The sequence below is a fragment of the Saccostrea cucullata genome, unplaced genomic scaffold (genome assembly GCF_032062105.1).
Source record: "Saccostrea cucullata isolate Sc308-1 unplaced genomic scaffold, CSIRO_AGI_Scuc_v1 ctg1213, whole genome shotgun sequence".
NCBI classification, from domain to species: domain Eukaryota; kingdom Metazoa; phylum Mollusca; class Bivalvia; order Ostreida; family Ostreidae; genus Saccostrea; species Saccostrea cuccullata.
This window is the reverse complement of record NW_026923916.1, coordinates 136,873-208,961: the sequence shown is the minus strand read 5'-3', so window position 1 is coordinate 208,961 and position 72,089 is coordinate 136,873. Positions and strand designations below refer to the sequence as shown.

The following is a 72,089-nucleotide window of genomic DNA, read 5'->3' as shown; positions in this document are numbered from 1 at the left end:
TTCTGGGGCGAATAATCACTACCGATGAGACCTGGTTATACCACTTTGATCCAGAAACTAAGCAACAGTCCAGCATGTGGAAGAGAAAAGGGTCACCGCCACCTAAGAAAGCCAAGGTGACAAGATCCGCAGGAAAACACATGTTTATCATGTTTATGGACATGCAGGGGGTGATTTTAACTCATGCTGTACCCAGTGGGCAGACCGTCAACGCTTATTATTATTCGAAGGTATTTATTAATCGTTTATAATAAATTAGCTTTGAAAAAAAGGAAATGATTTTTTTCTTTTAAAGTCGATGATAATTTAGTGAAACGTAATCAAATAATTTAATTATTTTCTAAATATTTCTGAGCAATTTTTAATTTGTTATGAGCGATTTCAAAGAATTGGTTTCAAAATACATTACACAATTTCATTTGAAGGTTGTTCGGCGTGACCTGATTCAGGCCTTACGAAAGAGACGCCCAGAAGTTGCTGCTAATTCAAACTCGGTAATATTTCACCAAGACAATGCCCCCGCACACACTGCACAGTCAACCATGCTGGACATTGATTTACTGGATTTTGAGCTCCTGCAGCACCCCCCCATACAGCCCAGACCTTGCGCCTATGGACTTTGCTTTATTTCCATACCTAAAGGCACAACTGCGTGGACAGAAATTCTCGGACTTAAAAGATATACGATACGCTACAAAAGACATTCTACAAAAACTTGACAAATCGTGGTTTAAAGATACATTTCATAAATGGGTTAAAAGGCATGAAAAGTGCGTGGAACTAAAAGGGATTTACTTTGAAAAAGAGTAACAGGTTTGCTGTCAGTTGTTTGACGTCACATGACGTCGTAGAAATATCAAGAGGTGCTCCGTGGATCTAGATCATGTAAAATAAAAATCGTTGTATATTTTGAAATTTTTATTGAATTCATCTGATTTTTTACATACTTATCATCAATTGATAGTCATTTAACAGAACATACGTTATTCTTTACAGAACACTATAGATTTTCCGTAATTCAATGTGTCCGCGAACTTTTCTAACACCCCTCGTATATTGGATAAATAAGACTTCTAATTTTTTTCAAATTATTTTTTTACCTTGTAGAATGGAAAGTGAACTAGACAACAGTTTTATCGATCATGAGGAGGAGGTGGATGAAAGTACATACATGTGCACGATTTCCATGTGAAACCTGTGGGAAGACGTTCTCCACTAAATCAAACTTAAAGATTTATCTGAAACCTTCAATTGTGATCAATGTGGTAAAAAATTATCTATCAAATCATTTAAAAAGACACTTACAGAAAGAGTATTTGTGCCCGCATTGCGGGAAACAATTCACTTCTAATAGTAGTCTTCAGAACCATGTTGAATTTAAACACCTGGGTTCTGTACATGATTGTACACAATGCGGAAAGAAGTTTAAAGACAAATATGCTTTAGAAAGACATTTAAAGGCACATCTTGATGTCAGAAAGATGCGTTCAAAAAATGCTTCTGTCTTTTTCAAGGACGTTGAAACACATGAACAAAATTGGAAGGTGAGGAAACAGAAGAGATATAAATGTGACATCTGTGCTCAAACTTTTGTGGAAAAGAAAAACTTATCCCGCCATATAAAAAACAAACACACATTTCCCAAAATGTATTACTGTACCTGTGGTAAAGAGTACAGATATCAATTTGCTTTAAAACGTCATCAAATTCAGGCGCATACAGATAGAAATAACAATTCTCAAATTCAAACGAAGTGATTACCTTACGTTTTGTATCAAGGTGAATATGAAAATGTTAAAGAACGTTTAAATTACAAACAACTAAGAAAAGTGATGTTGGTTCGATATTTTAGTTTGTACTGTATGGAATATACCATAGATAAGGAGTTCCTCTTTTGATGTTTTGCAATTGTTTTCAGTGACAGATGGGTGTTTGGATCACAAGTACTTGTGGACAGGACAACCCCCCCACCCGAAAATTACAAGCTAGGGGCATATATTGTGGGGGATGGGTGGGGGTCCTCTCCACAAGTACCTGTGGTTTGAATGTCATTTCCAGGCTATTAAATAAAGTCTAGTTCAAAGAAATTGATTTGTATTTTGTTTATTAAAAATTGAAGGTTGCTTGTCAAGTTAGTTTCACCGCTATTCAATACCTCGACCCCCCTTTATTTTAATTATTACATTGCGCAAATGCACAGATGGTTACACATGATAATCAAAATTATAATAATAATTGTTTACACACATGATCCCAACCAAAAAAAAATTGAAATACTGATATCAATTAAAACTTTCCCAGTACTATGAGATTTTGCTCGTAAAATAATTTCTCTGTGTTCAAGCGTTTGTTTTTCCAGAAAATTATTTTAGGTGTACATGTGATCGGTCAGTTTTTTTTGAGATTTTAAATGCTGTTAAACACCATATCATTATCCAGTCTATCCTGTGTTTCTTTCAGGGTTTTTATTAAATGATTATTGACTACTGTGAAAATGTTTAATTTACCTCTTTTATCCTTTGCAATTACTTATAAAATCAAATTATTAATCAAGCACTAGTTCATGCTTAGTTTTGATTATGGTTCTCACAATTGTTTAAATGTATCTGATACTTTACGCATGTTATAAATATAAATGTATATATATACACAAAAGAATGAAACTGGAAAGTCAGTAAGATTTTTAAATTATAATCTATCAAAGAATATCAAAAAGATATCAGTACTTTCATAGATTTATTATCAAAATATTATTTATACTCAAGTTGCAAAAATTATACATCTTGACCAGTATCGTTAAAGTTCAGAAATTCCTAGTCTTGTTGTTGCTAATATTTTGGACTCGTCGCGTCTGTGCCACTGTCGGACTGGTAAGGCGCCCCTTGATGACTCTTGTGGTCCGGAAATGCTCCCGAATTTAATTTTTCTCGCAGCAGTTCTCCTGATATTGCAATCAAATGGGTGATTCCTAAAAGAACCAAGCAAGTTCGATTTTTTTCATAAGGTACGAAATGTTGAAAATACTGAAAACTTGAGAATATGAAATATATACCTCGGAATTACATTTTTTATTAAACACGTTACTTGTCTTACTCTTTCCTTCAAGTCGTCTTCTTGGTTACTAACACCGCTTTCATGCAATGGGTATATGCCGCTTCTCCTTGCTGTTCGCATGTGGAATCCCCTGTAAATTCAGGTTTTTTTTGCACAACCTTAACTTCAAATATCTATGTACATTATAGGGAGAATACAAAATCTTAATTCATTTCTCTATTGAGTATGGATTTAGACATATGTAATATATGATGATATATCTACATATTTTAGCTACAAGAAAATGTTCATTATTACCTGTCTAAATTCACTTTACAAGTCATCACCTCGGTTACGATAGCCATCAAAGAGGGTACATCGATCGCTTTTATTGACACTTGACTGGGGATTTAAAGATTGTAACAACCCGACTGTAGTTTCAGCAGCCAGCGAACCAAAACATATTATAACCATCTGTCATTCCATACAGTTGAAGTTTAGTGTCTATATCTATACATATGCCCTCAAAAGTAACAATAGGTATAGATTTTATATATCTACCAGGAGGGGGAAAGGAACCAAACTGTACTCCATCGAACAAAAATTTTCTCATTTCCAATAACTTTTCGATTCTTTCTATTGCTGCAATACCCGAGACTTTTCTTTCCTTGATTTTCACAGACACAATTTATCTCTAAATGTGTCATCCTCATTAATTTTTCTTCTGACTTCAGTTTTGTGGAAAGATCTTCTTTGTTACAACCGTTCCATTTTCCCTTCAGCTTTTCATCACGTTGTAGATTTAACAGCAAATGATTTAATATAAAACAATCATCACTCAGATCCCTTCCCTGAGCAGACTCTTCTCCATGATTCTGAAAAACAGCACTATTAAAATTCTCAAAGACAACTTGGATACCCTGATGTTCAAATGGGTCTGCTATAGAATTTTCTATCTCAGGAGATGCAAATTCATCTGCTGATTCAGAGAACAAATAGGATAAGTAATCTAAGTTTATTTCACTATTTGTACAAATGTTTTCGTCATCAACAGGAGCGCTGATCAAAGACTTATCAACATCACACACAACGCTTGCAACATCTTTTGTATCAGACATACTCTGCATCGATACAATAAGATCCTCTGGAAGCCAGTCACTATAGCCTTGGTCTACAGCGCTGTCATCTTCTTCTAAGGCAATCTTTTTCCGGTCATTTTTCCAGAGATCCCTTTGCTTTGAAGAATATATTTTTTCAAACGCCACGTCTGAGCTTTGAACAAAAATTCTCAAAAGGGTTTGTTGACTGTTTGGCAAATTAATTCTCTCCGTACTTACTTTCAAAGAAACGTCATCTGACTCCTCATTAGAATTGTTGAAAGTTCGGGGAATGTTAAGTTTACTTATCAGTGCAATCAAATTAGCTTTTGACAGTTTCTTTACTTCAGACAACACATCTTTTTGTAACTGAAAGACTGTCAGCGATCTATTTTTACTGTCACTGGTCATCAATTGTATCCATTGACCATCAGTTGAAAAGGATGTATGTTAATTTCCTTATGATGACAGGACTCCAATACCTCAACTGTTGCATTTCTAAGAGCAGCCGATGTTAATCTGTAATCCTTCATGCCATACGCAATTGGTACAGAGCAAGGAATTTATAATTTGGAATTTCGATCTTTGTTTGTGAGAACCCATACCATCACATCCATTACCCGTTTTCTTTGCAGTTGATATCCATTCTCAAGAAGTGTTTTTGCTGATTCTAATTGTACCATCAAATCATCTACAGTAACAACTGGTGTGGGTCTCTCTCTTCGTCAGGCGTACAACAGAGGCATTTTCTCAAATATCTGCCCACAGTCTGAGTTTACCATTTTCACAGAAGCAAACTCCCCAAGATAAATTGTATGTGTTTTAACAAATTCATTGATCTTTTTCTTAAGTGCATTTGTGGATTCCCGCGATTTGGTAAGAACAGTAGGTGGGGTTCCGGTAATGGCGGTGAGCAAGACGGATGTGTGGTAGACGGCTCTGTTTACTGTACTACACTGAACTGATTCACATGAACACTTTTCACGTGCACTTCTCGAACACGGAAATCTCCATAAATTATGTCCCACAAAACGACAAATATCAATTATAACTTAAAAAAGTAGTATTTTTTGCAGTGTCTAAAATAGAAACATACTTTTGATAAGTAAACAGTGGGTAATACACCAATATTGCCAGTCTCTACGGATTACCGGTGCTTAAGAAAAACAAAACTCTTGCAGCTTAAAAATGTCCGTCAGTCAGGGTCAAAAGAAAAGGAGTGGTAATAGGAGTGCATCTGCCAATGTAAGTGTTAGTGATGATACAAACGGTGAAAAACAATCGGAAGGTGATGAGATATTGAAAAGTATATTGGCGGATCTAAAGTCTTTGAAGGAAAGCGTAAAAAAAAAAACTGTGAAAAATGATGACCTAAAAATTATTGTTAGTACCATCGTCAATGAAATCATTTCTGACCACAATAAAGAAATGGAAGAAATGTACGAGGAAAGAATAAAATCACTACAAGAAACTATTGATAAGCAAAGATCCGACATAGAAAATCTGAAAGCAGAAAACGATGAAGTAAAAAAAAATTGCAAATTCGGCACTAGCCAAATCAAACTGGAACGAACAGTACTCGAGAAAAAATAACATTAAAATACATGGGGTGAAAGAAATTAAAGGAGAAAATGTCTTGGAGGTCGCACAAGAAATTATTAAGGGAAACACAGGGGTGGAAGTTCCGGAGAGTGATATCATCGCTATACATCGTATTCCAGGAAGAACGGGCTATCAACGGCCGATTCTGATGAAAATGAGAAACAATACAGCCAAAACCAGGATTATGATCCATAGGTCGACCATGAAGAAAAACACGGATTCTACGATTCGCCTCAGTGATGATGTGACCTACTTGAACAGCAAACTGATAAACAATCTACTCGAAAACCCCAAGATCAAGACTGCATGGTATTTCAACGGGCACATCTATGGCCAAGTGGGGGAGGAAAGGATGGTGTATGACATCTTTGACGACATAGATGAAAAATTAAATCCTAAAGACGACCAGGAGTGAAAGCTGTAATCCGGAAATTACTATACCTACGCACGGGCTCTGAGATTACACAGCATAGACAAACAACCGGTATTGAGCTACTACACATGGGTGTATACGGACATTCCATACATGTGGATAATGGTATGAATTATTGCCAGAACAATCCACTACAGACATTACTGTAACGCAAAATATGTTTTATTTTTCTTTTCATGTTTTCCTCTTCTTCTTTCGCTTTTCGTATGGCATGTTTTCAACAAAAAGATAAAACCAAACATTTAATTTACAGTCTGAATTCCAGTTGGTGTCAATTCCCTATGTCGGTACTTTGTTTTGATGGAAGTTAAACTATTATCAGTTAACTGTCAAGATCTGGGTGATGTCGCAAAACGTAGAGATGTTTTTCTATTACTTAAAAACACTAAAATATTACATATACTGCTTACAAGACACTCACTTCTCACCTGAAATTGAGAATGAAGTGAGAAACATGTGGGGTTATAAATGCTTTTTTAGTTCTTTTACAAGTAACTCCAGAGGTGTTGCATTTCTTGTAAATAACAACTTTGATTTCAAGGTCATATCAGAAAAAGGTGATAAAGATGGAAATTTCCATATTATTAAAGTTTGCATCCAAGGTCAAGAAGTAGTTATATGTACTGTATATGGTCCAAATAATGACGCTCCAAGTTTTTTTGAGAACATTGAAACATATTTAGAGGACATGAATTGTAGTAATGTTATATGGTGTGGGGATTTTAACTTGGTGTTGAATCCAGAACTAGATTATTTTAATTATAAACATGTAAACAACCCAAAGGCTAGAAGTAAATTATTAGAAATCATGGAGTCCAATGGATATATATACTCCCCGTCAATGGAAACGCAACACCCTATTTTTAGGGTGAAAATTATATACAGGTTATGACTATGTACCAAAAAAATTATGACATCTTTTACTTTGCCAAAACAGTTATTTAACGGTTGAATTAATTTCTTTCTATTATCGGAAGTTGCTTTTTAGCCATCTTAACAGAATTCAAAATTTTGCATTTTTAATAAAATTTTAACAATATTTTTGGGTTTCAAAGTTTTGAAGCTGTTAACCATAAGTATTGTACTAAAAGGCCGGGATAAAATCCTTCTTTCTTTACCGGATGTGAGGCCTATTATTCCTTAAAATGACTGAAAGCAAGAAGGGGGGATGATATAGGAGTTATGTGTTACCTTCTAAAGTTTAATGATAACATTAAAAATGAATATATATATTTAAAAAGTAAATTTACAAAACATGAATGCTCCATTTAAACATTAAATGTTTTTTTTTAAATCTTGGAAAGAAAAAAATACATAGTAAATCTTAAAACATCCCCCCTTCCGACCATTTAATTAAAACGTGCTAGTCCGCCATATACAACATATGCAGCACGATTTCTACCATGCATTAGGTTTATAGACATCTTAATCTGAGCGAAATTAATATTATTTGGCATTTTAAAATGTATGTTTTTCAGATACTGCGGTCGAATTTTCTCTAACTTGGCGTAGTGTAGCAACTTTTGGACTTCCGGTCATGAAACTTTCATTTATGTTATTGAAACACATGAGCCTGATGAGTAGTTGTATAGCGTACATTTGCATCTGCACTCTTTTTTTTCTTTATTTTGAGAATTTTTAGCATTAGCAATGAAAATCAATCATTTTGAGGAAATATAGGAATCATATCCGGTAAAGAAAGAAGGATTTTTCCCCCGGCATTTTAGTACAATAATTATGATAAACAGCTGCAAAACCTCGAAAATCCAAAATATTGTTAAAAATTTTATTAAAAATGCAAAATTTTGATTTCTGATAAGAGGGCTAGAAAGCAACTTCCGGTAGTGGAAAGAAATTCATTCAACCGTTAAATAATTGATTTGGCAAAGTAAAAGTTGTCCTAACTTTTTGGTACATAGTTATAACCCGAATATAATTTTCAACCTAAAATTAAGGTGTTGCGTTTCCATTGACGGGGAGTATATAATCCCCTTTAGACAACTACATGGAAAAGACCGAAGGTATTCTTGGCGCAAGAAAAAGCCTTTCAAACAGAGTCGTCTTGATTTTTTTGTCATCTCAGAAACACTCTTGCCCTGCCTTGATAAATGTAACATTGAAACTAGCTATAGATCAGACCATTCAATGATTTCTTTGGTGTTAAAATTTCATGACTTTAATAAAGGACGAGGCTTTTGGAAATTTAATAACTCTCTTTTAAGGGACAAAGAGTACTTAGATAGCATAAAAGAGGTTATTAATAATATTAAAAAGCAGTATGCTGTGCCCGTTTATGAAAGAAAATATATAGATTCTCTCCATGACAAAGATATATGTTTTACTATAAATGATCAATTGTTTCTTGAAACTCTCCTAATGGAAATCAGGGGCAAAAGTATATCATATTCTTCATATCTAAAAAAGAAAAATGAAAATACAGAAAAAAATTAAGAGAAGAAATAAAACACCTTGAAGAAAATATTACATGTACAGATGCAAATATTTCTAATTTAGAAAACAAAAAACAAGACCTTGAAAATTTAAGAAAACATAAATTACAAGGTATATGTGTAAGAAGTAGGGCACGATGGGTAGATGAGGGAGAAAAACCTACAAGATATTTCTGTTCTCTAGAATCTAGAAACAATACTAGTAAAATAATACCTATGCTAGAATTAGATACAGGAGAGATAATCCAGGATCAAGCACAAATTTTAGAAGAAACAAAGAATTTGTATGAAAAACTAGAGCAAAGCTCGTTGCAAAGCAATGAGTAGGTCTTCCGTCCTGTTTTGACCGGGTGACGTCAACAAAAGAAAGCAATGAACTAAGCCGTCTCCAGTCCCTTTCTAATTTCAATTTTGCATCAAAACCTTAAAAAATAAGTAATTTTTGGCTACTTCCGGTTTGACCGGAAGTGATATCGACGGACGGAAAATTAAGTTTCATGCTTCCAGTCACATATGTTACCCAAAAACTTGTCAAGAATGGCAAAAATATGCATTTTCTGACGACTTCCGGTTTGACCGGAAGTGATGTCGCCGGACGCATTTTGATGACCTCAATGGATTAAGCTTGACATTTTAAACAACTTTGCTTCTTGGGCGTATTACAAATTCTCAATACTTTTTGAGATATCTGGAAAAAAAAATTTTGGCCCCTCTAGATCCCTTAATTTAGGGGTCAACCCTTTTTTCGAAATATCATTTGAAAGATTTTGTAATTCTGCACAAATTTTGTTCTATATGTTTTAACAAAATATTTTTAGTTTAGAAGATAACCAGAAGTCTCTGTCGAGACTGTAGCTCTACTGGTTTGTACTTATCAAAAACCATTGCACTATTTTATGTGTCTTTGTTTAGTCTACTTATGTGCCAACTTATTTTGAAAACAAACTAAATCTGTAGAAGGAGTAGCGTTTTAAAGGAATTTCACAGAAAATTCTGTTTTTAGTAACCATGGTAACACCGTTCATCGAAATCAAAAACCGATGCACTATTTTATGTATCTTACTGTAGTCTACTTGTGTGCCAAGTTATATTGAAATCAGACCAAAACTGTAGAAGGAGTAGCGTTTTAAAGGAATGTCACAGAAAATTCTATTTTTAGTAACCATGGCAACACCGATCTTTGAAATCAAAAACCGATATACTATTCTATGTATCTCACTGTATTCTACTTGTGTGCCAAGTTATATTGAAATCAGACCAAAACTGTAGAAGGAGTAGCATTTTTTAGGGGTTTTTCACAGAAAATTCTATTTTTAGTAACCATGGCAACACCGATCACTGAAATCAAAAACCGATGCACTATTCTATGTATCTTAGTGTAGTCTACTTGTGTGCCAAGTTATATTGAAATCAGACCAAAACTGTAGAAGGAGTAGCGTTTTAAATGAATTTCACAGAAAATTCTATTTTTAGTAACCATGGCAACACCTATCTTTGAAATCAAAAACCGATGCACTATTCTATGTATCTTCATGTAGTCTACTTGTTTGCCAAGTAATATTGAAATCGGACTAAAATTGTAGGAGGAGTAGCGTTTTGAAAAATTGTTTACAGACAGACGGACAGACAGACAGACAGACAGACAGACGGTCGGACGACGGACGCATTACTATCGCATAAGCTCTTCTGGTCTCTGACCAGTAGAGCTAAAAAGCAAAATATGTGTAAATTTTCGCTCTTTTAGGCGTTCTATTTTTTGACCCCTATATAGCACCATTTTTAATAGAGAAATCGAAAAACACAACTTCAATCCTTCTATTGTGTAAAATCAGTAAAATTTCTGCTTCAGCTTTTGCCATCTCCGAGCCTTTGTCTGGAAATGAAAGCCTATAAATTTTCGTTTAAAGGGAAATAACTCAAAACCGGAAGTGAATTTTTGAAATGCTAGACAAAATTCTGATAGAATTTAGTAACGTCTATAAACTCTGAAAATTTGAGCAAAATCCATTGAGAAATGAGTGAAATATGAGGCCTCAAAGTTGGCGTCTAGGAAAAGGAAAAAAAAAAGAATGATAAGAATAATCTTAATCATCAGAATCAGTAGGTCTTCCGTTTGAAACGGCAGACCTTAATTATATTCTGAATCTGTATTGAGTAAACCACTGAAAGAATTTGAGTCTGATCTAATAAGTGAGGATTCTACAAAATTATCTAATGCAGAAGCTGAAGAATTAAAAGGTTTCATCACTTTACAGGAGGCTTCGAGCACTTTATATAAAATGAAAGCAGACAAATCACCAGGTTCTGATGGTTTTTCAACAGAATTTTTAAAAGTTTTTGGAAATACCTTGGACATTTTGTTGTTAGATCAATTAATTATGCATATGAGAATAATCTTAATAAATGTCTATCACACAGAGACATGGCATAATAACACTTTTACCAAAGGGGGATAAGCCAAGACAATTTCTCAAAAACTGGCGGCCAATAACACTGCTAAATACTGTATATAAAATTGCATCAGGTACTATTGCTAACAGAATAAAAAATAAACTTGACAAATTGATAAATAATGATCAAACAGGATTTATTTCAAATAGGTACATAGGAGAAAATACACGTTTGATTTATGATATAATGCAGTACACAGAAGAAGAAATTATACCAGGCCTGTTACTTTTGATTGACTTCGAGAAAGCTTTCGACACTATTTCATGGAATTTTATTCAGAATTCCTTGCAGTTTTTAGCTCTACTGGTCAGAGACCAGAAGAGCTTATGCGATAGTAATGCGTCCGGCGTCCGTCCGTCCGTCTGTCTGTCTGTCCGTCTGTAAACATTTTTTCAAAACGCTACTCCTCCTACAATTTTAGTCTAATTTCAATATAACTTGGCACACAAGTAGACTACACTAAGATACATAAAATAGTGCATCGGTTTTTGATTTCGATGAACGGTGTTGCCATGGTTACTAAAAATAGAATTTTCTGAGAAATTCCTTTAAAACGCTACTCCTTCTACAGTTTTGGTCTGATTTCAATATTACTTGGCACACAAGTAGACTACACTAAGATACATAAAATAGTGCATCGGTTTTTGATTTCGATGAACGATGTTGCCATGGTTACTAAAAATAGAATTTTCTGTGAAATTCCTTTAAAACGCTACTCCTTCTACAGTTTTAGTCTCATTTCAATATCACATGGCACACAAGTAGACTACACTAAGATACATAAAATAGTGCATCGGTTTTTGATTTCGATGAAAGATGTTGCCATGGTTACTAAAAATAGGATTTTCTGTGAAATTCCTTTAAAACGTACTCCTTCTACAGTTTTAGTCTCATTTCAATATCACTTGGCACACAAGTAGACTACACTAAGTTACATGAAATGGTGCATCGGTTTTTGATTTCGATTAGCGGTGTTGCAATGGTTACTAAAAATAGAATTTTCTGAGAAATTCCTTTAAAATGGTACTCCTTCTACAGTTTTGGTCTGATTTCATTATCACTTGGCACACAAGTAAACTACACAAATTTACATATGATAGTGCATCGGTTTTTGATTTCAATGAACGGTGTTGCCATGGTTACTAAAAGTAGAATTTTCTGTGGAATTCCTTTAAAATGCTACTCCTTCTACAGTTTTGGTCTGATTTCAATATAACTTATCACACAAGTAAACTACACTAAGATACATAATTCTGTGCATCGGTTTTTGATCAGTATAAACCAGTAGAGCTACAGTCTCGACAGAGACTTCTGGTTTAATTATTCTTCATCATTTATTTGGAAACCACCATAAATATGATGTAACTGCAACATCCTGAGACCTATGTGCCAAGGGGCCTTCTTTATGGAAAACACTTATTAAACCAGGATCTGACTCCAACATAATTTTACAACATATAGTATGCAGAGAAAACATTCAAATTATTTTTGAAGCACACAAAGCAATGAATCTTTCAATGGACTAGGTTCCGCGAAGAATCCTAAGAACAGGTTTTATTGAGGATAAGGGGGAGCACAGCACATCTAGGGATAGCAGCTGTATGTCAAAAGAATATAGAAGAATCTTTACTTCAGGTTTGTTATCTTTTCCTTTATATAAAATAAACTTTTTTGAGGAAAATAAAAAACTTTTTTGAGGAAAATAATATAAACCATAAAACTGCCATTCCTTGTTTGACTATTTGCAGACACATAACGAACTTCCATTGTCCCCTGGTCGACAGACAGAGATATATACCTGTCATCATACAGAAAAAGAAAGGAGAGGGAAGGTAGTTTGAAGAGGACTGTGACACATAAGAGAAGATTAATTGTATGCTGTTTAACGACCTTCTCGAGACTTATTCACTCATATAGAGACGCCACCACTTAACAATGGAGAGCTGCAAATTTTATCATATACACGGCACTTAGGGTCATTGAGCAGTGAGGGATCTTTTTCGTGCCAGCACCTACTGCGACACGGGACCTCGGTTTATTGGTCCCACAATGGGATTCGAACCCGCGACGTAAGGATCAACTCCTTACTTCGAAACTCTAGAACAGACACTCTAACCACTGAGTGACAAGGGCGAGGAAATGAGCTGAAACATAGTAACAAAAATAAAACAACCAAAACAGAAATGCTTAATGGATTGATTATCTACAAGACTGCGGTTGATGTTGCTGGTTACTCATCAAGAGTTTACAGAGGAAATACCTCCTCCCATGTGCATGCAGCCAGTAGTACACACATCATTACCTCCAGAGTGTTGCACTCATGTACACTTTGACTTAGAAATAACTGAACTTGGTAATTTTTATGAGTTTTTTTTATGTATTCAGTTTCGTTCCAAAAATTTTTACAGTTATCAACTTCTAGACTATTATATATTCAGGAATCAGATTACAACTGTTTAGAATTTTTTTTTCAATGAGAAGAATATAATCAAACACAACTTCACTGTTCTTTACAAATGTACACGAGTATTATTATATTATTCAGGTCTTGCAGAAATAACCCAAATTGCAACTGTGCATGAGAGACGAGTTTTCCGTGTATGTCGTAGCGAAGGGACATGTACCCATCAATTCAGCAGCAACAAAAGTGACTGGGATATCATACGATGGGACTACTATGTTCAAGAATGAAAAACCAGTACCATGTTATCCACTGTGGAACATGCATTGTCCCAGTTCCCGATATTCCTTCAGAAGTGCAGTAATCCTGATTTGTTTGCATAGATGTGATTCTTCCAACGAGAGACGAAATCACCCCCCTTCCGCCCATCCCGATTGATTTAAATCTTCCGTGTGTTGTAGAAGTCTTCAAATTAAATATTTTTGCATTAATTATTTATCATGTTTCTTAGTATATTATTGCTTAGAATGACAAGAAATTGAGATAACACTAGTGTATGGAACGCCATCACTGCCTTATAGCATACAACTATGCATTTATTACGTCAATTTATCATTACGTGATGTGAACATATCTTTACGTTATGTCCATTTTTTATGGGATGATGAAAATATATCTTAACATCATGTCAATGCTGCATTACATGAAGTAAATACATCCTTTCATTATGTCAGCACTTCATAACTTGAAGTAAAAAATTCATTATGTGAAGTGATAATGTGTTTACATTGTGTTAAAACTTTATTACGTGAAATGAATGTTTCTTTACATCATTTCATTTCTTTAATATGTGAGGTCAAAATTGCATTACGTCAAGTAAATTGTGTTTTATAATTAAACTTATCATCACATGAAGTCAAAAGCCCATTCCTTTTTGAGAGTGTATATTTCTATTATATCAAAGTATTATTACGTGATATGGATTTATCTTTATTTTACGGCGAGGGCATCATGATGTGAGGTGAACACATCTTACCTTTATGTCAGTGCTTTATTACGTGGTGTAAAAAGTGTATAACATAATGTGAACATATCTTTATATTATATCAACACTTTATTACATTATGTCAAAACTCCATACCGTGATGTGGATATATTATAACGTTATGCCAACTCTTTCTTATGTGATTTAAAAATATCTTTATATTGTGTTAACTCTTTATCACGTGGATTCCAAGTTCATTACCTGATGCAAAAATACATTTACATTATCTCAAAGCTGTATATCTAGTATATAATAAATGTTGACGACTGTATTTTAATGACTGGTAAGAAGGGGGGGGGGGGTCGTGATTGATTAGGACAAATTACAGGCACATAATATCAACTCCCCTCTTTTCCCAGATATAACTTTACTATAGAAAATATAATGTTCATTGAAACTGTACAGCCCCCCACCCCCACTTCTTGTTGAAATATAGTCCACTAAGGGTAATATAATATATCTGAAACAAGATGTGTTTGTGAAACACTATGCGCCCGGCAGCAACAAAGTATGGAAAAAGCTATTTTTAGCATTAAGGTCACAGTCAAGGTCACAAGGTCATTGACCTTGGTGTCATTTGGAAGAACCTGATTAGTGAAGTTTGCATACCAAATATGAATTCTCTATCTTGCATGGTTCAAAAGTTATGGCGAAGGTTAAAGTTTGCAGAAAAAAAGCTAGTTTTAGCATATAGGCCACAGTCAAGGTCACAAGGTCATTGACCTTGGTGTTATTTGAAAGAGCTTTATTAGTGGAGTATGCATACCAAATATGAAATCTCTACCTTTCATGGTTCAAAAGTTATGGTGAAGGTTAAAGTTCGGGACAAACAAACAAACAAACAGACAGACAGACGGACAGACAGACAGACAGACAGACAGACAGGACAAAAACAATATACGCCCTGGATCTATCGATCCGGGCGCATAAAAAAAATAGGATTGATTGAAGTTGGACCACTCTCCCCGAAATAGGATTTTCGGACTTGGACATTTTTTTTCTTGGCTTGTCTAGTTTTTTCGGATAAATGATTTTTTTTACTGGCTGACCTCCTCTTTCAAAAAAATGATGCTACGTCACTGGAGTTAGTAATTTTTTTAATCATTCCAGGGCCAGAATTCTATTACAAAAATCTACCAGTCGCTCATCTAAATCAATTGAATATGCCTTAGTAAGCATGCATGGGCACATATCAGTGGCAGATATGGGAATCTTGAACAAGGAAGGGGGACGGTATATGGTTGGAGACCAAGGGCGGAAAGCGGAGAAGCTCTCAGGCTTTTTAGTTTTACAGATAAAAGTTTTCAACTTAATTCAGCTAAACTTAATGTGAAACTAATGCAATGTCCTACAAAGTTTAAGACTTTTATAAAAAAAAACAAAAAAAAAAAACAAAAAAAAAATTTTTGAAATGATTGCTGCACGACTCATAATATTTGATTTATTTAATTAATAAAGTAAACACCATTGAATTTCGACGTGACTTTAATTCACAGTCGCAGTGTTAAGGCTTTGCATGTTTCAAGATTGTCAATCATTTGTCGCTTAAAGTTTTCATTTAAAGATGTCATTCCGAAATCGCTGAGAATCTCTTCTACGACAGTTTTCTCTCCCGCCATTTTAGTGCTTGCGGAACGCGGAAAATACGTTATGCTCCTATAAAGGCCGAGGATACCCGCGTTCGCATAACGTAAAAGTGAATCGACATAATGTAGAAGAGTGCGCACAGTATGGCATGAGCTTTTCACATCAGTTAATAAAAACTAAGATTATCATGAAAAGTAAACATAACGAAATACAAGTTGACGAAATAAAATTGTAGTATGTGTAAATGTCATAAAGAGTTGACATAATATAAAGGAAAGTTAACACGATGCAATAGTAGTGTGGGTTAATGTCATAAAGAGTTGACATAATGTAATGGAAGGTTGGCACAATGCAATAGTAGGGTGGGTTAATGTCATAAAGAGTTGACATAATGTAATGGAAGGTTGGCACAATGCAATAGTAGGGTGGGTTAATGTCATAAAGAGTTGACATAATGTAATGGAAGGTTGACACAATGCAATAGTAGTGTGGGTTAATGTCATAAAGAGTTGACATAATGTAATGGAAGGTTGGCACAATGCAATAGTAGGGTGGGTTAATGTCATAAAGAGTTGACATAATGTAATGGAAGGTTGACACAATGCAATAGTAGTATGGGTTAATGTCATAAAGAGTTGACATAATGTAATGGAAGGTTGGCACAATGCAATAGTAGTATGGGTTAATGTCATAAAGAGTTGACATAATGTAATGGAAGGTTGGCACAATGCAATAGTAGGGTGGGTTAATGTCATAAAGAGTTGACATAATGTAATGGAAGGTTGACACAATGCAATAGTAGTGTTCTGCTATAAGGCAGTGACGGCGTTCCATACTAGTGCAATAAATTTTTACAGAGGTAGGCTTCGTAGGAATCAACATGAGGTCGTATAATTAGGTTAAAAATTAGTGATATAGGAACTTGACAAATGGCTATTGATGTTTATTACTGAATGCAGAACATTGTAATTAGTTGCTTAAATACCCAATTGCCATCTTCTAATACTGCGGTGCTCGTTAAAAGATACAGTTATAATGTGGGTCAAACTTTAGTTAAAAATAGATCACACTTCAGTGTTTGCTCACATTTGTCAACAGTTTGACAGTGTTGTACTGACTAATGCTATGCAGATTGAGCAAAATTTGAAATTGGAAGAGAGATTTTGTTGTTTTTTGCGAGACTCTTCACATGAAAGCAATTTGCGACCTTAGAAGAGCTATTCTAAGAAGGCACTTGTTGATGTTATTTTGAATGAGAAATATGTAGCACATGATGCTCTTGAAGACTGTAAATACCTAGAGAAACTTGAATGATGTTGATGCTCGGTATGTTTTACGTACATTCAATGTACAGTGTGTTTTGTGTTTTAGGACAGAAAACCTTTAGAAAAGAAAATTTCATCACTCTTCAGCCACTCGTTTAGGTGAATGTATTTCAGAAAACATGGCAAAAAAATTGCAAAATCAGTCTGCATCATTTGAAATAAGCATTTCATAGATATGGTCATGATGGAATAAGGATTTTCTTTTCTGAAAAAAAAAAAAACATATGGGAAGACAAGAGACGCTAAAAGGACAAAAATAATCTCATCTGTATCTCAGTTCCTTCGAAATCAGTTTAATGTTCCTAAATCACGATCATATCTTTGCCAATTTAAAATGATGCAACATTGTCTATCTTTTTCTTTTGTCAGTATTATCTGATGTATATTTACTGGCATTCAACATATTGAACTTGCACCACCTACAGCTTTTTATTATTTTTTTTCAATTTATATTAGTATTTCTTTTTTCATTATGAAAATAAAACAAAGAATTACAGTATCATTTGTAGCATTTATTTTAGGAAAAGGTTCTGAAAAGAAAGATTACTCTTCCAAGCATCTATAACAAAGTATATCCTGGCTAAAATAGCATCGATTCAGGCCAAGATGAATAGTGTGTTTCCTATTCCAATCTGAGAAAAAATAGGGTAGGTAGGTAGGGAAAACATTTTATTTTATTTTAACATTTTTGTCCCCCGCTTGAAAAGTGTATAATTTGGGTCTGTCCGTCCGTCCGTCATTCTGTAACGCTTTTGTTTCCACACGATATCTTGAGAACCCTTAGAGCTTTTGCAATGAAATTTTGCGTAGGAACTCCCTATGGACTAAAGAAGAACCCTATTGATTTTGAGGTCAAAAGATCAAGGTCATAAATTCGCAAATTCTGTCTGTTTTAACACTTTGGTTTCCGCGCGATATCTCGAGAACCCTTTGAGCTTTTGCAATGAAATTTTACATAACAACTTCCTGTGGCCTAAGGAAGACCCCTATTGAGTTTGAGGTTAAAGTTCAAGGTCGTAAATTTACACATTCTCTCTGTGTGTAACACTATCCTTTCCGGGCGATATTTCAAGAGGATGTTGAGCTTTTGCAAGGTAATTTTATACCAAAACTCACTAGGACCTCTCTCACCCCTCTCAAAGTGTCCTCCCGTGTGTTTTATTAGTATTTCTTGTATTACATGTCGCTATTTTTAGCACAGGGGCATGAGGAGAGTTATTACGTATAAAACAGGTTCTCGGCGGACTTTATATTCTTATTACATCTATTGGAACTGTTTAATAAAGCTTAAATTAGACAACATGCATTGTGTAAAATTTTGACAATATCGAACGTGAATGTATGTGACTTCATCTTTGCATATAATTTCCGCCAGTGGAAAGCGGTTCCGTGGTGTAATGGTATGTCTCTCGCTTCACATGTGAGAGGTCCCGTGTTCGATTCCCGAGCGATCCATTTTCTTTTTTCTGTATTTTTCTCCGAAATATTTTTTTTACTAAATGATAGTATTCAGCATGTGAAATGAAAAAAATTTATGAAGTCTAAAAGCTTGTACAAACTGATAAAATTATCATTACAGTGTGATAAATATTCAATATAAAAAGAATCTTCTATACACATAAACCGTTCACGGTAGCTCAGTCGGTAGAGCGCTCGCTCCGTGATCGGGAGGTCGTTAGTTCGTATCTCGGTCGCGACTGACCCAGTCGATAAAATGGGTAGCAACTGTTCCTTCGCCATGCGCTCGGCACTTTGAAGTGAAAGTTACGGGTCCTTCGGATGAGACCTTAAAAACCGAGGCCCCGTGTCAGCGGCAGGCGTTGGCACGATAAAGATCCCTCACTGCTCAATGGCCCTGAGTGCCGAGTAAAGGTCAAAATTTGAAGCCCTTCACCGGCATACGGTGACGTCTCCATATGAAAGAAAAATTCTCGAGAAGAACGTTAAACAATAATAATTTAATTCTGCTATCAAAACGCATAACATTATAATCCATACAACCAGCTTGACATATTTTTCCATTTGCTTCAGTTTAATGAATGTACCTTTAACTTCAAACAGTTGCTAATAAAGCATCATGGCTGCTAGATCTATGTATCAGTTTTTACCTCCCCTTGCTTCCCATCACTTCCGTTACTACGGTTGTATTATTGCGCGGTAAATTTGAACTAATAAAAACAACATAATTTTACATCCCCAGTTGTTTAATTATTTTAAAATTAAATTATAAGGAATGACCCCCAGATTATCGAGTATAATATGGTTTGGGTCAGTTTACGCTTTTTTATAATCCGCTTCGCGGATTATAAAGCTGCGCATAGAATAAGCTATCAAATCTTATATCCATATTGACATATTTTATTTGCTTCAGTATACATGTATACATTTAATAATTCTACAAATTCAGGGGACACAAATTCTCTGAATAAGCTTGTATTGTTTAAAATTCAACCGACAATAAACTAAACTAAGAAAAAAAGAGTTTCTTTTTTTCCACGCGGGCGGCTAACTATTGGCCTTCTTTCCTTTCGAATAACAGTCGTTACACATAGGAAGCACAGTTTTATTCTGCTTTTTGAGATCCTGTGATGTTTCCCCATCTTCTACTCCACAATGACAACATGTGTCTTCTCTACCATGATCCCCACTGTAAAAGGGTACTTCAACAGTTGAGGAACACACGAGGTTTGATCTTGTCATCGCAACCCCATTTAGAATCTGATTTGGTGGTGTGATTGGTGCACCACATTTATACTTATATTCACTCATCATATTTACTAGGGAAACCCTTTGTCTCTCTGTTGAATCATGCTTTGAGTATAATGCTCTTGGTTTCCTGCATTCCACGAATGTGATAGTTGTGCGAGCATGCTGAACCATTGTCAGATGAAAATTGGCAAACTGTGGTTTTTCCATTACCTGAACATTTGGTCTCAATTCAGATCCACTGCGTCGGACATCCAACACCTCCAGATCAGTCTTATCTCTTTCATCAATTTCTCTGTTTTCTGCCACTATTGCTGTCTCTTGGTCCATCTCAGAATTTTTTCCAGATTTTTAGGTCACCTGAGTAAACTCAGGTGACCTATTGCTATCTGTTTTCGCCCGTCGTCGTGCGTTGTACGTTAACATTTGAACGTTTAGAGCTTCTCTGCAACCACTGAACCAATTTCAACCAAATTTGGCACAAAGCATCTATAGGTGAAGGGGAGCAAAAAATATGAATTTCATGATCCCTGCCCCCCTGGGGACTGAGGGGTGGGGCCAAAACCACTAAATTTAATGCAATCTTTAAAAAATCTTCTTCTTTACTCCTGAACATCAAGCAGTCAAACTGTTTCCATCATTGTAATCAACATTGAGTCCTCTACCAAAATTGTGAAATTCATGACCCTGGGGCTAAATAAGTATATAGTGAAAATGCATTATTTCTTTGAAAATCTTCTTCTCTGCTCTTGGGTATTAAAATAGACTAAGTACGTGCATAGTCATGATGAGCAAGAAAGCCTCTACCAAAATTGTGAATTTTATGGCCCCAGGGTCAGGGGTTCTGGTGTTGGATGGGGCTCTATTGATTATATAGTGAAAATACATAAATTCTTTGAAAATCTTCTTCTCTGCTCCTAGGTATTCAATAAACTAACTAAGTACGTAGTTATGATGAGCAAGAGTGCCTCTACCAAAATTGTGAATTTTATGGCCCTGGGGTCAGGGGTTCTGGTGTTAGGGCGGCGCTCTATTGATTATATAGTGAAAATACATTAATTCTTTGAAAATCCTCTTCTCTGCTCCTAGGTATTAAATAGACTAACTAAGTACGTAGTTATGATGAGCAAGAGTGCCTCTACCGAAATTGTGAATTTTATGACCCCAGGGTCAGGGGTTCGGGTGTTAGGGCGGGTCTCTATTGATTGTATAGTGAAAATACATGAATTCTTTGAAAATCTTCTCTGCTCCTAGGTATTAAATAAACTAACTAAGTGCATAGTTATGACGAGCAAGAGTGCCTCTACTAAAATTGTGAATTTTATGGCCCTGGGGTCAGGGGTTCTGGTGTTAGGGCGGGGCTCTATTGATTGAATAGTGAAAATACATGAATTCTTTGAAAATCTTCTTCTCTGCTCCTAGGTATTAAACTAAATAAGTGCATAGTTATGATGAGCAAGAGTGCCTCTAACAAAATTGTGAAATTTATGGCCCTGGGGTCAGGGGTTCTGGTGTTAGGGCGGGGCTCTATTGATTATATAGTGAAAGTACATGAATTCTTTGAAAATCTTCTTCTCTGCTCCTAGGTATTAAACTAAATAAGTGCATGGTTATGATGAGCAAGAGTGCCTCTACCAAAATTGTGAATTTTATGGCTCCAGGGTCAGGGGTTCTGGTGTTAGGGTGGGGCTCTATTGATTCTTTCAAAGTAGTTGCTGAGAAAACTGCGACCAAAAATTGGTTACAGACCGACAGACAAACGGAGCGGGGTTAAAAAAATTGTTGAAATTTTCTAAAAAAAAAAAAAAGGTTTTTCCACCTAGCTACCGACCCAGTTATTATACCCTGAGTCGGGACAGGGCATTCAAACATTTTGAAGGTGGCCCTTTAGATGTTTTAAGAGTTGATCTTTATATGGCGGATTCGAAGACCGCTATGGAATCTGGAGCACTGAAATATCCCGTACTGCTGTAAGGTATGAAGAATCTTAATTTGCAGCCTTCCATCGAATGGATAAAAAAGTCAAACAATTTGCACTTGAATTTAATAATAAAATCGCCTGGTAACATTTTTTAAAAGTAATTCCATACAAAAAGAAAATCAGACTTTGTCTTTCATATAAGTACATAAAAACATTTTATCATTCACCAATAAATTTTAAATATATTCTCTCAATAGGGTAAAATTTACTTTCGCTGGGTTCTTATTTCTGTCATATTGGTATCGCTTACAACCCTGAGTTTAAAGGAGCTACAGAAACAAACGATTCATTAAAGCGAGAGGCCCAGGAGCTACATCGCTCACCTGGGCACTGTGGCTAGGAGAAAAGCAGAAATCAGCTCTGTATTGAAAAGTTGAAATCCATAAGTGGTCCCAATCTACCCTTACAAGGGAGGGGGCTATGCTTTGAGCAAACTTGAATCTACGCGGAGTAAGGATGCTTGCTCATTTCCTTGAATAATTGTAGCTTTTTATCCTTAATTAAAGAACTAACACTGAGGTCAAACCCTACCATGATTTGAACAAACTTGAATCTACACGAACTGAGGATGCTTGCAAATTTCTTTGACTAACTGTGGTTTTTTACCCTTAAATATTAAACTTTCTCTGGGGTCCCACACTACATCTCCCAACCATGATTTTAATCTACACAATATGGGGATGCTTCCATATAGATATGACTATTCATAGCTGTATTGTTCTTGAAAAGGAGATTTTTCAAGTTTTTTCCTGTATATATATTCCTATGTTCGACTTTGATCGTCCCTTATGGCCCCGCCCTACTTCCCAGGGGTTATGCTTTTAACTTAAATAATCGTGGCTTTGCTGTTCTTGAAATTGATTGATAGTATATTGTTTAACGTCCTTCTGCAGAATTTTTCACTCATATGGAGACGCAACCACTTACCGATGGAGAGCTGCAAATTTTATCCTATGCTCGTAACTCGGGGCCATTGAGCAGGAAGGGATCTTTTTCGTGCTAGAACCTACTGCGACACGGGACCTGGTTTATACAGTCTCATCCGAAGGACCGATCTTCACGTCCCAAAGTGGGATTCGAACCCGCGATGTAAGGATCAATTCCGTACTTCGCAACTCTACAGCAGACGCTCTAACCACTGTGCCACGCGGACGACGCTGTTCTTGAGAACAAAATCTTTCCTATATATATATTTCTATGTAAAACTTTGATCGTTCGTTGTGGCCCCGCCAAACCCCAGAGGTTATCATGATTTGAACAAACTTGAATCAACACTACTTGAGGATGCTTCCATATGAATATGACCAATCATTGGCTTTGATGTTTTTGTGAGAAAAAAAATCTTGAAAGATTTTTTATGAAACTTATGAAGATGACTAGTATTCAACATCAAAAGTCCATAAAACAATACAAAATAGGAGCAGGGTATCTCGGACCTCCAAAATATTAGAGGTGGGATCAGGTGCCATCATATATATTTCTAAGTAAATATTTCATCGTTCCATGTGACCCCGCCCACCCCAAGGAGTCATGATTTGAACAAATTTGAATCTACACTACCTGAAGATGTCTCCCGATATGTTTAATCTTTCCTGGCACAGTGCTTCTTCAGAAAATTTTAAAATCATGCCACCCAATTTTCACTAATTCTGAATGATCTCCCCTTGAATGAGGGATTGACTCTCCATTGAATCTCCTTTACCCAAGGATGCTTTGTTTGTGGCTTGTTTGGTTAAAATTGACCAAGTGGTTCTGGAGAAGAAGTCGAAAATGTAAAAAGTTTACATACAGACCGACCTACTACTGACAGAATGTTATCAGAAAAGTTCACTTGAGCTTTAAGCTCAGGTAAGCTAAATATGCACTTTAAAAAGTCTAACAAATCTGAGTGAACGACTATAGTATATGAAATAATGTAAACAAAGGGTTGTCAATGTGTTCGATAGATAAAATAGACGTTTTTTAATATATATTATACGTACTGAAAGTGATATTGAGCAGACAACCGGCGATGAAAGTACAAGTCCCCAACCCTCGAAAAAAAAATCCCCAATGTTATTATTATTCAATTTGCGTGCTCTTCAAAGGAATGGGTAAAATCAGTTTCTATGATGTAGATGTTTCAATGATTTGGATGAAGTTTTTTTTCTGTTTTATTTTAACAAAAGAGACTGTTAACAAATAATACTCTTTACTTTTGCAATAAGTCGAGGTACTGATTAAAACTGCACAGCTTAAATGAAATACAAGACTGTACTGGACATTCACTTGGTATGGAAAAAATGCTAAATTAAAAAATGTCATATTTACATAATTTAACTCAATGTCCAAGGCATCATTACAAATTTGTTTGACTTGTTTCTTCTTTCCGAAAACAAACAGACATATTCCCATCTGTGTACGGGACAAGCATAATTTTTCCTTGTGAATAAACTCTTTCGTGTTGAATGTTTCTTTCTATGCTTCTGGAACTCGTTGAGTCCGCGGTAGGTATTTTTCCCGACTGATAAGAGAAGTACCGAGATGGATAGAAGTAGGGTTTACATGTTATTAAGCACTTAAAACCATGACGATATTTTTTGCTGTAGAAGCAATAAATTATAGGATTAACTCCACTGTTACATAATCCAAGCCACTGACTGACGGGTATAATGATTTCAAATAACAGATTAAATTCACTACTTTGTGGGCTTGGTGGATAGAAGTACAATTTGAAATATATCACATATAACGGCAACCATGAGAGAGCAAAGATACTTATTACTATTCCAAACATCTTGATGACTTTGATCTTGGATTTGTGAATAACACCACTATAGCAAGTATTGGAGACACCAGGGGCATGCCGGCGCCAAACACGGATCGTTATGGAAGTGTAACATACCATGATAAGAATCAATGGCAATGCATAACACAACAAGAACAGTCCAACAACAAAATAAGACCTTTGGATGTCGAAGTTTGGCCATAGTTGATGACACATGGGTATTATCTGAGACCCTGTATCCGATTCATAAGCCTCGTAAAATATGACGACCGGAAGTGATAAAGATATGGCAACAATCCAGATACAACCGATAGCAACTCGGGCCGCAGTTTTGGAAATTTTCGACAACCATGTGTTGCAAATTGCCATGTACCTAAATAGAATATACAATGAAATATGTATAAAAATATATATAATTTCTCAAATAAAGTGACATACGGCGAGAATTTTAAAGAGTTAAGTACATGTAAACTTGGTTTTAGAAAAAAAGTTTTCTTTTCTTTTTCCCTCCAATTGGCCTCTAGTATGAATATAAAAATTTCGAATTCTTTTTTGCAAGTCTCATCTTTAATTCGGTTTGCAAGTTTCTAAAATCAACCCGAGAATGCCGCGGAATGAGGCGGCGAATTCCCAGTTTTAAAATTAAGTAATAAAGACGGTTCTGACGTTTCCTGGTACGTTAAATATCTAAATCGTTAAAAAGCTTGGAAAATGTCAGATATTTCGGACTTAGGACCGGCCTAAAACGGCTAACTAAAGACGAAACAGGCGAAAACACAAAAAAACATACTATATAATAATCATTTAAGTGCTATCGCTTATGTTACGTCCTATTTAAATAAGGTTGAATAAATTGAAATTCCATTTGAAAGACAAATCATAAACCTTATGAAAAATTTTATATTTATAACTACGGATTTTAAATGTGTTTAAGAAATGCGAACAATTAAAGAAAATGTAGAATTGGTAGAAAGAGTTTGCTTTTCAACATTTTTTTTTACTTCCCCGCCGGATTTCTTCGAAATTTCTAACGTTCTCCGGGGTTAACTATTTTGATATTTTACATGCCAGGAAAACGTCAGAAATTGTGCCATTAGAAAAACTGGGAATTCGCGGCTTCCAGCCGGAGGCGGATTCTAGGGTTAATTTACATGTAAGATACTTGCAAACCGATTTAAATGTCAAACTCACGAGTTGGCGAAAGTTAGTATTTTTAGTACTACTGTAGATTCCTAATTATACGCGAGGAATTAATTTCCGCGTAATTTCGCGAGAAGCATCACTCGCGAAAAAATATTACACGCTTTTATTTTTATAGTGCTGAAATCTATGTAAAATCTGTTGATCAACCGTCCATTCGCGAATTATAATTCTCGCGATTTGACGTTTAAGAGCCAGTTCGCGATAGAAAGTACTCGCGAAAAATAAGGAATTTACAGTAACCCAGGCACGTAGCAACAGGTGGAGCCCCCCACTTTTTTTTTCCAACATTTAGGAAATGTTTAATGAAAGCCCCTCCCCCCCTTTATACTACGGGAAATTGATATAAGGGAAATGAATAGGTGAATAGGAAAAAATTGATACTGAAAGAAATTAGCATCGAAAAAAGCATCGAAACCCCCCCCCCCCCAAATAGGATTTTCGAGTTTTAGGCAATGTCCTTTTGTTTGTTTGTTTGTTTTTTTTTTTGTTTTTGTTTTTTTGGCTTGTCAACTTTTTCAAGTAAGTAAAAAAAATTTCTCTGACTGCCCCCCCCCCCCCCCCCATTTTCAAGAACGATGCTACGTGGCTGCTAACCAACATCGCTCTTATGGTTCATTTTTTGTACATTATACAAATCCGATGAAAACATTTTATCAGACTATCGAGATTTGTTTTCATTTCATGCATTTTAAAATCTTGCAACTCCTGTATCGAAATGTGGATCGATATTCGTGCGTACTAGAAACATGCTTTTGATAAATTCTAATTTCGGCATTCAGTTAGATCCGCAAGTATAAAAATCAACTCCTGTCGAAAGTTTTTATAATGGCGCCGCTTCTGACGTATTTCGGGCATGTCAAATATTAAAATCGTAAAAAAAAAAAAAAGCCTGGAAACGTCAGAGATTTCGGACTACAGTCATTTCTAACCGAGGAGATCGGCACACGCCGGCGAACATTACTCGGTAATATGGGGATTTGTCAAACTGGTGTTCGCCGAATACGCCGCTTGACCTTTGGTTACCCGACTTGTTACTTTATTTGACTTTGAAAGGTTCGCCGGCGTAAGCTTATCTCGTTGGTCTGAAATGACAGGCGAGGAATTAACCAGTCATAGGATTACATTACAGGAAGATAGAACAACTGTGGAAATGCAGATACTTTTTAACAATTCGACATGTTCTTTAAATATTTGCATATCTTAAACATATCATTAATTTAAAATCTAATGTAAATTCTAAAAATATAAAATTTTCATGAAGTCCATGATTTTTTTTTTAATTGAATTTCGAATTATTTAACCCCTTTTCACTAAGCCATAATGTAAAAAAGGATAGAACATAGTTAACTGATAATTATAAAGCATAATATTTTTTTCGCCGGTTTATTTTATTTGCCACTTAATCCTTTCCCGTCAGTTCTATGACCGGCCCAATTCGGTCTACGCCGTACGTATACTTTGACAAATAAAATTGGCCCCATATGTAACAAGCTGGATTACCAAAGGTCAATAGAGGCGTTCGGCGAACGCCGGTTTGACAATTGAAGTCCAACCAATATGAGCTTCAAATCAAATTATTGTAGTGTAACTTCGTATATAAATCCGATTTCCACCGCCTGAATATATTTTGATAATAAAAGAAAGATTTGTAGTGTCCTGTAGGGGAGAATAAGATTGCTTCAGGGAAAAAAATGTTCTTTAGCATTTCAATACATTAAAGAGGAGAATTTATGTATAGAGAACATAATTTACCATTGAACGAGTTTCCTTAACCATCGACCAGTTGAACTTAAATATGGATGTTTTTTTTAAATCAGTAATGTTCTTATTCTTCTCAAATAAAGAAAAAAAATGTATAATTTCATTTCATTCATTCGCTGAATTGCAAAAAAAGTCTTCCATCTCCAATATCAATCTTTGACTACGAGAATAACATTGATGAAAGGGAATTGTTGACGTGAATACATGTATATTTGAGAAATCGAGTTTTTTTTCCCCCGGTTCTTCATCATGTTATAGCTATTTAATGTCGGAAATGTGATTCAAGTAATCGTATCATCTAAAATTCATCTAACGACGTTGACTAATTAAGAAAAAAGAAAACTTGCAGGGTTTCCCCTGTAAGGGTGTTTTTATCACTTGCAGAGTATTGTAAGAAAAATAAAGCGATTGCTATCCAATCCCTTTGACTGTTGAGATGAAAAAGTCTTTGTATCCTTTGGCTTATTAGCAGTCGCATATCTGTTATTCTGAATTGCCTTCGAATGGCTCAGAAAGAATAGTTTAATTTCTACAGTGCTCTGCGAATCAATATTACGAAGGTGTGTATAAAGGGGTTTTTTTTTTTTTGTTAAACAGCATAAATAATTCATGAATGGAGGGGGCATTTTAATACGAATGTTCCCTTGATTTTAAAATTGCAAGAAAATAAAGCTTACCTTATTTAATATTTATTGTTGTTAATATGCTTTAAAGCAATATGAGCTGCATTTTTAAAAATTTTATTCTGCTCTTAAAATGTGTTAAAATGATAAATTTGTATTTAACTTAAACCTTTATGATCAATTTGACTAAAATAAAGCAGAAGAAAGACTTCTATTTACAATCCAATATACAGATTTACATAAGAAATCATTATTGTACAGGACGACAAAAATGTAATTTTTATTCAAACGAAGCTTATTAACACTTCTTCCATCGCAAATATGAACGACAGACGTTTATTAACGTTATTTTTTCTCTCATTGAAATAGTTATTTACAATTTTACAACAAACAATTCTGACATCAAAGTTGCAGCTCATATTGCTTTAAGATATATTGTGCTCTAGTTAAAAATATTTAAAATTAATAAACCGCGTTGATAAAACAGACATTTCAAACTGGTAGTCAATGACAAGCACACACCAGCAACAAACACCTGTCACGTTAGTCTAGTATAAAGGCGTTCGCTTCCTGAACGGGAGGCCAGGGTTCGATTCTCGTTAACCATACTCTAACGGTACCTTTGCTGATCGTCTGACATTAAAAGTGAAAGCCACGAATCATTTGGATAGTACCTCAAAAATGAAAATCCAGTGTCTCGGTAGACGTTGACATAATTTTAAAAAAACTTCACTGCTCAATTGCCCTGAAGTATAGAACTACTTCTAAAGCCTTCTATCGGTATTTTAAATATGAGTAAACGAAATCTTGAATGGGACTAAAACTACATACAGTCATCTTTACCAATCCTCCGAACAATGAGAAACCAAAATACGTTAAATTTACTAAATTTTGCAAACACGCAAAGAAACGCCTGCACTGGAGTACTGACTCCTCTACTGTCCGTAACTTTTACTAAGATTAACTGAAATAGTAATTATTGTAAATTTAAATAAAATCTTTTTTCGCTATTAATAGGTCGCCATGAAATCAATCGCATCTTCTCAGGCCTTTCAGGTAATCTTGTAAAAACTGGAAACACATTTACATCACTGAATGATTATAAACTTTTAGAATGTATCTGACTCACCAAATGCAGTGGCTTGCTATTTAAAGAAGTGTTGTATTGACGGAGGTGCAACTCTTTTTATGGTATATTTTAGGTTATATCAAAATAAAGCTCCATACTACAGATAAGGTTCGTCCCTTTTATTTTTTTTTCTGTAGGAGGGGGATGCTTTTGTTTGTCCCCCTTTTTTACTCATATGGTCACGTCACCACTTACTGGTGGACAGCTGCAAAGTTCAACCTATATTAGGCACTCAGGGCCATTGAGCAGTGAGGGATATTTTTCGTGCCAGCATCTACGGGACCTCGGATTACACGTTTAAAGCTGAACAGTACTCGTAAAAATGCATAGTCAGCCATATTTCCCGTTCTTCAACGCTCTCCCTACAACCCCTAACCCCTCTATAAAGAGCAGATCGCTTATCAGTTCAATGTATTTCGCTGTAGAGATCCGACGAGTGTAGACGTACATCTTACACTGCCGTGCCACTTGGTCGCGATGAAATTATCAAATTTTATGTATTTTTTCCAAAACAGGACAAAAATGTCATGAAAAATACAGGTCAATACATTATTTACAAACAAAAAATGCACAGGAAAACAACGAATAAACGCAAAATATCTAAGACCACGAAATGAGTACTACATGTCGACGAGTTTCGAGTGTGCAATCGGGTGTACCGAAATCGAACGGTTTTTTAGTTTACACAAGGTGAGAATACTCAGATAATAATTCTACAAATTGGTACCATCAGTAAAAGGAGATATTCATACATTATCTATATTATTATTTACTTTGTTCAGCGTAATTTAAAGATCATCTTTTAAATTTTTTGTTGAACGACATTTTATTCATTACTTAAACGGAAATTGAAAATCTTGTATGGTCGTCAAGGACCCTTGCAGTAACTTTTTCCTTAGAATAATGTTCCATTTAGATCACTTTTCTTCAGGATTACACGGATTAGCAGTTGTCAATATTTTCTTCCTCAATTTGATTGTACAGACATGCTGAACAAAATTTGAAGACGCATAGTGATGGATGGTAAATTCTTTTTCTCCGATAAAGTCCTTCTTTTTCTTTTTTTTTTTTTGAAAATGATGTGTACGCAGTTGCGTAATTGCCTACAGGCAGCTAGGAGCTAGACCATAAGCCTGTCTCCAAAAGTCATGCTAACCTTATAACAGGAAAGAGGAGAGTTCAGTGGTGGTTTCAATCGGTGGATCTTCATTGTAAGCTGCTTGCATGTTTGCCCCCTTTGATATAGCCCCTTGGGCCTTTTCGACTTTTTTCTTATAAATTATTTTTCAGTGTCATATTTGTGATAAAAACTATACCAACAATTCGAAAAATTACCCAAAACAAACGTTTTATAAATCTACCCTACATTGAATTCGATATATAAAACTCAACAAGGTTGCCAACTCCATCAAAGCTTATGGAACTTAAGTAATGAGGTGAGGACTTATTACCCATTTTCCCTATATAACCAAATATACCTGAAAGATATCAACAAAAGTTAATACATTCTTGTTTTTTGTTTTTTTTTTTTTTGTACGAATTCTTCATCAAGAATGTTTCAAACGTTTTCTAGATTGTACATGAAATATTTAAAGAAAAGAAGGTATTTTAATAAATTGTATTTTGAAAAGGGCATAACTCTCAAAACGAATCATGCAAATCAGGTATTTGAAAAATAATTGGAAACATTTCATTTACCTCAGCGGTTTAGAACTATATGCTTCCAATACATTTGAAATACTCTTTTAAAGTGTGTATCAATCATATTTCAAAACACATCGTCGCAAACCACGGCCAAAATGTACACTCCTCTCCCATCTGGAGAGAGCTATATATGCGGACTACGGACCGTGGCTTGAGACGATGTTCAAAACTGATTCAGACTTTCTGCAGAACTGTGTATTTCGGTAAAAAGTCGTCTCCTCGTCACTTCCGTTCAATAAGCTTTGATCAGGTTAAAAACGCTAACATCTGTGGAAAACTCGCCATAACAACTGTTGAAGTGCCTTAACCTTTATAAGAGATGGTGGGTAATGAAAAGAGTATTTCATTTACGATATGAGTTGTTGATTTTAGGGCTTTGTTTAGATTTATGAGACAAACAAGAAACATATATATTGACGCAAGCATAAAAAATCGGCCGCAAACCAATTGGTCCTTTCAATGAAGCAAGTAGAAACTGGAATGCTTGATCTGTTATAATTAAAATATCTTATATTTATATGTTAATAAATATATCCCTGTGACATTGAACATTTGCCTGCGACATAACAGGATTTTCTTCCATACATAATACATGTACATTACTACATGTATAAGCAAACTACTCATAGTCCTCTGCGTCTCCGTGCATAGTTTGGTATAAACTAACTCTGTCGGAAGTTTGATGTTTTTAAAGTATTTTTTTTTTTACATTTGAAGATTAAAACTAAAGGAGATGGGTGAACATGACGAGAGATAAGCCCATAGCGCGACAAACATGAAGGTGAAAAATTAAATCTCAATTGTATAAAAATTTTCCTGAATATTTCATTTAACATTAAAGTTTATTATACTTTCATGTTAAATACTAAAATCTGATTGGTTTAGACGCAGTTAACAATCCGTTCTATTACCCTCAGCCTTAGCAACGCATGTGACAACGGGTAACACAACGGTAATGCCATATGCGTGGATATTATGCGCGTACGGTTCACCGTAGAATTCTCAAAACGTCAGTTGCGCGTTTGGAAGAACTGGAATAAACTTGACGTCAATAAAAGCTTACGTCCGATGTAGCTTACTTGAAAACAACAAACGACAGAAAACATGCTTGCGAGTGCAGAAATAACGAAACTTTATATGATAAAAGACTCTTAGAGTATCAAACAAACAATAAAAAGGTCAGTAAATCTTTTTGGAAGTAGCGAGGAGTTTGAAAGCTTTCTAAACGTGAACATAAAGATGATCGACGACTTTTTTTTTTGCCGACTTAATTTAAGAAGACATTTAGTATAATAACATAAATGGTGCCTGTTTTGGAGGGTAACAGTTGAAATTGACACCCCTCGGAAAACCATTGTCAACCTCCGCTGACGCGTCGGTTGACAATGGTTTTCCGAGGGGTGTCAATTACAACTGTTACCCTCCAAAACAGGCACCATTTATATAATACTTCATGTAAAATCTCTACAACTTCCACAAAGCTCGTGAAGATTGAAGTTATTTGCCTATGAAATATCATACACACACAAAAGTGAAGAAAACGAGTCATTTTTTCACACTATAACACTATTTTTCGATACGAGTGGGTCTTCGCTCCATTTTTTTGAACGTTAATCCTCAAAGTTTTTATACAAACATACATATTTAGGTTTCCAAAATTATAGAGCAAAGATCCACTATACCTTTAAAATATAATTTTATGACATAACTTTCGTATCTTTTCGAGAAATACTTGAAGTATATCAATGGTCATATCACAAACATGATTTAAATGCCACACTTCATCAGGACTTGTGTAGCGTAGTGGTTAGCGTGCTAGTCTCAATAGAGAATGAATTGCGGGATTTTTATTTCCATTGTTCAAACCCGATGGATACCACATTATTTTTTTTTAAATAAAAGAATAAATTTTAACGAAAAAATTTCCTAAAAGCTGTTTGTTTTTCATGATTTGAAATTTTCATAAAAATCAATGATGAAAACTTTACTCTAAATACTAAATTCACAATTTGAATATGATTTTTATATGAAGCTAGTGGGCTTTCTGCACGCTAATTAAGTTCACCCATCTCCTTTAAAGTTATCTTAACCATAGAGATATATAGTTTTACTTTAATAAAAACGCAAGAAATATGTGGGGCTCTTCGCTCGTTCTCAAAGGATGTAACCCCCCCCCCCCCCCAACTCCCTCTAGATCCGCCACTACATTTCTCTTTGGTGTGAGATGTGGCGTGAAAAGGCTTGGCATACTGTAAAACACACTTTATCCTTGTTTGTTGGAGCAAAATCTCGTAATATTCTGTCTGATAATTAATTGTCATTTAATCATTTGGAAATTTTCTTTCGGAAATGTATATATATACACGGCATTTTAAAATATATTAGCGAGCGCAGCTCTATATAATTCATAGACTATATTTTTAGAGCATAAGTGCTACTTGGACACTCATTTATATTTATTTTCTGTGTTGTCTTATTTATATGCATGATATATATGTGCTTTCTGTGTCGTTTTGTGTGTATATGTGTAAATATTGCTTGTTGTGATGCATGACAATGTAATTCTAACTGTTTTATATGTGTAGATAGTGTAGTACTAATATAATGTCGGTCAAAAGCTCTACAGAGCTTATGTTTCTGTTTTATAAAAATCCGACTCGAAATAAAATTTTCTGATTCTGATTCTGAGCGTCGCGAAAAACGCTAACTGCGATCTTGTGTGAGAAAATAAATCAGTTTAAAAAATTAGTACCTCGGAGAGAAAAATACATCAACTGTTGAAGTGTACCCCATATTTACAAAATTTTAATTTTATGATTATTGTGCATATTTTGTTAAACATTTAAACACTCTGTTTTTTTTAATATTCTATTATATGAATGTCAAATATTTTTTTAACTCACGACAACTTCAAACTTTCATATCAAATAACCGACCGCCTCCTGGCGGCCGGTAATCAACCAATATTCCTCGGCAGTGCCTCTCGGTTTGCAGACGAAGTTGGCAACCTTGTTAATTTATATATAGACAGTGGGGTAGAATTTTTTTTATGTAAAATGTTAGTTTTAGCAAATTTTCTGAAATGATAGGATAGATTATATCACAAACTTAACTACCCCAAATTAGGTATCCATGTTATGCCACCTTACCAAGCAAGATGCTATGCATCTTATATATTTGTGAAAAATTGACGCCCCCCCCCCCCCTCAACCCCCGATAATTTTGTGAAAAAGTTAATTTTAGTGTTGTAGTACATAAGTATAGGACAAAATTTGCAGCTCTCCATCGGCAAGTGATGGCGTCTCTATATGAGTGAAAATTTTTCGAGAGGGGCGTTTAACAACATAAAATCAATCAATCATTTTACACGCAGTTTTGTTGCGGAAATAGGAAAGGATATGCTACAAACAGTTACATATTTTTTCCAAGATAAAGTGAAAAGATATCGAGAATCGGTGAACTGTTTATGCACACTTAATATACAATTTTCTATAGGTGGCATTGTAGCTCTGTGGTCATGCATTTTTTTAGACTGGTCAGAGACCTTCAGATCTGCAGGCAGGTGAAAGCGGGGAAAAAAACCAAAATTTAACAAAATGTGTTTGTGAAACACAGTTTACACTGATGCCCTCATGTGGCAGCTTATAGCAAGGGTTGAATTCTTTCAATACGTAATACCGCGAGTACCTCGCAGTTATCTAACTTACTACTGCTCTTTTGCAGTCGAGAAAGCTCAAATCTCGGGAGATTACTGGGGCACATGGCATTGTTTACAATAGTGACAGTTGAATGATTTGAACAATTTTATGCCGAAAGTACAATGTATTGTCAAGAATTGAACTCCAAATAGTAGATTGTTAAATAAGGAAAGTTTAGATTATTTTATCAGCTTTAAAATGTGACGATTTTCAATGAAAATTTCATGAGAAGAGCCCGCTTATTAAAAAATATCGTTAAAAATTAACAATTTAGGATTAGCTCCTCTCAAAAATTAATTAGGCTGGTTCAGCGATTGTTTAGCAAGGTATTTCACCAGGATTTTTTACTTATCTGTCCTCATAAATTCTACGATGATCGATCTTGCATTGTATTCAGTAGCACATTAGTCCCCATCCAACAGACATTTCTTACCTCCATCGTGAAAGAGTTCCGCTGAGTTAAGTAATTGCAATATCAAGTATTGCATGTCAAACTCCAAAGGTCAAGGTCAAATGTGTTTGTACCCAAAGGAAGGTCTTCTTACAAGAAATACACCAGTTAAATATGAAAGCCCTATTTCTAAATGTTTAAAAGTTATGACCAAGGTTAAAGTTTTTAAAAAGTTCGCCAAACTCTTAGGTCAAGGTAAAAAATATTTATACTAGCTGAAAGGTCTTGTCACAATGAATACAAATGTGAAGGATGAAAACCCTAGCTTGAACTGTTCAAAAGTTATGGCCAAGGTTAAAGTGTGGTATTTTTTTGTAAAAATATGTCCAATGTCAAGAGGTCAAATTAGGTGGTACCCATGGAAAGGTCTTGACGCAAGGAATACACCTGTGAAGTATGAAAGCCATAGCCCCACCCACTCAAAAGTTATGGGCTAGGTTAAAGTTGACAACAGAGACAGACAGACAAACAAACAGGACAAAAACAATATACCCCCGGGATTTTTCGATTCAGGGGCATAAAAATGATTTTGTTGACCTTTACTACACAAATTGGCATGTCATCCGAGTTCTTTACCTTTCAGAGATCTTAATGGAAGTACTAGTCAGATTTGGATTAGATTAAGAAGAGAGAAACCTTGACCTACGTAACTACATATTCTTCACAAACACTCACTGGTTTTAAGTAAGGGGTTAGCAAATTTCTCATTTTTAAATTTCATCAGACGAACATCCACGCAGACTGAAAATTGATTGATTGTATTTTGCTTTACGTCCCATTCGAGAATGTTTCACTTTTATATCACCATATATCGATGAAAGGTTTCAAATTTTGACCTTTACTCGGTACTAAGGGCCATTGAGCTGTGAAGGACCCTCATTGTGCCAGCACGATATATGTTCTTTTATGGATACATAACTCTCTCTTAATGTTTTAGTCACTGGACAGTTTTTCGACTTGTTCTTGTGAAGGTTTCTTGAATTGACTTTTGAATTACATTTTCTATATGAATGTATATGTTTATTTTCCCCCACGAGATAATTCATTCATCATGCATATTAAACACCTTGTGATCGAAATTTGTAGAATACTGTAACTATTTTCAGTTCTCCATTAATTCGTCTGCGTGTGTTGGTTTCCTGGTCAAGTTGCTGTAGTCTGAAATATGTGACGCTTTCCAGGCTTTGTTAAGGTTTTGATATTACGTACCAGGAGAACGTCTGGACTGGCGCCATTACGAAACGTGGCGATTCGACGCCTTCAACTAGAGGCAGTATTCTCGGATTAAGTTTTGGTACTAACGTTGGAAACGGCGAAATTTCCAATTTTCGTAAAGGCGCCACTTCTGACGTTTTCCTGTCACGTAATATATGAAAACCTTTAAAAAAAACTGTAATACTTAAGAATTTCGGACTAAAGTAACTGTCCCATTACTCCATTACAAAAATCTTTTAAACACCCACATAGCAATTAGCATATCATTGCAAGGACTAAAGTTTCAAAAATGCATAGGAAGAGTGTTTAATCAAACATATTCACTCGTTAATCATTACATTATTCCTTCACTTAATCGAACTTTTATTTTAGGATAAGTGCCCCTCATTTTATCCGAATTAATATTGTAAATGCATTTTAGGATTGGCTACATTTACCAAACATTTCACATCATTCCATGTAAACAGATCACTACATACCAAATTATTCGCCTGACAGGTACAGAACCTTCATACGGTTCCTTTAATGGACAAAAAGAATTACATTATTACCATAAAAATGTTATGAAAAGGAGAGATGGAACATTAATTTCGGGAAACCAATCGTTATTGGAAGAATGAGTTTTTTAAAGTGATGATAAAACTTTTCCGAGGCATTGTATTAGATGATCACGACGTTTAACACGAATTTCCGGATATTCAAAGGTCACATATGCAAGACATTTTCAACATAACAAGTGTTAAATGGTGTCTTGAAATTTATCATCAGCAACCCAAAAAAGTTAAAACCAAGTTCGTGTACTTGAGTTATCAGTGGGTAAATGTTATTAATCAACACAAAAGAAATTTTATCTGTAATTTTTCGTTTGCAACTTCCAAATGTTTATGCGTGTTATTTGTAAGAAACCACTAGAATGCATATAAATTATTTCATCTTTACTTTCATTTACTAACAGCATAACAAACCTGTCTACAGCAATGAGAGCCAACGTATTCACTGATGCACAAACAGATACTTGTTGAATAAAAGGCGTCGCTTTACACATCATCGCACCCAACCGCCAGCCTGTAATTAGAGAACTGATTGACAGAATGTTTTCATTACATGTGTAGATTCTTTTATAACCCTTTTGCCTTCAATACTAACCTTTGTGGTATAAAAAAAAAAAGAGATCTTGGTATGCTTTAAAATTGACTCAAGTATAAGTGAAAAAAAATGAAAAGGATGGTTTAAATAAGTATGATAATCAACTTTAAAATGTACTAGTCGGGAACAAGCGCTGTTTGCCATTTTAAAGTTTTGACCGACCCCCAACCTGAACAACAACTTGAAGACATACCTGTACATGTACCATTTTATTACACCAGTATATAATTTTCTTATCTAAATCTTGGATATGTGGTGTTTGTGATATGACTATAAGACTTTTCTTGAAAGAATTTCTAAAACTTACAAGAGAGGAGATAATTAGGACATTAAACCAATTTACTGGTTTAAAAAAAATCTTCCTTAAAACCTCTGAGCAGATTATCACCAAAAATACACACGAAGATGTTGCTACGTTATTCAAGGCGAAAGGCCTGTTCTCAACGTCACTTCAAGGTTGACTGGACAGGATAAAATCTTGTCAGTTAATGCATTTTAAGAACTCATGTCATGTTGACACAAATGAAGGTCACTACATGCATTATCTACTCTCAAGGTCACTTCAAAGTTGACAAAAATTACGTTTTGTTAAAAAATTTAGTATTGTTTACATGAAGGACAAGGGTCATAAAATCTTGTCAGTCTAGCTATGTATCTATAGATCTCGTATCACATTGACACAAATGCAGGTCACTAAATTGTATGACCTACTTTGAAAACTTTACAGGTATTCATTTTAAGTTTGATGCATGTATTTGATATTTTGAAGCTCATGATCATAATTGTTTCAGTTTATGCATCTTGTCTTTTAGTGTATCAACTAGGTGACCTACTTCTCCAGTTTTATGACTAATTATTTCGAAAAACCTTTAAGATCATTGTTTTAGATAAATTAATGACAGGTTTAGAATCAAATCTTGTTAGTTGATGCATCTTGGGACCTTGAAACAATTCAAAAATAGGTTACGATCACGTACTTTGTGAATTTTGCGTTTATTATTGTTTTACCCTACTATAGTTAACTATAGTTTACTATTGAATAGTACCAAAGTTATAACTTTGGAAACTATGGTGAAAACTTTGGAACTTTGATTAACTATGGTGAAAACTTTGAAACTTTGATTTACTACAGTAAAAACGAAATTGAAACTTTGATTTACTATGGTGAAAACTTTGGAACTTTGATTTACTATAGTAAAACTTTGTTTTTGGAACTTTAATTTACTATAGTAAAAACTTTGGAACTTTGATTTACTATGGTAAACTTTGGAAATTTGATTAACTGTGGTAAAAACTTTGGAACTTTGATTTACTATGGTAAAAACTTTGGAACTTTGATTTACTATAGTAAAAACTTTGGAACTTTGATTTACTGTGGTGAAAACAACTTTGATTTACAAAAATAGGTTTGATTAACTATAGTAAAAACTTTGGAACTTTGATTTACTATGGTGAAAACTTTGTGAATTTTTTGGAACTTTGATTTACTGTGCATTTATTTTCAAATTGTTTTAGACATACTTTGGACACTCTAAAGCCTATAATCATCCATCTTTGTCAGCTGATGTCTCCTTAGGCTTCAAAATATTTCGACCAAAAAGACTAATCATGACATACTTTAAAATGTTAGAAGTATTTAGGCACTAATTGGTCACTCTAACCCGTTTTTGAAATTTTATAGCTGCAATGTATATGTAAATATTTCAGACAATTATTGGCATCAATTCATCAAAATTTGTCAGTTGATACATCCAAGGTTCTCGGAATATGTCAACTGAAAAGTGGGTCACACTGACTTACTTTTAATATTTTATGTCTGTATTTGAATATTTCGGATACTTGTGGACTAAAAGTATTTCACTTTATTTCATTTAGAAATATTTAAAACAAGAACTAGTAATTCATTTTGTAAAAACCCTTGAATTCTATATTTTTACAAACCTTATGCTTTTTAATGATATAAAATATTGCAATGAAAGCCAACAGAAATCAATAAAATCTCTATAACTTTTTATTTCAATCTAAAAAAAAAATCAACAAAACAAAGTGTTTTAGTGATTTCATGAAGGGTTTCAATTTCACCGGGTCTATCCACACATGCAGGTTGTATGCTTGCTGTGAACAGGGTACATCCTATAGGCGAGAGATAGGTAACAAACATGCCTTATCTGTTTAAACTTGCACTATTTGGATATATTTCGCTAGAAAGCATGTATAAGTACCAATTGAATAGGACTTATGTTGTTCAATTTAAATTTGCCTTTCCTTGTTTTGTCTTCTGTTTCATCGGTAATAAAGTTTATCTTCTCTAGATAAAGTAGGTAGTTTAGAGCACATATTTTCTCATTTTCTATGTTATCGTAAAAAAGATAACTTTTTACAAATAAGCAACTGAACATGCTCAATGGTAACTTACTTTTCCTTCTCGAAAGTCGTATGAGATAAATAGAACATCTATAATTGTGTGATTTGATATTGGCTTTATCCAACTGGTTGAAATGGTGTATATTCGCTCAGCAAGCCTCGCGAATATATACACCATTTCAACCCGTTGGATAAATCCAAATTCAAATCACACAATATAGATATCCTCTATTTTATCTAATGATTTTTTTGTTTAGTTCAACTCTTAAGCCTCGCCCTGGACTCTGTATCATTTTTCAACAATGCTCAATAAAAGTTTTTTTTTTCATATTTGAATATAAACAGACCGGTTTATTAAAATTTCACTCTTTTAGAATTAGTTGGGCCACATTTTTTAAAATGGTATAAGCGAAGTTGAAATCAAAACCACTCGCAGTTTGAGTTCTGCTGCCTACAAGTCATACATGTACATAAAGCCAGTTTTTAAAAGACACGCAAATTTGAAAAAAAATGTTCAAAACAGTTTCAGATTGAATTGATCATTGAATCACCACTGATATATTGGAATCTAAAATCTGTTCAACAGAGAATAAATTACAACCTAGGATTTGAATAGCATGGGATAATTTGGCATTTGATACTCGAGTATTATATGGATGAATGTAAATTTGTTGGCGGGTGACCCACAAAAATACGTTATGTTTCATTTGGCAGAAGTTTGCATGAAACATATGGAGATAACGAACAGTATTCAAGAACAAAAGTCCATAAAACTACAAAATACGAGCAGAACAAACACAGACCCCTAAAATATCAGAGGTTGGATCAGGAGATAACGAACAATATTCAAGATAAAAAGTCCATAAAACTATAAAATACGAACAGAGCAAACAAATACCTCAAACATATCAGAGGTGGGATCAGGTGCCATGGAGGAGTGAGCATCCCCTGTCGACCGGTCAATAAAATGCCAATGTTTAGTTATTTCTTAATTAGATTAGGATAATTATCAATTTCTTGTGAATTCTATGTATTTGTTTTCCAGTAAAGCACAATGATTTGTAAAGGGTGCTTTTAGTGTCGCTTAGTTTCATTACAGTAATAAGTTTCAATGCGTATCGATCAACTACACACACGTATGCGTTGTATAGACACGTAGTTTTTACACTTAACTACTTAAATAATCTAGGTTCCATGAGCGCCAATTACCGAGTTATAAACACTTTAAATGGACAAGGGAAAGCGAAAGGAAAGCATACCAGAAACTGCATGGAAGATTTTTTAACAAATCCTAGAAAATAATGAAGACCACTGTTATAGTCCTATACGAAATATTTTCATGTAAAAGCTCTAAATACTAAAAATCTGCCGTATTCATATCAAATTTCTCAATACAAGTTAATCTTAATGTCCCGTATTTGAAGATTCGGGGGTATATAGTTTTTGCCCTGTCCATCTGTCTGTTTGTTTGTCTGCATAAACTTTGTCCATAAATAACTTTTGAGTGGTGTGGCTATGGCTTTCACATTTCACAGGTGTATTCGGTGTGATAAGACCTTTCATTCGATTCGGTACCACCAAATTAAACCTTGTGACCTTGAGCTTGGGGTTTGACCCACTTAAATCATAAATTTTTGAACATTAACCATAACATTTGAATAGTTGGTGCTATGGCTTTCATTCTTGTGTATTCACTATGACATGACCTTTCATTTGGTATAAAATTATTTGACCTTGACCTTAGCCCACTTTTAAAAAGACTTTAACAGGTAATTTAACATAGATCATAACTTTTGAACAGTTGGTACTAGGACTTTCATATTTTACTGGTGTATTCCTTGTGACAAGACATTTTATAACAATTTTTACCTTGACCTTAGAGTTTGACCCCCTTTAAAAACCGTTAATCTTAACTATAACTTTTGAACCGTTAGTAAGAAGGCTTAAGTTTAATATTTCACAGGTGTATTTCTTGTGTTTTGAAAAGCTTTTGACCTATTGCCATGTGTTTTCACCACATTTGTTTATTGCTAGCTCGAAGTGACGGATTTTTAATCCCAGCTAATGTAAGCTTTCAAGACGTGTTCGTTCACGGTACATGTAGAATTGACTATATCAACCCTAAATGTGCATTAAGTTTACAAAAAAGTTTGTTAAAAAATATTTTAGACAAAACCTCTTTAAAACCACAAGTTTTTATTCATTTTCTCATGGATTTGTCTAAATGCGGTTTAAAAACCGTTACACAAGTAGACTACACTAAGATACATAGAATAGTGCATCTTCACTATAACTTTTGAAACGTTAGTAATAAGGCTTTAATATTTCACAGGTGTATTTCATGCGAAAAGACCTTCCATGTGTTTTCAACAGTTTTGATTTCCTTGGCACACAAGATCTGAATTGCTTTTTTGATTTCAAGGTGTTGCCATGGTTACCCTCGCCATAAATATAACTTGCACACAAGTTCCTTACATCAGTTTTTGTTTCAATGAAACACATCTTGTTTATTGCTAGCACACAATTAGACTACACTAAGACATAGGATTTTTTGAATCCCATGGTTACTAAATATTTTTGTACATGTAAGTTTTGGTCTTTTCAATATAACTTGGAACATAAGTAGTGATTCGTTTTTGATTTCACCATGGTACATAAAAATAGAATTCTCTGTGAAATTCTATATCAACCCTAAATGTGCATTACGTTTACAAAAAAGTTTGTTAAAAAATATTTTAAACAAAACCTCTTTAAAACCACAAGTTTTTATTCATTTTCTCATGGATTTGTCTAAATGCGGTTTCTGGTTAGCCAGAGGAATTTCGTAAATTTAGTGTGTTTATATTAATTCTCGGTTTTTGTACTTAACTCCATGTTTGGAAATCGTCCTGTATAATGCTGTAAATATTAAGTGAGGAGTAAAGAAAGAGGTTCAGTAAACATTTACTGAAACCCGCCATCAATTTTTGTTTCGAAGGGATTTTTTTTCGGAATCAAGTATTTTAGGTATGGTAATCAAAAATTATTTTCGATTCTTGGGAATATTTTAAATATTTAAGACTGAAAAAGGGCTCTGCAATTTCCTCTGTAGAAAGGGAGCTGTCGATATTTGCTCAAAATCTACGTTCATCTCATCCTGGGAGGCAGATGGCAACGTTCTTTTTGCTTGGTCAACGAAAGATGTGCACGCAAAAAAGCCAAGAGTATAAGCACGAAAATGCAAACTTACTTCAGGCAGAAAAGCAGTATTTTGATTTATCGAGTAAAAGCAGTGTCGTATTACGATAAAGGAGGATAATGTACCCCGTGCTGTTATCGAAGATACAAAGAAATATTGCGTACGTCTATTGGAGTCGTGATCAGTTTAAAGACAAACACTCAGGATTATATCAAACTGTTTCATTTACTGTAGAATTTCATTTAATCAATTCAGCATCAAAAGTCATCTAAAGCCATCCATGATATTAATATAGGATTAGATAGAACTCTTAAGGCAGCAATGATAAGGCTGACTTAACCATTCATGTCCACTTCACTTTATCAAATCGATATTGTCGACATCGCAATGTAGACAATGTTAACACAATATAGTGTTTACACCGTCTCAGTTGTTAGTATTTCTACATGTATATTGACATTGTCATCAACGCAATGTTGACTAAATGTTAACACGATATCATTAATATCGTCTATATTATTTTCATTCGCCATAATGTTGACATCGTGGACATCGCAAAGTTTACAAAGAAAATGCGATATTAAGTTACGTTGTTATTACTTTACATTTTATGTCAACATTGCAACACAATGTACACAATGTTGATATGGTATCGAGTGAACATCGTTTACAATGTTATAATTTCCATGTCTACAGCGTAAACAAAGCTAGCTGATTTTATACTACGCTCCCATCGACCTCCTTTGCAATAACGTGTGAATTTCATTAACAAGAAAAGGGGTTCAATGTTGACAAGATGTAGACTCGATGTCGTCCAATATTTCAATGTCGACAATGTTTACGATGTGAACAAGAACAAGAGGCCCACTGGCCTTATAGGTAACCTGAGTATTGTGTAACAACTTTCAAACAATTAATTTTGGTTCGTGTTTTAAACCAGAGGCCATGAAATTCACAATTTTGAAAGAGGCACCATTACTAATCATAATTATAAACTTAGCATGCTTACTCTATTTACTTATTACCCAGAGGTAGATCAGAGAAACAAAGAGAAAATGCACTTCCACTTTATCACCAGTTGTGCACCTCATCCCAAAGGAACCACTGATCCTGAGGCCACATACTAGTATTTCAAAATTTTGCAAATTTTATCATAAAATGGTTGATTAATACCAAAAAGCAGATTTCAAAGCATTAATTTATATTCAGACCATGTAAACCCCCCGACCCAGGGGGGCATTAAAAATAACCATTTTGCGAGATGCACCTTTCTTCACCATAAAATATATACTTGGATCATTGGCATAAAACCCAGGAGCAAAGGAAAAGATTTTCAAAGAGTTAATGCATTTTCACTATATAATCAATACAGCCCCGCCCTTACACCAGAACCCCTGACCCTGGGGCCATAAAATTCACAATTTTGGAAGAGGCACTCTTGCTCATCATAACTACGTACTTAGTTTATTTAATACTCAGAAGAGAGAAGAAGATTTTCAAAGAGTTAATGCATTTTCACTATGTAATCAATAGAGCCCCATCTTAACATCAGAACCCCTGACCCTGGGGCCATAAAATTCACAATTTTGGAAGAGGCACTCTTTGTTAGTCATAACTATGTACTTAGTTAGTTTATTTAATACCCAGAAGCAGAGAAGAAGATTTTCAAAGAATAAATGCATTTTCACTATATAATCAATAGAGCCCCGCCCTTACACCAGAACCCTTGATCCTGGGGCCATAAAATTCACAATTTTGGAAGAGGTACTCTTGCTCATCATTACTATGTACTTAGTTAGTTTTCCTAATACTCAGGAGCAGAGAAGAAGATTTTCAAAGAATTAAAGCATTTTCACTATATTCTCTATATAGCCCCGCCCTAGCACTAAAACCCCTGACCCTGGGGCCATGAATTTCATAATTTTGGTAGGGGACTCAATGTTCATTACATTCATGCCAACAGTTTGCCTGCTTGATGTCCAGGAGTAAAGATTGATTGATTGTATACTGTTTAACGTCCCTCTCCAGAATATTTCACAGATATGGAGACGTCACCATTGCCAGTGAAGGGCTGCAAATTTAGGCCTATGCTCGGCACTCAGAGCCTTTGAGCAGGGAGGGATCTTTATCGTGCCACACCTGCTGTGACACGGGGCCTCGGTTTAAACGGTCTCATCCGAAGGACCGCCCCATTTAGTCGCCTTTTACGACAAGCAAGGGGGTACTGAGGACCTATTCTAACCCGGGTCCCCACGGGGGTAGGAGTAAAGAAGAAGATTTTAAAAGATTGCAATAAATTTAGTGGTTTTGGCCCCACCCCTTAGGCCCCAGGGGGGACCATAAAATTAACAATTTTTGTTCCCCTTTACCCATAGATGCTGTATACCAAATTTGGTTGAAATTGGTTCTTTGGTTTCAGAGAAGAAGCTGAAAATGTTCAAAATGTTAACACACGACGCACGACACACGACGACGGACGAAAATGGATAGCAATAGGTCACCTGAGTTACTCAGGTGACCTAAAAACAGGTTGAATGTTCACGATGTCTACTCGATATCTGTTAATATTGTGATGGGAATGATGTAAATAAGAAACAATAGGCACCATGTAGGTCATCTGAGCATCATGCAACAACTCTCTAACCATTGGATTTGGTTTGTTTCAAACTAGAGGCCATGACATTCTCAATCATTTTGAAAAAAAAGGCACCATTGCTTATCATAACTATACACTTAGCTTGCTTAGTTTGGTTACTTAATACCCATAAGCAGAGTAGGAGAACAAAAAATGCATTTCAACTAATTAATAATCAGCAATTATCAGAAGTGCTTCCACCCCACATGAACCCCTGACCCTGGAGCCACATATTTAACAATTTTGGAAAAGGAACCCTCACTCATCATAAATGTTTGAATAATACTAAAAAGAGCAGATTTCAAAGCATTAATTCATTTTCAGTATATTATCAATAAAATCCAACCTTAACACCAGAACCCCCTACTGTACCCCTGACCCAGGGGCTTTGAAATTTGCAATTACTTAGGAACTTTTGCTCATCATAGATATATAGGTACTGTAAATCACGTTTTATTCGCGAGAACTTTATTTTCGCGTAATTACGCGAGACAATGCGGTCGCGAAAATTTCATTCTCGCGTTTAAAAGTATTCCTTACGATTACATAGAGGAAAACAACAATTCGTGAAAATTATTTCTCGCTAATAAAGAGTCAATGGCTATCTCGCGAAAATAAGGTGTCGCGAAAATTTAGTGATCTACAGTAGTTCATCTGATTAATAACAAGAAAACAAGATTTTCGAAGAACGGATGCATTTTCATTACAATTTTTAGAATCGGGCCCTAAAACAAGTACCCCTGACCCTGGGGCCATCAAATTTATAATTTTCGAGCGAGGAGGCACCATTCCTTGTCCAAATTATAAAATTAGTTTGATTATTACCCATAAGCAGAAAAAAATCCGAAGAATTAATGCATTTTACTGTATATTCAATAGAGCTCCATCCTAACACCAGAACACTTGACTCCGGGGCAATGAAAATCACTATTTTTAAAGAGGCACTTTTCCTCACCATGAACTATGTATGTAGTTAGTTTGTTTAATACCCAGGAGTAGAGAAAAGGATATTCAAAGAATTAATGCATTTTCACTATATGCGTGATAGAGTTCCAACCAAACACCAGAACCTCTAACCTTAGGGCCATGAAATTCACAATTTTTGAAGAGGCACCCTTCCTTATCATAGTTTGTTTTATACCCAGTTATTTCCCGATCATGACCAGAAGCACACGGCGGGTGTGACCGGTCGGCAGGAGATGCTCACTCCTCCATGACACCTGATCCCACCTCTGATGTTTTGGAGGTCTGTGTTTGCTCTGCTTCTATTTTGTATAGTTTTTGTCCCCCGCTTGAAAAGTGGGGGATATTAATTTGGGTTTGTCCGTCCGTCCGTCTTTCTGTCTGTCTGTAACGCTTTCGTTTCCACACGATATCTCGAGAACCCTTTGAGCTTTTGCAATGAAATTTAGCATAGCAACTCCCTATGGACTAAAGAAGACCCCTATTGATTTTGAGGTCAAAAGGTCAAAGGTCAAGGTCATAAATAAGCAAATTCTGTCTGTTAAAACACTTTCGTTTCCATAAGATATCTCTAGAACCATTTGAGCTATTGCAATGAAATTTTATATAACAACTCCCTGTGGCCTAATGAAGACCCCTATTGATTTTGAGGTCAAAAGGTCAAAGTTCAAGGTCGTAAATTTATACATTCTGTCTGTGTGTAATACTATCATTTCCGGGCGATATTTCAAGAAGATTTTGAGCTTATGCAATGTAATTTTATACCAAAACTCCCTAGGACGTCTCTCGCCCCTCTCAAAGTGCCCCGCCCCGTTTGTTTTATTAATATTTATAGTATTACATGTCGCTATTTTTAGCGCAGGGGCATGAGGAGAGTTATTGCGTATAAAACAGGTTCTCGGCGGACTTTATGTTCTTATTACATCTATTAGAACTGTTTAATAAAGGCTAAATAAATCAAACACCATGGATTGTGTAAAATTTTGAGAATACCGAACATGAAAACATGAATATATACATGTATGTGACTTCAGTTCTGCATATACGTCATGCCCATGGAAAGCGATTCCGTGGTCTAGTGGTTATGTCTCTCGCTTTAAATGTGAGAGGTCCCGGGATCGAACCTCGGTCGGTCCTTTTTTTTTCTTTCTTTTTTTTAAATACTTTTTTTTTTTACTAAATGATAGTATTCAGCATGTGAAATGAAAAATTTATGAGGTTATAAAATCATCATTACAGTGTGATAAACATTCCACATAAAAAAAATCTTCTATACACATAATAAAGAATAAGCAATCAAATCTTTATATGCATATTGACATACATGTATTTTATTTGCTTCAGTATACATGTATACATTTAATAATTCTACAAATTCAGTCAGGGGGAGCCGACTTTTTCCCTAAGCGGGGGACACGAATTCTCTGAATTAGCTTGTATGTACTTGAAATCTTGAATACTGATCGTTATCATCTCCATATGCTACATATATATAGCCCCGCCCTAACACTAGAACCCTTGACCCTGGGGCCATGGTTTTAGAGCTTTGGTAGAGGACTCGATGCTTATTACATTCATGCTAACAGTTTGACTTGATGTCCAAGAGTTAAGAAAAAGATTTTTAAAGATTGCATTAATTTTAGTGCTTTTTCCCCCACCCTCAGGCCCCAGGGGGGGGGGGGCAGGACCACGAAATTCACAATTCTTGTTCCCCTTCTTCCATAAATACGTTATACAAAAATTGATTGAGCGGTTGCAGAGAAGAAGCTGAAAATGTTCAAATGTTAACGCAAGACGAACTACGACGGACGAAAACGGATATCAATAGGTCACCTGGTGACCTAAAAAGAAGCCAATGACGACACGATATCGACTTAATATAGTCAAACATTAGGAAGTTAACTATGTAAACAATAAAAAAAGAATACATAGCTGACAAGATTTCTAATTGATGTAGTTAAACCTTGCTATATTGTTTCAGAGATAATCAAAGATTTTGTCTAGTTAGAATAATCTAACGGTGTCTCGAGCTCTAACCACAGTTAAAATACGTCCCATACCGGTATACTTGCAATGTAGGAAACTGGTTCAGGAGCGGATCAGCCCCGAAATGATTTTGAATGATACAGTAGGGGTTGAGCTGAAAATAACTACTAAATAATCAAAACAAAACTTTTAAAATAACCCCAAAAATTATCCATATGAAGACGCATATTCAACTAATTTTCTCAGCGGTTTTTCTTGCTTCAAATTTACCTGCCATGATTACATTCGGAACTTTCTGGATTGTTCGTATTAAATGCGCTGAGTACGAGTTATCGCCCGTGTCTAATCTTAATACATTATGAATATGCGGAACGAATTCTATCGTTAATGCGGGTCCGTAGGACAATATGATAATCATTTTAACGATAGAACGTTTTATCTGAGATTTTGTTCAACATTGCTTTATCAAGAATGGAAGAATAGAATTAAAAACCAGAAGTCTCTGTCGAGACTGAAGCTCTACTGGTTTGTACTTATAGCAAAGGAAGAGAAAAGTACTTCAGCAGTTGGGAATTGAAACTTAACAACAGCAATAGAAAGAATAATGATCCTTGATAAAGTCTCTTTATGTTCTTAGTGTAGTGCTACATGAAGTTGAATGTGGAGCAATGTGGAAATATGCGTTATGAATTACGATCGAGGTGCTTATACAGCGTTGTCGACAATATCGATAAAACATATCGTTTTATGTTCTTAGTGTAGTCTACAAGTTTGCGAAGTTATATTGAAATCAGACCAGAATTATGTATCTTAGTGTAGTCTACTTGTGTGCCAAGTTATATTGAAATCAGATCAAAATTGTAAAAGGAGTAGCATTTTGAAAAATTGTTTACAGACAGACGGACGGACAGACGGACGGACGCCGGACGCATTACTATCGCATAAGCTCTTCTGGTCTCTGACCAGTAGAGCTAAAAAGATGATGTGTTGACACATCATCGAACATTGGGATGTAAAAATGGGTACAATAGTTTCACTAACAATGCTACATGAAGTTGAATGTGGAGCAATGTGGAAATATGCGTTATGAATTACGATCGAGGTGCTTATACAGCGTTGTCGACAATATCGATAAAACATATCGTTTTATGTTCTTAGTGTAGTCTACAAGTTTGCGAAGTTATATTGAAATCAGACCAAAACTGTCGGAGGAGTAGCATTTTAAAGGAATTTCACAGAAATTTCTATTTTTAGTTACCACAGCAAAACCGTTTACTGAAATCAAAAACTGATTATGTATCTTAGTGTAGTCTACTTGTGTGCCAAGTTATATTGAAATCAGACCAAAACTGTAGGAGGAGTAGCATTTTGAAAGAATTTCACAGAAATGTCTATTTTTAGTAACCACAGCAACAACGTTCATCGAAATCAAAAACAGATAGAGAAAATTATGTATCTTAGTGTAGTCTACTTGTGTGCCAAGTTATATTGAAATCAGACCAAAACTGTATGTGGAGTAGCAATTTAAAGGAATTTCACAGAAATTTCTATTTTTAGTAACCAGGGCAACAACGTTCATCGATATCAAAAACCGATACACAGAATTTTGTATCTTAGTGTAGTCTGCTAGTGTGCTAAGTTATATTGAAATCAGACCAAAACTGAAGGAGGAGTAGCATTTTAAAGCAATTTCACAGAAATTTCTATTTTTAGTAACCACGGCAACAACGTTCATCGAAATGAAAAACTGATAAATAGAATTATGTATCTTAGTGTAGTCTTCTTGTGTGCCAAGTTATATTGAAATCAGACCAAAACTGTAGGAGGAGTAGAATTTTAAAGGAATTTCACAGAAATTTCTATTTTTAGTAACCACGGCAACAACGTTCATCGAAATCAAAAACCGATACACAGAATTATGTATCTTAGTGTTGTTTACTTGTGTGCCAAGTTAAATGGAAATCAGACCAAAACTGTAGGAGGAGTAGCATTTTAAAGGAATTTCACAGAAATTTCTATTTTTAGTTACCACGGCAACACCATTTATCAAAATCAAAAACCAATACACAGAATTATGTATCTTAGTGTAGTCTACTTGTGTGCCAAGTTATATTGAAATCAGACCAAAACTGTAGGAGGAGTAGCATTTTGAAAGAATTTCACAGAAATTTCTATTTTTAGTAACCACGGCAACAACGTTCATCGAAATCAAAAACCGATACACAGAATTATGTATCTTAGTGTAGTCTACTTGTGTGCCAAGTTATATTGAAATCAGACCAAAACTATAGGAGGAGTAGCATTTTAAAGAAATTTCACAGAAATTTCTATTTTTAGTTACCACGGCAACACCGTTTATCAAAATCAAAAACCGATACACAGAATTATGTATCTTAGTGTAGTCTACTTGTGTGCCAAGTTATATTGAAATCAGATCAAAATTGTAAAAGGAGTAGCATTTTGAAAAATTGTTTACAGACAGACGGACAGACAGACGGACAGACGGACGGACGCCGGACGCATTACTATCGCATAAGCTCTTCTGGTCTCTGACCAGTAGAGCTAAAAAGATGATGTGTTGACACATCATCGAACATTGGGATGTAAAAATGGGTACAATAGTTTCACTAACAATGCTACATGAAGTTGAATGTGGAGCAATGTGGAAATATGCGTTATGAATTACGATCGAGGTGCTTATACAGCGTTGTCGACAATATCGATAAAACATATCGTTTAGTGGACATACCTTCCCTTATCTCATGCATGAAGATCCGCGATTTTAGCCTAGCGCATATTTTGATAAAGTGATAACATTGTCTACGTGACGTAAAATCCATTGAATATTTTACTGATTTCCTAAACTATTTAATTTAAGATCAACATTAAATTTTTACAGAAGAAAACGTAAAATCAATCAATGTTCTCCCATTAAATGTTGATTATGTTCAAGATTCGGACAATTTGACTTAATCGGTTGCACACTTTCATATATTCTAAACTCCAATTTTGGGCTTTAAGGTCAGCTCAGTTTGACACATACACTATTGCTTAGACTAAACAAATTTTCTAGTCTTGAGATATGATATAGAAATTAACCAGAAGTCTCTGTCAAGACTGAAGCTCTACTGGTTTGAACTTATAGCAAAGGAAGAGAAGAGTACTTAAGCAGCTGGGATTTGAAACTTTACAACAGCAATATACAGAATAATAATCGTTGATAAAGTCTCTTTATGTTCTTAGTGTAGTCTACTTGTGTGCCAAGTTATATTGAAATCAGACCAAAACTGTAGGAGGAGTAGCATTTTGAAACAATTTTACAGACATTTCAATTTTTAGTAACCACGGCAACACAGTTCATCAAAATTAAAATTTGATACACAGAATTATGTATCTTAGTGTATTCTACTTGTGTGCCAAGTTATATTGAAATCAGACCAAAATTGTAGGAGGAGTAGCATTTTGAAACAATTTTACAGATATTTCTATTTTTAGTAACCACCGCAACACCGTTCATCTAAATCAAAAACCGATACACAGATTTATGTATCTTAGTGTATTCTACTTGTGTGCCAAATTATACTGGAATCAGACCAAAACTGTAGGAGGAGTAGCATTTTGAAAGAATTTCACAGAAATTTCTATTTTTAGTAACCACGGCAACACCGTTCATCTAAATCAAAAACCGATAAACAGAATTATGTAACTTAGTGTATTCCACTTGTGTGCCAAGTTATACTGAAATCAGACCAAAACTGTAGGAGGAGTAGCATTTTGAAAGAATTTCACAGAAATTTCTATTTTTAGTAACCACCGCAACACCGTTCATCGAAATCAAAAACCGATATACAGAATTATGTATCTTAGTGTATTCTACTTGTGTGCCAAGTTATACTGAAATCAGACCAAAACTGTAGGAGGAGTAGCATTTTGAAAGAATTTCACAGAAATTTCTATTTTTAGTAACCACGGCAACACCGTTCATCGAAATCAAAAACCGATACACAGAATTATGTATCTTAGTGTAGTCTACTTGTGTGCCAAGTTATACTGAAATCAGACCAAAACTGTAGGAGGAGTAGCATTTTGAAAGAATTTCACAGAAATTTCTATTTTTAGTAACCACGGCAACACCGTTCATCGAAATCAAAAACCGATACACAGAATTATGTATCTTAGTGTAGTCTACTTGTGTGCCAAGTTATATTGAAATTAGACCAAAACTGTAGGAGGAGTAGCATTTTGAAAAATTGTTTACAGACAGACGGACAGACAGACGGACAGACGGACGGACGCCGGACGCATTACTATCGCATAAGCTCTTCTGGTCTCTGACCAGTAGAGCTAAAAACTGCTCTTTGTAGATGTCAATCCTCTTTCTGGCTTATTATTCTCTTTTCCGATTTTCTGCGGTGAATCACCCTTAAGGCCTTGATTTCAAAACAAAGGTCATGAAAATGCCATGTCTTCTCGAACATGATTCAATTTATTGCGGATTTATCCTCTGATTGACTCTAGTCTTAAAACAGTTCCATACAAGATTGCTACGGATTATCCGCAAATACTAGCTTTCAAAAGCAGGTATCTGTTTGCATTCGAAGAGGGTAAATAAAATGAATAAAGATCACTGAGCTTTTTTTCCATATATAGTGCGTAGTTTTAATTCTTTTCTTAGGTTTTCTTTTAGAAGTATCTATCTGCTTTGATTAGTATTAGAACATGATAAAGAAGTCTAGGAAAGTGCTTAATTCTGTTATTTTTTCCTAGGTTTAAAAAAATGGCAGTTCAAACTGAAACATGTTTTATTGAGCGATATCTCTTTGATGAATTATTGCAAAATTTCCAGAAATGTCGTACACATTTTCTACTTAAGTTGCTTGGTTTATTATGTCGCCCCGAACGAAGTCGGGGGAGACATATTGCGATTGTACGCATGTTTTTGTTCTACGGCTGTTTCTCTGAGATGGCTGGGACAGTCTTCCTGAAACTTTCCTCAAAGGACGATCACTGGTTGAAGTTGTGTTGTGTGGTCATTCAGTTTCAAAATGGCTACCGTTGCCATGGAAACCTGCTAAAAGCGACGAATTATGTCCAGGAGTGTTCTCTCAGGTCCCTTGGACATTCGTTATGAAACTTTATTGATTAAATAATTAGTATCTGCAATTGTGCGTGTTGACTTTAAAAATTGCTAATTGTCAATAGTTGCCATGGAAACATGGAAAAGTAAAAATTCTTTAACTTTGATTTTTTAAAAATCAAAATTACCGAAAGGACTTATACGAGTTGATGGTTGTCCAAACATAGCTAATGGGTATTGTTTTAGTGACGACAAAAATGAAAGCCTTGCCCAGTTCGGGGCGACATACGCTTTTGCTTGCAATAGCAGACTTTCTAGTTGTTTTCTGTTCATACTGTAAATAAAAATTCATTTTCTGTCTGTAATATAATCTTGAGAGTATATCGAGATAAATGTATTTCATGTTGATTGTTATGTTCCATGTAATCGGGAAAAGTAAAGTTCAATGTACCATATTTACTGATAAAATGCACTTCTTCCATCTTTTGTGTTTTGGACCATTAAGAAATTAAATTCAATATATTTACATTTGCTGATGTCTTTCCTTATATAACAATGCTAATAAAATTGAAATTCAATTTTCAATGGCATGCAGTTGGTCACATGATCAGACTTTCTTGAGTATGAAAAGCAAACAGCACGAGTCATTTGGAAAGTTCCATTGTGACGTCACATGACGTCATAGATACGTTATCTTGCATTTCCAAAGCAAAGTCTAAATAAATCCTATATTATTAGTTATCCAGGTTCAATCAAGGGTGTACGGGGATTTACCCCGGGTTGTATTCCATACACCCTGAGGCCGAATCAAGGGTGTACGGGGATTTACCCCGGGTTTTATTCCATACACCCTGAGGCCGAAGGGTGTATGGAATACAACCCGGGGTAAATCCCCGTACACCCTTGATTGAACCTGGATAACGAATTTATTTCCTTTGTACCCATAACAATGCTTTAGAGTGTGTCTCAACATATCGATTTGCTTTGTATTATAGAAAACCTATGCATTGTGACGTCACGTTTTATTTACACCCGGCTCAAGTCGGGTGCACGGATATTTACACCCGACTTTGTAACCAATCAAAGCTCGTGTTACAAGCTAGATAGGAAATAATTCTTTTTATTACACTCTTAGTAATAAATACAGGGCCCGTTTTACAAAAGAACTCACGACTAAGACCAAAACTTCAGATGACTGTAAAATTTTGCAAAATTAAGAATTCTCTTTGAAATTGTTTGTGTAAAAATATCTTACCACACTCCTTCTAAAAAGTCTAAAATAGTTTTCGATATAATGCAAATTAAAAAGTGATATGAAGAATTCAATTTGGTCTTAAGTCGTAAGTCCTTTTGTAAAACGGGCCCCAGGTTTTTTGCATATGCGATATAGCTGACGTCACAATAGCCGTATCAGCCCTGCCTTCGGCCCTCTGGCTGATACTGGTGTCTCGGGCTGATACAGGATGTGATATGGAAAAGGGTATGTATTATTCTCTATTTATCATATACTTAGTAGAAAATATATCGATTCTGCACGGTGTGATACGGGTGACGTCACAATACCCCATATCACGGCCCGGTCCGAAAATCCATATCACGTATCGAACCGGCGGGCAGAAAATCCATATCAAACCGAAAGTAACGTTTGTATAACGTTTAAAAGTCAATTTACTTGATTTTATTTTAATATTCATAATAAATCTTTCTTTAATGACATTTATGGTCTAAATTTTTTTCAGTAACCTAAAATAGGCTCTATTAGATTTTAAAGAGAAATGTCACAAACAAGCACGAAATATTCATCAATGACCATATGTGAACTTGCATATTAAGTGTTTTAAATATATGATAAATAGAATACTACATACTAAAATCCATATCATATGTCACATCAGCCCTCGGACCCCATATCAGCCTTCGGGACTCCGGCCCTCGGGCTGATATGACATATGATATGGATTTTAGTATGTAATATTCTCTATGTAACACGACTAAAACGTCCAATACAAATATAAGAAATAAAATATCTTTTTTAAGAGTTTCATTGAGTATGACAAGAAGTCGGTACGTGATCAATCTACCATAACGCCCGAAGGGCGTTATGGAATTTGATCACGTGACCGACTTCATGTCATATCCCAATGAAACTCTAAAAATGATATCTTATTTCTTAATTAAACATTTGAAACAAGAGGCTTATGGGCCTATAAATCAAGGTAGCATTTGGTATCATTCGATTCTGATGCAAATTACAATGTATGTCACTTACATTTTCACTAGTACAAACTAACACCCACAATAAACACACATTAGCGCGTCACTATATGTATCTCCCAACTCATATGCTAGGGGCTAATTATAAAGGAGCCGTTACGTGTAATTTACTTTGATATATGCAACGAGAATATATACAATCTCGTTTAGTCATCATTTCGTTATTTCTGTTGTCGATACAATGCCATTGTCAGCAAATACAATCTAGTTATTAAGTCAAATCACGACTGACGTTTTATGACACTAACTGTTAGACCAATTTTGACAAACTGAATTGTCGATGGATTTTTTCTGTGACTTCCCAATCATGACAAGGAGCACACGGCAGTTGTGAGCGGTCGGCAGGAGATACTCACTCCTCCATGGCGCCTAATCCCATCTCTGATGTTTTAGAGGCCCCATGTTTACTCTGTTCCTGATTTGTATTGATTGACTTTTGAGCTCGAATACTGTTAGTTAACTTAATAATTTCTTGCCATAATTTGTAATTAAGAATGATGCTAGTTCTTCAGTTTTATACCAAAGAAAAAGAACATCTCTGATCAAAGAAGAAAATTTACGGCAAAGATTTAAGTTTTTAAAAAGTCAAACTCTAATATTAAGGTCAAAATATTTAATATACGATTGAAAGGTATTGTCACAATGAATATAGATGTAATTTATGAATATCCTTACATAAACTGTTCGAAAGTTGTGCCAGTTTTTTATTTGAGTATTTTTTTTGTGTGTGTAAAAGAGGGTCAAACAATTAAGGGCTCAAATTTTGTGGTAACCAAAGAAAGGCCTTGTCACAAGGAATACACTTGTGAAATACAAAGCCATAGCCCGCCCAGTCGAAAGTTATGGACAAGGTTAATTAAAAGTATTTGCGGACAAACAGACAGACAGGTCAATAACTATATACCCCTGAATCTTTGATTACGAATTCATAAAAATTCTTTGTAATCTTGATGAAAAAAGTAATTGCATATCATTCTTGCATCTACAGAACTGGCAATTTCTTGTATTAAATTGTCACCTTTATGAACCAAATAAGTTTGAGACTAAAAACAAAACTTTGAAAAAGCCTGTTAAGGATAAATAACACAAACAAACTTTTTTCAGAAATCAGCATTATTTCTCATAGATTTACATTTAAATTGACAACCTGAACCTGTTTACCAAGTTAGATTGGGAGAATTATATCAGATTTTGTGATAAGGTTAAAGAATTGTGCAAAATTTTGTATGGAATTATATAGACGGCAAAACAAAATCTCATATCTAAGCACCAAGGAAAACCTACGATTTCTTTATATTTGAGGGATTTATTATTAATGTCATTTCAAATCAAAATCAGTCAAAAAATATATATCACCCCGCATATCCATTTTTTGTTTGTGGTGAGTACCCTTAAATTAAGATCTACACAAAACCGGGCATGCTGATTCCAATATATACCTCTTTAATTATGCTTGCGGGGCGTATGTCTTCTTTTTTATTCCTGGACAATACATATACTAACCAGAATTGTGAAATTCAGGACTTTAGGGTGAGTTTTTCCTGTAGGGTCTGGGAATTATTTCAAAATATTGTTTCTTGCGACTAATTGTTTTGTTTCCATGACCATTTTGTATTAAGATGGAAAGTAGTGAAAAATTCATCATTTCTCTGAAAATAGTTCCCTCCGCTCCCGGGTATTTAGCAAACGATCGATATTCGATCAATTGCTTACAAATGGGCGTCTCTTTCATAAAACTCGAAGCTCATGAAACAGTGGTTCTTGTGTTTTAATAGTAGTGAATCTATTGATTATATAACAAAAATGCACTCTTTTTTAAAATATCTTCTATTGTACACTTGGCAAAGTACAAATTAAGTTGTAATGAGCAAGGGTATTTTCACAGCGTTTGTAAAATTTTTGACCAGTAGGTAAGATGTTCTTGTGCTGAAAAAAGCCATGTTATAATGAAATTGTAAAATGATACTCAATGCAATGGGAAAAGTGATTTACCCTTTTGGTAATTAATCACTTTCAATTATATGTGAACTTAATGAATCAATTGATGGAAAGAATTGTACAACAATATTTTTTAATTCAAAATGGTCAGAAAGATTGCAGATAAAGATGATTAAAATACCTTTACCTTTCACATTACTTTTCATCGCAAAGGGTTCATTACCTCGATCGAAGGATTAACAGGGTAATATATAGGTTAACTTTCCATTTCGTCTCCAGTTGAATAGGAGACAGGATTACACATGCCGGTAATGTTCCAGTTATACTTATGCAATACTCATGATGTTTATCTAAATTCATTTCATTTGCATGATATGTACTAACCATTTTAATTAAATATATTTTGTCTTCCTAGTTTCCTTTTTGGTTCATTGCCTTCGGATGTTCACATTTCCCATATAGCTGCACTTAATCTTTTAGATACTATTTTCCAGTACTAGCCTGCTTTATCTTCTTAATTTTGAAGCAACCATAAAATATTTCTACTAAATGTCAAACGTTAAGATCGTTTTATTTCAATTTAATATGTTTTATTGATACAGACTCGAAGGAAGTAATAAAAAGGACACAAAACACATAAGGGGCTTCTTTCTAGTACGTTGGGCAACATTTAAGTTTTGATTTTATGTCTGGCATATCATTTTGCCACTTGTTAATGACAATTATGAATAAATATGTGATGAGTTCAGTATTGTCTATTGAAAGAAGTTGACACGATTTAAAAAAAGCAGATATAACTTACATACACAAACACACAGAGAACAGTCGCCTGAAACAATGTAATTTTCAGTGGTAGACTTAATTGATAAAAAAACAAGATGTGTTTGTGTGATGCCCACGTATGGCAACATATGAAGGTTAAATTTTCTCACATTTATATATAAATCAAACATGATTGATGTCAAAACTATAGATTCAAAAATAATCGTTGATTGAAATAACTTTTGCCTCCCTTCATTATATATGCTGGAATGAAACATCTATGTTCATGTCCTTGTGATTTTCAAAAATTATTCATTTTTCAAATATATTCCAATTAGCATGATGAGTTCAAATGTTTTTTCTATCTACATACCTTCCCTCTCTGGAAGTGTGTTGTGTTTCAATACTAACGCATAAAACATTTTACAACAATCGTTTTACTTTACGCTATATATGCGACGATGATTGAAGTTTACATTACCGATGTCACTGCTGAAAATGCTAAAGATCTTACAGGATGAAACAAAATCCTCTACAATATTTTTTTTAAAAATATGTCTGCTAGGCATAAGCGGTCTTCATCGTAATACGTATATCAAAATCGCTTTCGTTCTTCAATACGAAGAATTTATACATGCATCTAGTAAATCACGCCGTCTGAATCTCTTATTGGAAATTATCTATACGTAGATGTAAGGTTGTAAAAACAATTTTTTCAAGATCTAAAATGAAAGGTGCCTACAGATTTATCAAATTTGAGAAATAAATTCCTTTATTGATGCTTTACAACTTTAGCTTGGTCAAATAAGGTGTTTCGGGGCATAATTTGTAGGTAAACAAGATGTAAAACTGTATTTTAAACTGCCATTTTCAATGAAAAATTAAGAAAACCAGTTATTAATATGGGAGTTTTTATCATATTCGACAAAGGAAATGTATCCAGATTGCCTACAGTCTCTCAGAAAACGGTAATCTGTATGTTCATGGCCTCTTCTTTAAATCAATATCAAATTTAATATAGGTATCCGGATTACTTTTCATATGATTTCAAATTTAATGACATGAAAATACTCTATTTTTTACATAATTCTGCTAAAGCCGTAAAGTACGGGAAAAAGAAAGTTGAAATTGATTATGACGTCATAATGGATCTAGCAACAAAAAATTAGTCTAAAGTTATTTACTAGATCTTGATCTTAAATAAAATTTTAATTATAAAATGAGGACATAAACCTAAAGATATAAATTAAATTTATTTTTAATGAAATAGATTTCAATGTTCAGAGATACACAATAGCTAGACATGTCAAATCGTAAAACACATTCACGTAGATAAAAAAAATGGTCAACGCTTACCAACACTCTCAGTTTATCGTAACAACCTTTAATATCTTTTTCTTTCTCTACTTTAGAAAAACAAATCCCTTTTGTCATGAGCGCAAACACATCACGCTCCTTATTCCGGAAATAGTTACAACAAACATTCTTTTTTATTCACCAAATGACGTGATCACGTGACGCCGTGCAATCGCGTCCTTAAAAGTAGTCAGTCTCCAAGATCGAAAGGTCAAGGTTGTTGGTATCCAATGGAAGGTCTTGTTACAAAGAATACATATGTGAAGTACATGTATGAAAGTCCTAGCTTCAAACGTTAAAAAATTATGGCCAAAGTAAAAATTTTGAATTTTTGTGTAAAAGTGAGTCAAACTTCAAATATGGTGGTATTTAAAGAAAGGTCTTGTCACAAGGAATGCACCTGTGAAATATGAAAGCCATAGTCCCACCTAGTCAAAAGTTATGGGCAAGGTTAATTTTTTTGCGGATAAACAGACAGACAGACGGACGGACACGACAAAAAACTACATACCCCAAAACTTCGTTTACGGGGGCATAAAAAGATTATGAAGGCACATTGCTGATACCAGTATGAGAAATTTGCAAAGCGTCGAGTATGACTTGATGATCCACGCGTGTGGATGCTATAGATGTGTCGCATGAAGTGACCGCATGACACCAACAGTAAAATTGTATGTTACATGTATAGTAGGGTAAACGATAAATAACATTGTGAAAGTTGGGAGTTTTTCCACTAATATTCTATTGTGATGTATTTAAAGTGATTTTGAACGAGACTGTTGACAATCTTGTTTCATAATCTTTTTCCAATAACACATAATTATGTACCTCATTACAGATATTTTACATACAAAGAGCATGTTCTTTCGTATCGAATCAACTGACAGATATATACCCTATATATGCAGGTGTCGTAATGATCAGTATTTCACTAGAGTTCACGTCAAACCATGGCTGACGCAAAAATAATCCCTGAATCTCCCCTTCCGTTTCGGGCATTTTGATACGAGACTGGAGCTGAATTTTTGACCAGATTTATTAAAATTTAGGGCGTGCTGATTTTTAGCTCTACTGGTCAGAGACCAGAAGAGCTTATGCGATAGTAATGCGTCCGGCGTCCGTCCGTCCGTTCGTCTGTCTGTCTGTAAACAATTTTTCAAAACGCTACTCCTCCTACAGTTTTGGTCTGATTTCAATATAACTTGGCAAACAAGTAGACTACACTAAGATACATAATTCTGTGTATCGGTTTTTGATTTCGATGAACGGTGTTGCCATGGTTACTAAAAATAGAAATTTCTGTGAAATTCTTTCAAAACGCTACTCCTCCTACAGTTTTGGTCTGATTTCAATATAACTTGGCACACAAGTAGACTCACTAAGATACTTAATTCTGTTTTCGGTTTTTGATTTCGATGAACGGTGTTGCCGTGGTTACTAAAAATAGAAATTTCTGTGAAATTCTTTCAAAACACTACTCCTCCTACAGTTTTGGTTCGATTTCAATATAACTTGGCACACAAGTACACTACACTAAGATACTTAATTCTGTATATCGGTTTTTGATTTCGATGAACGGTGTTGCCGTGGTTACTAAAAATAGAAATCTGTGAAATTCTTTCAAAACACTACTCCTCCTACAGTTTTGGTCTGATTTCAATATAACTTGGCACACAAGTAGACTACACTAGGATGCATAATTCAATTTATCGGTTTTTGATTTCGATGAATGGTGTTGCCGTGGTTACTAAAAATAGAAATTTCTGTGAAATTCTTTCAAAACACTACTCCTCCTACAGTTTTGGTTCGATTTCAATATAACTTGGCACACAAGTAGACTACACTAAGATACATAATTCTGTGTATCGGTTTTTGATTTTGATGAACGGTGTTGCCGTGGTTACTAAAAATAGAAATTTCTGTGAAATTCTTTCAAAACGCTACTCCTCCTACAGTTTTGGTTCGATATCAATATAACTTGGCACACAAGTAGACTACACTAAGATACATAATTCTGTGTATCGGCTTTTGATTTTGATGAACGGTTTTGCCGTGGTTACTAAAAATAGAAATTTCTGTGAAATTCTTTCAAAACGCTACTCCTCCTACAGTTTTGGTTCGATTTCAATATAACTTGGCACACAAGTAGACTACACTAAGATACATAATTTTGTGTATCGGTTTTTGATTTTGATGAACGGTGTTGCCGTGGTTTCTAAAAGTAGAAATTTCTGTGAAATTCTTTCAAAACGCTACTCCTCCTACAGTTTTGGTCTGATTTCAGTATAACTTGGCACACAAGTAGACTACACTAAGATACATAATTCTGTGTATCGGTTTTTTATTTTGATGAACGGCGTTGCCGTGGTTTCTAAAAGTAGAAATTTCTGTGAAATTCTTTCAAAACGCTACTCCTCCTACAGTTTTGGTCTGATTTCAGTATAACTTGGCACACAAGTAGACTACACTAAGAACTTAAAGAGACTTAATCAAGGATCATTATACTATTTATTGCTGTTGTAATGTTCCAATTCCCAACTGCTTAAGTACTTTTCTCTCCCGTTGCTATAAGTACAAACCAGTAGAGCTTCAGTCTCGACAGAGACTTCTGGTTCTATATATACTTGTACTTGAGTGGGGAGTGATTAGGCCCTGGACTAGATTTTCAAGCACCTGCTGATTTCGACCGAAACAAACTTGCGTGCCTTGCTGGATGGCTAAGTATTTTTGTTACTAAAATCTTTATAAAGAATTGTTTTACAAGATCTGAAAAGGAAACTTCTCAGAAGTTTGTTTTCAATTTATTACATCTACTCAAACTTGGCATTTTTGGTAAGAAGATATAGCAGAATTTAATACTGTTGTGCAACATGCAGGTGCTAAGGATTAATTGCTGCATAAGTACATGTTGACATTTGAAAAGTCAGTCATATCATAAACTAGAGGGTTCCAAGGAACGCATGTGTCGCCTGCTTTTAACTTCTTTCAAGATGTAACTAAATCTGAGAGTGGTCAGCTATTTACATGCTACTAGCACAGGCATTTGTTTCGGTAATAAATTTTTAACCCATATTATAACAAGTAGAGCTTTTTAAAAAAGCTTACCGTCTTTAGCAACAAACTTAAACAGTAAACTGATCTACACCTATCAGGCCGTATAATTCTTTTGAATTTCTTGATTTTGTATTTTTACATTAGCTTTTTACTGGCATTAGCCCTACAAACCTCGGCTGATTCCATTCCCTTCTTCCAACAAGAAAGGGGAAAAGAATAATAACAAATTGTAAAGCCTGCAAGCAATAAAAATCAAATTTTATTTATAATTAAAGAGAGAAATTAAAGAGATCTTTTTATTTATTGCTATACAAAAAATCATGTTATTAGGAATTAATTACTGCTGATTTTGTTGTTCGTTTTGTCATTATTTTTAAGATTGAACATCTTGCAAAATTGTTAAGTCGTACGAAAATAAGATCATCAGAAAGTTATCTCCCTTGCCTTGAACAGCATTTCAACCAATGAAATAATTGAAAATTTTCTCATCATGCATTTTCTACCAATCACAAAAGAGAGGAAGTGCATAGTCCGAAGACTGTAAAAAACCTCAACTATACAATACCGTCTTCCAAGGAAGACAGTAATAACACGAGGTATCTAAATCCGAATATCACGGAATACCTCCCTCCCGCAAAATCGCATTCATTTACACTTTCAGAGGAAATACACTTACAAACTATACCTATGTCTTCTACGATAATTTATCTACAAAACCATATACAACATGCTTGTCTTTATTTTCTTTTGTCTCCCTAAAAAGCATTACAACTCTGCTCGCCGGGTGGAAAAGTCGAACTCAACCATGAAACGGTATGTGCTAATCTCGGGCAAAGAGCAAATTTTAAAAATGAGTGGATTTAAAAATTCAGTTCCAGTGTTTAAATATTGCAGTGAATAAACAGAAATTGTTTACGCCTGATTTTCCCTGAAATCATTACGATGTTTATCTGATGTAATTTTAGAAACAGATTTTTAGCCAATTTATATCCCTGTGCGGGATCAGCACACACCGTTTTATGGTTGAGTCGACTTCTCCACTCAACGAGCAGAGTTTTGACGCTTTTTACGGAGATAAATGAAAACAAAGGCATGCATGCTGTATATGGTTGTGTAGATAATTTATCGTACAAGACATTGGTAATATACAGTTTGCCAGTGCGTTTTCTTTGAGAGTGTAAATGAGTGCGTTTCTGAGGAGGGGATACTCCGTGTTATTCGTATACTTTTATTATAATATTGGTTAAAAATTTATCACCGAAACAAGTGCTTGTGGCTACTAGCACATACAGTTTTTCATGTTAAAAGAAACTAGCATGATAGTTCATAAAATAAAAGCACAAAAAACATCCACACGTAGTATAAGACTGCGATAGAGTCTGTTAATAAAAAATATGATTCCCAAATAACCCTCAAATGAATAATTAAGTTGAAACTATTATAAATAAATAAAGGAAATGCATCATTTAATATAATACCACCAACTGTCTGATCTTACTGAACAGTAGAAGGCAAATACCCATTACACAAAAAATTCTGCCAAAATTAGAAAAATATGACACCTTAATAGGACATTCAGCTTTGGATACCTGTTACTTATCCATATTTCCTATCCATATTCACAAGAATCGGAGGTTCTTTTTTGTACATGTATAAAGGTAGTGTTTATGTTTCATTATTGTTAAATAAATAGAAAACCATTAAATAATCATCAAGATTTTTTCATGCATTAAAGAGTAGTGATTAGCATCCTTTTTAGCTAAAAATCTCACAACTGACAAAAATGTTGAAAAAAGTCTTTGGTGTATCCTTAAAGTTTTAGAAATAAAATCCTCATAAAAAGATCAAATATCTTCAAAAGCAAGTCAAATGCAATAGAACTTGAGACAACTGCTCGACAACCATATTAGGCTCGCATCTTTTCTTTTAATTTCCCCTCCATATCCGAAACGTTTCCGTTTTGATAGAAATATGTGTTCAATGCGGAAACTCTAATCTAATTTAAACCCGAACCTATTTGAAACAAGTCTCAAGTTTGATCTGCAATCATTCAGCTAACACACAATAGGAAGTGTATAAAATGCAAATATCTTGAAAATGCACCAATAGGTCATGACTGTTATATTTTTTATCAGTTTGTTATAGGTGATTTTCCTGTAGAAAGCATTCAATACTTGAATGACAGAGTCTTAATAGTCGTTCACATAGCAACATACTCAAATTTCGATACATTTTTCAAATAATGGTTCTTTCCGAGACCAACATTTTTTCAATATTGATGTCCGGTGGCTATATAATTTTAGATATGATTTCGAGTCAAAAATAGCCTTTTAAATGTTATTCCCCCACCCTGGGTATATTGCTTTGCTGTAAAATTTAAACATTCATCAGTGAAACTTTCACATCATTTTATCTGACAGGTTTAAATCACATAGTGAAGTTTGGCAACTTCATACTTCCTAATTAACACTTTTAAAGCCAACAAACCATGAATCATACCTGATAAAATTTAATTCTTCTTATTTAACAATAAATGTAAATAATAAGCAATTCAGTATGACTGATAGAAGTGAGACTTTCATATAATATTAGTAAAGTAAGGAAGTGTACAGTGCATAAGTGCCATGTTGACACTTTATTTTTACTATTTAATCTGTAAATTTTACACTTTCATTTTTTAATTTTACAGATTAAAGTGTAAATTTTACAGATAAAAGTGTAAAATTTGCAAATTAAAGTTTAAATTTTACAGATTAAAGTGTAAATTTTACAGATTAAAGTGTAAATTTTACAGATTTAAGTGTAAATTTTACAGATTTAACAGTTTGAAAATGTGTCCAGGTGGCACTAATTCGCTTCCGTACACAGTATCTTGTGCTAAGAACATTTAGAAATCTTTTGTTCTCTCTTGTATCAGAAGTATGTACTTTAAGCAAATATTGATCTACATGTAGATTTAAATGATTAAACGAAGATTTTAACATAGAATGTAAAAAATAGAGTGTTTAAAGGAACGCGTATATCGCCTAATTTCATGGTCCCTGCCCCCCTAGGGCCTGAGGGGTGGGACCAAAACCACTAAAATTAATACAATCTTTGAAAATCTTCTACTTTACTCCTGGACATCAAGCAGTCAAATTGTTGGCATTATTGTAATCAGCATTGAGTCCTCTACCAAAATTGTGAAATTCATGGCCCTGGGGTGAGGGGTTCTAGTGATAGGGCGGGGCTTCATAGATTATATAGTGAAAATGCATTATTTCTTTGAAACTCTTTTCCTCTCCTCCTAGGCATTAAATAAACTAAATAAGTACATAGTTATGTTGAATAAGGCTGCCTCTTCTAAAATTTTGAATTTCAGGGCCAGGGGTTCTTAGGTGCTAGGGCGGGGCTATTTAGATTATAAAGTGAAAATGCATTATTTCTTTGAAAATCTTCTTTGCTCCTGGGTAATTAATAAACAAATCAAATACATAGTTATGTTGAATAAGGCTGCTTCTTCCAAAATTATCAATTTCATGGCCCTGGGGTCAGGGGTTCTGGTCTTAGGGCGGGGCTCTATTAATTATATAGTGAAAATGCATAAATTCTTTGAAAATCTTCTTCTCTGCTCTTGGGTATTAAACAAACTTACCAAGTACATAGTTATGAAGAGCAAGAACGTCTTATCCAAAATTGTGAATTTCATGGCCCCTGGGATGGCGGTTCTGATGTTAGGGTGGGGCTCTAAAATGATCATATAGTGAAAATACATTTATTCTTGAAACATCTTATTCTCTGCTCCTGAGTATTAAATAAACTAAACAAGTACATAGTTATGTTGAATAAGAGTGCCTCTTCCAAAATTGTGAATTTCATGGCCCAAGGGTCAGGGGTTCTGGTGTTAGGTTGGGGCTCTATTGATTATATAGTGAAAATACATTAATTCATTAAAAATCTTCTTCTCTGCTCCTGAGTATTAAACCACTGAACTATGTACATGGTTATGATAAGGAAGGATGCCTCTTCCAGATTTGTGAATTTCAGGGCCCCAGGGTCAGGGGTTTCGGTGTTAGGGCGGGGCTCTAATGATTATATAGTGAAAATGCATGAATTCTTCAAAAACCTTTTCCTTTGCTTCTGGGTATTATGCCAATGTTATAAGTACATATTAATGATGATAAAAGGTGCCTCTTCCGAACTGGTTAATTTCAGGGCCCCTGGGTTAGGGTACTTGGGGTGGGGTGGGGGTTGGGGTTACATAGTCTGAAAATAAATAATAATGCTTTGAAATCTCTTTTTGTTATTAATCAACCATTTACGATGAAATAAAAGAGGGTGTTGCAGAAACTCGCGATTATTCCCTATATATCGAGAAGGACATTTAAATTCCCTCGTTGTCTAAATGTAGATACAGCTACGTAGAGGACTATGTTTACGGCGGGTATTTCCTTCTTGATATAGCAAACTTTCGTAATTTGGCACGAAAAAGATTAGAACAACAAAAAGCACAATGGCTTAAGCAGCATTTTGAAAGATTTACTGTAGACATCGTACGAAAATATTTTTTTATGAAATAAAACTGTGTCCCATAATCACACTGTTGGTGCTACATTCAAGACATTTTATTTGTTTCAAATCAGACCTTGGCTAATATCTAAGAGATCAGAATTATTCAAAGTTGCAATAACTACAGTATGTAAAAAATAAATTACTAGTATTTACACAATTCAGTAACTTTATTTTCGAAGACAAAACTAAATAAAGCATTAGCTTTAAGTCACATCATATCATTCAAGGAAAAAATTTAATCCTGCATTTCTAATTTATAGTTATTACTCAATTAACTTCTTGACATTCTCTCTCTCCCCCTCTCTCTTTCAAAATATATATATATAATTTCATTACACTACTATAGCATATGGAAAAAAAATAAACAAGAGGCCCACGGGCCTTATAGGTCACCTGAGTATCATGTAACAACTTTCCAGCGATTGTATTTGGTTCGTGTTTTAAGCCAAAAGCCATGAAATTCACAAATTTTGAAAGAGGCACCATTGCTTATCAAAGGGCAGATTTCAAAGCATTAATTTATTTTTAGTCAAAGTACCCCCTTGGTACCCCTGACCCAGCACTCCTGAAATTATCTATTTTGAAAGAGGACCCTTTCTTCATTATAAGGCCAGCATTTTTTTTTATGTTTAGGTTTGAGTTATGAACATGAGAATAAAAAAGTCCCGAAGGAAAAGGAAATAAAATTTTTTGATAAATCAATTATTAACATTCGTACATTCTTTTTTTATGCTATCCTAATAGGCTCTTTACCACTGGACACATAATGCTTACAAATAGGAAAGTAGAACATTTAATTGCTTATTTCATCATCTGCCAGTTTGGGCCAGTTATATAAATTTTGTGATGTTGATCAAAATATATTTTTAAAAATCAATTCTTTAAAAGTCTTTCAATACATCTTCATTTTCTTAATATGTGTTAGGTGAATGTGTAGACATTGTTCCAAAATTTACTTGATGCCTAAAATTATAATTCCTATCATAAAACAGACAGGAAGTATTGGGGAGTAGGGTCAACATTTTTTCAATTAAGTGTAAAATAATTTTTCTGGCTGATACAAATGATACTACATATATTTGTATATTCTTGCCTTTTAATAGTTGAATTTTTTTTTATTTCTTCACTTCAGGTTATTGTTTATTTCTTCCTCAAATGGACTTCACTTCTCCCATAGTTTTATTCATTACATCTGATGCATAAGCAACAATTTTCTGAAGAATGATGCTTAGACTGTAAGCTATAACAGAGACCTAAACAATGTCCCTGGCATTATGCAATAGCTACCATGGGCAGTTTAAAACCTGGGGGAGGAAAATAACTTACAGTTACTTTTGAAACGAATACATAATTATCTCACCAGCATGTCATTGTGCAACAAAGTCGTCAGCATTTTATTTGTCCTTTGAACGGGTGAAACGTTTTGAATGGCACTCTTATCGATGAATTTTACACTAAACCATGCCAAATTCTTGGATCTAGCTTTATTTACCCGCCGTTTCAGGTCTAAAAAACCGGAAGTGCGAGTTCGTAAATTTGAAATCTCGATCCCGACTCAAATTTGACATCTGAAAGAATTTTTTTTTAAATTTTTTTCTAAAAGTTCAAAACCTTGAGCGGAGGGTTTGTAAAACTGAAAATAAAATAAATCCTGGCCTTAGATATGTAATTAGATCATTAGCATATTAACCAAGAGCAAAGGATAAGATGTTCAAAGAATTCATACATTTCACTATATAATCATTAGAGCCCCACCCTAAAACAAGAACCACTGACCCTGGGGCCATAAAATTCACAATTTTGGTAGAGGCACTCTTGCTTATCATAACTATGTTCTTAGTTAGTTTATTTAATACCCAGGAGCAGAGAACAAGATTTTCAAAGAATTAATGTATTTTCACAATATAATCACTAGAGCCCCGCCCTAACACCAGAACCCCTGACCCTGGGGCCATAAAATTCACAATTTTGGTAGAGGCACTCTTGCTCATCATAACTATGTACTTAGTTGGTTTATTTAATACCCAGGAGCAGAGAAGAAGATTTTCAAAGAAATAATGCATTTTCACTACCTACTTATTTAGCCCCGCCCTAGCACTAGAACCCCTGACCCCAGGGCCATGAATTTCACAATTTTGGTAGAGGACTCATTGCTAATTACAATCATGCAAACAGTTTGACTGCTAGATGTCCAGGAGTAAAGAAGAAGATTTTTAAAGATTGCACTAATTTTAGTGGTTTTGGCCCCACCCCTCAGGCCCCAGGGGGGCAGGGATCATGACATTCACAATTTTTGTTCCCCTTCACCCATAGATGCTTTGTACTAAATTTAGTTGAAATTGGTTCAGTGGTTGCAGAGAAGAAGATGAAAATGTTCAAATGTTAACGCACGACGAACGACGACGGACGAAAACAGATAGCAATAGGTCACCTGAGTTTACTCAGGTGACCTAAAAACCAGAAGTCTCTGTCGAGACTGAAGCTCTACTGGTTTGAACTTATAGCAAAGGAAGAGAAAGTACTTAAGCAGCTGGGATTTGAAACTTTATAAACAGCATTAAATAGAATAATGATCGTTGATAAAGTCTCTTTATGTTCTTAGTGTAGTCTACTTGTGTGCCAAGTTATACTGAAATCAGACCAAAACTGTAGGAGGAGTAGCATTTTGAAACAATTTTACAGACATTTCTATTTTTAGTATCCACGGCAACACCGTTCATCAAAATTAAAATTCGATATACAGAATTATGTATCTTAGTGTATTCTACTTGTGTGCCAAGTTATATTGAAATCAGACCAAAACTGTAGGAGGAGTAGCATTTTGAAACAATTTTACAGATATTTCTATTTTTAGTAACCACGACAACACCATTCATCGAAATCAAAAACCGATATACAGAATTATGTATCTTGGTGTATTCTACTTGTTTGCCAACTTATACTGAAATCAGACCAAAACTGTAGGAGGAGTAGCATTTTGAAACAATTTCACAGAAATTTCTATTTTTAGTAACCACTGCAACACCGTTCATCGAAATCAAAAACCGATGCACAAAGTTATGTATCTTAGTGTATTCTACTTGTGTGCCAAGTTATATTGAAATCAGACCAAAACTGTAGGAGGAGTAGCATTTTGAAACAATTTTACAGAAATTTCTATTTTTAGTAACCATGGCAACATCGTTCATCGAAATCAAAAACCGATATACAGAATTATGTATCTTAGTGTAGTCTACTTGTGTGCCAAGTTATACTGAAATCAGACCAAAACTGTAGGAGGAGTAGCATTTTGAAAGAATTTCACAGAAATTTCTATTTTTAGTAACCACGGCAACACCGTTCATCGAAATCAAAAACCGATACACAGAATTATGTATCTTAGTGTATTCTACTTGTTTGCCAACTTATACTGAAATCAGATCAAAACTGTAGGAGGAGTAGCATTTTGAAAGAATTTCACAGAAATTTCTATTTTTAGTAACCAGGGCAACACCATTCATCGAAATCAAAAACCAATACACAGAATTATGTATCTTAGTGTAGTCTACTTGTGTGCCAAGTTATACTGAAATCAGACCAAAACTGTAGGAGGAGTAGCATTTTGAAAGAATTTCACAGAATTTTCTATTTTTAGTAACCACGGCAACACCATTCATCGAAATCAAAAACCGATACACAGAATTATGTATCTTAGTGTATTCTACTTGTTTGCCAACTTACACTGAAATCAGACCAAAACTGTAGGAGGAGTAGCATTTTGAAAGATTTTCACAGAAATTTCTATTTTTAGTAACCAGGGCAACACCGTTCCACGAAATCAAAAACCAATATACAGAATTATGTATCTTAGTGTAGTCTACTAGTGTGCCAAGTTATACTGAAATCAGACCAAAATTGTAGGAGGAGTAGCATTTTGAAAGAATTTCACAGAAATTTCTATTTTTAGTAACCACGGCAACACCATTCATCGAAATCAAAAACCGATACACAGAATTATGTATCTTAGTGTAGTCTACTTGTGTGCCAAGTTATACTGAAATCAGACCAAAACTGTAGGAGGAGTAGCATTTTGAAACAATTTTACAGAAATTTCTATTTTTAGTTACCACGGCAACACCGTTCATCGAAATCAAAAACCGATAT

At 34.7% G+C, this 72,089-nt stretch overlaps 1 protein-coding gene across 1 annotated transcript; it reads right to left on the bottom strand.

Moving 5' to 3' along the window:
- Positions 1-24,323: 24,323 nt before the first annotated feature.
- Positions 24,324-37,721, bottom strand: LOC134265254 (neuropeptide SIFamide receptor-like). The gene is made up of 2 exons (XM_062747499.1): positions 37,628-37,721; positions 24,324-25,251 (listed from the first exon to the last, which is right to left on the bottom strand). Exons 1-2 carry the CDS (start codon positions 37,708-37,710, stop codon positions 24,450-24,452), a joined length of 885 nt encoding a protein of 294 aa, XP_062603483.1. The 5' UTR covers positions 37,711-37,721; the 3' UTR covers positions 24,324-24,449.
- Between the last annotated feature and the right edge of the window lie 34,368 nt (positions 37,722-72,089).

Bases quoted from the DNA above. Each gene is read 5' to 3' on its own strand.
- LOC134265254 (XM_062747499.1), bottom strand. From the start codon at position 37,710: ATGATGTGTAAAGCGACGCCTTTTATTCAACAAGTATCTGTTTGTGCA. The intron at 25,252-37,627 runs GTTTGTTATGCT...TATTCTATTTAG, and splicing joins GCTCTCATTGCTGTAGACAG to GTACATGGCAATTTGCAACA.